The sequence below is a fragment of the Netta rufina genome (assembly GCF_964035555.1).
Source record: "Netta rufina genome assembly, chromosome: 1".
Classification (NCBI taxonomy): Eukaryota; Metazoa; Chordata; class Aves; order Anseriformes; family Anatidae; genus Netta; species Netta rufina.
The window spans coordinates 98,396,760-98,468,848 of record NC_140123.1 but is presented as its reverse complement, the minus strand read 5'-3'; the positions used below and the strand labels follow the sequence as shown (position 1 = coordinate 98,468,848).

Sequence of the window (72,089 nt, the reverse complement as noted above, 5' to 3'; positions counted from 1 at the left end):
GTAAAGATCTGCGGATTTTTATTATGTGTGTATGGAATGAAGGCTTCTATCTAACAACAGCAACAGGAAAAATACATCTCAGAAGACCACAAATGGTTCATAATGGCATGGAAATCTGCAGTCATTCATGAACCTGTTCTGCTGTAACACATTACCTTGATTATTTCAAATCTTAATGTATCACATTGCATACATACAGGTGCAACTCCAAAAATATGTGTCAAAGTTGTGGGTCAAAACCATAAACATCAGTCCTAGTTCTCCAGAATTTAGACCTCAGGTTGTTTCTGTAAAGCCCAATGTAGAAGGAAAGTGACAACTGATAAAGCTGAGTGCCTTGGCACTTTCCTGAAAGTGAAGTGGACAAAATCCCAGCCCCAAAGAATGGAGAGGTGAGTGTCCTGGGGATTTGGACAGAACACTAGCTAGATATATGGATCCAAGCCAGGCATTTTATGAACATGCCTGTAACTCCTAACAACAGAGCTCTTACTACCTACCTTAAGGCTGGCCTTCAGCCCCGGAAAATTGGTGAAGCACCATTCATGTTTTTATGCAACCCAGGCAGATGGTAACAGCTCTGTATGAGACAATGAATAGTGTTAAAGAGATTTGGAACACAAGACCTATAGATTTGTATTTAGGACTGGGTTCTAAACTCCATAAAGCACTTTAAAAAAATTACTATATCATTTTGAGCAAAAATTTTACATGAAGAACTTTGCTGTGTTTCACAAGTATTATTTAGAATTATTATGTAAAAAATTCTGACAGATCATGCCAATGTGAAGAACCTGTCTTTTTGTGTAACACCAACTGTGTTGCAAGTGATGTTGCTTCTCTCTCTCTCGCTTTTTTTTTTTTTTTTCCCCTACTGGAAAGAACAAATGCAGAACTGAAGATGTCTTTAGAGGAGGCATAAGTGGTTAACAGATGAAGTGAGAAAGCAGGTGTTATTTTTCACAACCAGGTTAGTTGCCTGCCTACTGCTTTGGTTTTACTTCTCTCTTTTTTTCTCTCTTTTTTCTCTCTTTTGTTAATTTCAGGTATAACATCTTGTGTTTTCATCTTCTTGTAACAAAGCAATTTGACATGAACTCTAAATCCAGGAATTATTTGGATATAAGATTTAAAACAGCTTTTTAATCTACCTATCTATCTTCTGCTATGGTGATAGGAAAGGAGAATTTAAAATTATTCAGTAACCTGTATGGTAGCCCAACCTTATATCGTACCAGTTTTAGGTGTTCATTAAATTATCTTCCATGTTCTTTGTCATCCTGGAACTTGTTTGTTGGTCACCAGCTTGATCAATACACTAAAAAAAAAAAGGGGGGGAAGGGGGGGGGCGGGGGGGTGGCAGGCGTTTCTGTCTGGCTTTCTGCTAGGGATTTAATACACTATCTTCACAGCCACTCAGTTGCTTCACTGTTGCCTACATTATACAGAGAAATTTGACAAATTAAATCTGATTTGCGTGATTTCAACAGCTTTCTTGAGAAGTAGAATCAGCATTCATGTCCAAAGATGATCAAGCACTAATTTATCTGGAATTTACAGGGTAGGTCCTGTTTAACAAATTTGATTTCCTTTCATGATAAGATCACCTATCTAGTCGATCAAGGGAAGCCAGCTGATGTAATCTTTTTGGATTTCAGTAAAGTTTTCAATACAGTTTCCCATAGGATCCTACTGAAGAAAATGTACAGCATACAGCTAGATAAAAACATCATAAAATGGGTGAACAATTGGCTGAAAGGTGGGGCTTAAAGGGTTATGGTAAATGGGTTTACATCAAGCCAGTCATATGTGGGATCCCCCAAGTCTCCATTTTAGGGCCAATTTTTTTCGATGTTTTTTATAAGCAATTTGCATGTAGGACTAGAGGGTGTTTTGAGTAAATTTGCTGATGATACTAAACTGGGAGGAGTCATTGACTCTTTTGAGGGTGGAAAGGCCTTGTGGAGAGATCTGGACAGATTGGAGAGCTGGGCAGTCACCAAGCACATGAATTTTAACAAGAGCAGGTCCTGCACCTGGGACAGGGCAACCCTGGCTATACGTACAGACTGGGTGACAAGAGGCTGGACAGCAGCCCCACAGAGAGGGATCTAGGGGTTGTGGTTGATAGCAAGCTGAGTATGAGCCAGCAGTGTGCCCTGGCAGTCAGGAGGGCCAGCCGTACCCTGGGGTGCATCAAGCACTGCATCACTAGTCGGTCAAGGGAAGTGATTGTCCTGTTCTGCTCTGCACTGGTGCAGCCTCACCTTGAGTACTGTGTGCAGTTCTGGGCACTACAGTACAAAAAGGATGTAAAACTGTTGGAGAGTGTCCAGAGAAGGGCTACAAAGATAGTGAAGGGCCTAGAGAGGTGTGCCCAAGGTCACTAGGCCTGTTCAGACTGGAAAAGAGAAGGCTGAGGGGAGACCTCATCGTGGTCTACAGCTTCCTCACGATGGGAGTGGAAGGGAAGGCGCTGATCTATTCTCTTTAGTGACCAGTTATAAGACCGAAGGGAATGCTTGTGTCCTATGTCAAGCTGCAACAGGAGAGGTTCAGGCTGGATATCAGGAAGAGGTTCTTCACCAAGAGGATTGTTGCACACTGGAACAGGCTCTCCAGGGACATGGTCATGGCACCAAGCCTGTTGGAGTTTAAGAAGTGTTTGGACTGTGCTCTTAGTCATATGGTCTGAACTTTTGGATAGACCAGTGTGGATCCAGGAGTTGGACTCAATGATCCTTCTGGGTCCCTTCCAACTCGGGATATTCTATGATTCTATGATTCTACTTTCTACTAAGCAGTACGTTCTTTTCCGTTTTTTTCCCGGCCTTTGTCACCAAAGTAATTGCTAATTTTATCCACAGGAGGGCAGCAAGAAGCTGAAAATCCCGTGTAACGCATGGTTGTCGTGTTGCAGTGAGCTATTCAAATTTCTAATTTACATTGCAAAGAAAAGTTCATTTAAAATCTTATCTTCATCCCAAGTCATCAAAAGGAGTTCAGTTATCAGTCACCTTTTTTTCTTTTTCCTTTTTTCCTTTTTTTCTTTTTTTTTTTCTTTTTTTCTTTTTTTCTTTTTTTTCTTTTTTTTTTCTTTTTCTTTTTTTTTTTCTTTTTCTTTTTTCCTCAGAAGGAAAGATTTCTGAGAAAATGAATTTTAAAATGTTGAATTGTTTTACTCTATTCATATGTGACAGGTTCTACTCTTGGGTGTGCTGCAGTTTAAGTTCTTGGAGTCATAGTATTCCATACGGAACAGATATTCCGTGTTTCTCTTCTGAGTTGCTTTAACAACAAAAGAGAAGCAACCAGCACAATTAAGACCATACCACACTCAGGCCATAAAGACCAACAGAAGCATGGGAAACCAGGCCTGCCTTCCACAAGGCACTTCAGCAAGTCACACAAAAATGGATCCTTGGAAACTGCCTAGGAATCCTAAATATTTTAGCCTAATCTATTCTAGTCTAATATTAGATATTTTCTGAAGAGACAGTTTAAAAATAGGAGAAAAATTAAAATATTATCAATTAAAAACCTCAATAACTGAAAAGTATCTTGTCTATTGGGAAAAAAAAAAAAAAAAAAAAAAAAAAAAAGCAGTGATATGAAATTCCTAAAGATGTCCATTATAGAAGATGATTTTCACCATTATTCAGTTAGCTGTACTTTTCAAAATGCTGTGTGATCCTGTGACCACCAATATTTAGGTTTATTTTAATAAATGCACCTTCATAATTACAATTCATACTCTTTTACTAATTTAAAGGAAGAAATCAAGACATTATGGCATGCTGCGGTAAAAGGTTTAATCCATTCAGGATTGTTCAAATGGTCTCCACTACAATTTTTATATGCATCTAGTTACATTGGGTTTGTGCAGTACTTTTAATGAAAGAATATTGGTTTTACTGATTCTAGTAAATCAAAAATGATGCATCCTGCTAGAGCTCAGTCAAGCCATAGCTCAGTCTAACTCAGCTTCTTATCATTCACATCTCTCATTTCTCTTGAGAAGTTCAAGCAAAGTAACCTACTTAAAGGAGTGCTGATACTTTCTCAGAACCAAATTCCACATTGTAAATGCTTCAAAGTGCTAGCAAATTGCTTACTCAATCAATAAGTGCACAAGGTAGAGAGGGCTTCAGCTTGAATATTGTTCCATGTTATCCATTGTGTGAATTGCAATCAAAGTAAGACCACTGCTCAAAGAAAAGTGATGTAAATTGAGCTGCTTTTGTTATACTGCTGTTACAGCCTCAGCTTCTGTTTGGTTGCTGAGTTTCAGAAAAGTCACAAGGTTCAACAGCTTTAGCAGGAAGCGCTTTTTTGATTCATACATGTCTTTCTTTCACATATCGTGTCTCAGAGCCCATGCCAGCTCTATCCTGTATAGAATGAATCCCAGCACAGCAGAGACTTCAACATGTCAATTCTCTCAACATGAGAATTGCTTAACATGCAGTGTCCAGAGATATCCTACAAGACAATATAGTGACTCTATGCTTTGTTTTCATTTAACTAATGTGCCAATCCCTCACTCTGGATCATTGAACACCTTTGCAAAATGTTTTCTTGTCCTGGTATTCAGGATCAATTTTGTTAAATAATCTAACTACGGAATTTGGCTTTGGAAATCCGTCAGAAACAAAGAAACAAACAAACACAACTTTGGTATGCAACATTATTATCTCATTTTCCTCTGTTTTTTAAACAAAATTGGCACAGAGGCACTGAAGGGACAGAATCTACTTCTTAGGAACATGACATTGCTCATAATTCATTTTGTACAGGCTGACAGAGAAACTCCAAATTGGCAATTATTGCTGCACATTTTACATTTAAATATCTGACTTATTTGCTCATCAGTGGATTCAGTCATCTTGTATTAATTAGATATTTTTTTTCTGTTATTCTATACACAAGCACATATGTAGTATGATATTTAAGTTTGCCTGTGCACTAGAAGAAGTGTAGCAATAAACATCTTACAATGTTTTTTTTCTGACTGGTAATGATTGAGCCTGGATCCCAATCACTGCCAAGCCATGAGGGAGTACATATTTGCTATACTTGGGCTGATATTTCTCAGTTTAGACAGCAGCATTTGAAGTTGCATTGTCAGTGAAAATATGATAAGCTTAACTCAAAAATTGCTGAGCCCTTTTAATGAGTCCATGAGAATGTCAAACATAGTTTATCCAGTTCTCAAGTGCACATCCTGACAAATCTAAAAGCTGGTATTTTCATCAAAGCAGTCAACTACCGTCCCCATGGGGCTTTAGTATCACAGTGTCAGTGCTTAGCTCCAAGTACGTAGGATCTGCTGTAACAGATAAAACAAGTGGTCCATCTGGCCCAAGAGTCTGTCCCTGGCAAGGCCTGGCACCAGAGACCTCCAAGGAGTCTCTTTTGTGGACAGCTATGAATAACTTCTTCAGCAAGTGTTTCTTCTGATTCTTCTCAAATTCAGACATTTGGTGATTTGTACGCTGACATATGAATTTGTGTGTCCCCCATAATGAAGGAGTTTGAGGCTTGCTTGTTCTTTTCTTTAGTGTAACTTGTGGCTCTCTGTATTATTCTTATGATATTTTGTTCCCTTGCTTTTAAATAAGTTGTATAAGTGCCTATATTTTAATTTTTGGAAACAAGTTCCAAGGAATAATGTGTGTGTCTGTGTGTATGTATTCTGCTTCCCATTTTCTAAACTACCATGTTTTATTTTAGGGGAGGTCTATGTCCATATACTTTAAATATCCTATATATTATCCTATATATAAAGTATGTGTTTGTTAAGCCTTCTCATACCTCTTCGCTTTGTAGTCTAAAGCACTCTGACCTACTCATTCTCTCACTGTAAAAATAGTGTGTTGATCATATGCTGTATTTCTCAGTATTGTTTTAATTTGAATATTTTATTTGTGGGTTTGGGGTTTGTTTTGTATTTATTTTGACAATATGACTGGAAGTCAGCAGAATACTTGGGATGACATAAGCAGATGATGAAGCTCTACAAGGAGCTAACTTACTCAGGGAGAAGAATTTCATGATTTAGCTGATCTGAAAGAAGGAAAGGCTGCAGTAGCCTGTCTTCACTGATGTATTTATTTCTCAAGTTAATGGTCATTTTTTCTTATTCTTCATTCCTCAGCCCTCTTAAAAGCAATGGAATTTTACAGTTCAGGAGGGCCAGGACTTCACATTTCAGGTGCAGTTCATTCCATTTCAGGAAGGAAGGAAGGAAGGAAGGAAGGAAGGAAGGAAGGAAGGAAGGAAGACTGTCACAGATCCATTCTCTTTTAGCACCTAGGATTATCACAGCTCTTGGCCATTCCTGGATGCTGTAACATGTCCCTTCTTATGAGATTCGATATTGGAACGTATTCGATATTGTTTGTAAAGAGAACACTCTGCTTTTGCTCTTAGGTAAACAATAGTTAATCTTTTACAGAGGTCTTACATTTATCTCCAGACTAATTACCTTTAGCTGCAGTGTATTACAGGATGGTAACTCACAGTGCAGAAATAATGTACCTGGATGGCTGAAATGTAATTTAGTTATGTCAACAGCAAGTGAACAATGTTCAGCCCCAAGAGCAGCAATGTTATGCGTGTACTACACAGTATAAAATAATTCTACAGATAGTTGGATCTTGTTTGTATTTGCAGCATTTTTCATGACGGAGACGAGACACCCTTGCACCGGAAAAGTGAAAGCAGATAAACTTACCTTCTGCTAGAAGTTTAGGAATAAGCAAATTAACAAATCCATGTATGTATCATTGTGCTGTGATGCATTGAATGATTATGTAAGAACATTTGCGTTCAAGCCAAGATCTTTGCTTGAATGAAAAAATTATCCTCAGTGGAATCAAATGAGGCTATTTGATATAAGTATAGAAATCAATTTAATATCTCTCTCTGCCAAGGGCCTCTGGGTTTAGGCCTGCTGCTGTTGAGCTCTCATTGGGCAGATAAGGCTCATTGTCCTGTCCTTGTGGGAGATTATGGGCTACTTCTGTGGTCCTGCAGAAGGCTTCTCGTGAGCACAAAGACCTAAATGCTCTGATAAGTCACTTTCATTTATGCACAGACATAACATTACAAACACTTCTAATGTTATTTCCAATGCTGGAGCAAAATGCTGCACTCAGACTTGTGTGCTATGGGATCATGCTGCGGTTGTGTGAAGAGAGTTTATCCTTGACACAATTTTTTTCTCTTCCCACTGTTTCAGTGGGAGGAAATTGCAATTAATCTTCTTCAATTTCAAAGGAGAAAAAAGTAATTATAAAAATTATAGTAATTGAGTCATTCAGCTGCACTTCAAAGGATTTTATTTCTTTAATATCCTTGCGGAAGTGTAGTTTCACATTTCCTAACAAAATGTCATTCCACCTACATCACTGGTCTTCTTAAAAAAAGAATCTTTTAGAAGTGATTATGGGCTGACTATGAATTCACTGAAATCAAAGGATACAAGCCAATGACTATGTTGTACTCAGTAGTTCTTGATGTTAAAATAACAGCAGGAGGTTACATAAAATTGAATCCATATAGCTGGTGTAAATGAAAGCATCTTTGAACTTCCTGCATACCCAGGGCCTGGACTGAAATTTCAGTGAAATCGTGGGAAATTCTTCCTTAACTTAATATGGTAATATAATGTCCACAGGTTTCATGACAACAATGCTTCTTTGATCAATAGACCTATTAAGCCAAGTTTACTACAGAACTATGTTCTTTTCCTTGGAATAATTTCTTACCACTGTCATAACCCCAGTGCCTCCCACATTTATCTCGAGTTCCCTGACACTTCCAAGGGGTTGCAGCAGAACACTGATTGCTGCCAAGCAGAACAGAAAACAATGTTGTCCTCTTGTGTTTTCCACAGTGGAGGAATTAAAATCTTCTGTTTGATCGCTGATTTTCACCAAACTACTAGTAATGACATGGTGTATTGGAGACTTTGAGACTTTTCTTCAATTTTGTTTGAGCTAATATGTTCAGAAATTACTTCATAATGGTGATGATGATTATAATAATAATAATATAATACAGTTTAAAATGTTATATATAATAATAGTATAGTACAGTTTAAAATGTTATATGCATACTTTTATTATGCATACTTTTATTATCTACGCCTTTCTGTGGTGTTATACTACTCTGTCACTGCCCCTCTGAATCTACCCCTTCGGATCAGCTTAGGGACATTTTTGTATGTTTGCTAACGTGCAGTATCCTGTGCTCTGCTTCTCAAGGCCTGTTCTGTTGTACCAGGGTTACGTTATGTTTCCCTAAGTTGAGTCCTTGTGTTAGTCATAAATATTTCATTCTGTACAGAATAGCTGCTTGTTACGACTATCTACATAAAATTATGCAAAGATAAAAACAATAACAACAACAACAACAAAATGATAATAGCCAGCAGGTCATTAGGAAGACATTGTAACATTGCTCTTACATCTAAACCTAGCAGAAACAAAGTTCCAAGCAGAACAGGACAGGTTTAAAAAAACATGGCTTCAGCTTTGAGGTCTTGCAAAGTCAGTACAAATGCTGTGGCAAGATACTAGCAACAGTTTTTACCAAGCTACAAGGCTGCAGTGCAGTATAATCACTGAAAACAGTTTTCATTTGAAAAGCAGGGTAATGTAAAGAAAGAGATACAGCAAATTGCTTGTTTTCTTTCCTATAGTTCTATATATCTTTTGTCTATAAGTGATTTGAGGGAGGGAGGGGCGGGGGGGAGGAAAAAAAAAAAAGAAAACAAACAAAACAAACAAGGTTGGTATGAGTAGGAGGATAGCCTGAGTACACAACAGAAATAAATGTCTAATGGAAGTCTCAGAGATGCAGCAATAAGAATATAGAACAGCATGAAAAATTGCTGCAACCTTTCTCCTCACTTTTCCTTGCTTTCAGTGCCCATAGGTTAGGAGATGCCCAGTCAGCTGTGCTCCTGGGGTTTCACCTGCAGGTGCTGCTTCCTGGTTCCTCTGAGATCAACATCAGAGATTTCTGGGAACCACAGATCTTGCTGGACCAACTTCTTTGGTTCGATCCTCTCATGATAACTCTCTAGATCTGATTCTCTCATCCTGGAAGTCAAGGCACGAGGTGTTTCTCTAGCACTTGCCTTGCCAGCACTGCAGCACACCCAGCCAAAACAGCAGGCAGCCCCACCAGTCACTCCTTCACCCCACACCACATGCTTAAGCTTTTATTCCACCCCCAGACAGCCCAGGCTCTGGGAAAGCACATCACCAGGCCTGCTATTGGCCTTCCTGCTGGTAACCCACAGCACCAGCTGCTTGATCAGGATTTCCCATTTGACATGGATCACAGTATGGCCCCTACAGGGATGCTGGGCTGATATTAAAAGAGCAGGCCCGACCAAGAGCCTGTCCCCTGGAGCAGGCCTGTCAGAATGCCCCCGCAAAGCTCAGCCCTTGAAGAGACCTTTAAATCGGGAGGGTGCTGCAATTGCATGCAGTTCATTTCCTACTGATTCTATTCCATAAGTGGACAACGGATCTGTTGGCCGTTAATACGGATTTTTGTGCTAATCCTTCACAGAGACTAAGGCAGCTGTAGGTAGGTGAAGGCGAAGGAACTGGGTTAGGAGAGATCCCTGGCAGAAAGCTGCTGTGAATTTTCTTCTAATTTATTCCATTTTCTACATGGATTATTCTTCAGACCTAACAAATAGGAAGTAAATATAGTTATGGGAAGGAGCTGCAGACTGCAAAGCTATTTAAAGTTAACAGAGACTGCTTTTCATAGTCTTTGTGAGATGCAAGTAACAATTTTGACACTTTCAGTATATTCAGAAAGTCCATTTCCAAATGAGAGCAAACTTCCTGTGGTTTTATGGTCCCTGAAAGCCTGATCTCTAAAACTGATGAATTACCAATTAAAAGCAGTAATGGCAACTGCAGCAAAGATGGGTAGCAATAAGATCTTCTTTGTTTAAAGAAGAAAATGAAAAGTACATTTGCTTTCAAGAAATGGTGATCCTCATAAGGAATTAAGAATAGCTTACCTCAAGCTCCATGGGGAGCAAATGGAAGGCATAATAACACTTAAGCTTTGGGAACGAGTCCCCTGTGGGGCTGATCTGCTGGAAAGATCTAGTTCATTATCCGTTGAAATGTAAATGTTATGTCATCACTACAGGGGAAAAATGGAGTGAGCCCTTGTTTTAAAAAAACGGGCTTCATGTTTTCTCTAATCTAGCTGCAGTAAAATTAGCTTCAGTCTTTATTCTGTCGTAAATTTGTGCTCCAACATCTAAGCTTTTAACTAATAAATTATGTTTCTACACCTCTGCAGTGAAGCAAGTCTTCAAAATGTTACCTTAGTCTAAACTGATATAATATTGTTCTCCTTAAACAGCAAACATGATTTAAAAAAATAGACCTGTCTTAAGTTTTATTTTTATTTTTTTTTCACATTACTGATGTCACAAAAATTCCTCAGAGGGGGAGGAAGTGGCCTGTGCACAGAAAATTTCCTGTTTTGAGCTTAGCTATCTGTTCTTCACTGGCTTTGCCTCAGCCATCATTGTAAGGGACAAACCAGGTTTGTGTCTGATGTATAACTTGAGCACGGTGCGTTATGATCATGCCTGCTTCCACAGGTCCAGTCCTTTGTTTACAAATGGACATCACAATACACATGTTTGTTAAGGCACCTTGTGCACAGCCTATGAATTAAAATAAGATCTGAGGTTTCTTCTCTCTTGCTCCCAGTACTTTACATCCAAACTATTTACCACAGTGTGCTTCATCATCTTCAGGAAAATAATAATAATAATAATAAAAAAAAAATAAAAAGATTACATTGGCCTATCTTCTCTTGTAACTTATCCTAGCAACAATGGCTGATAGCTAATTGTAAGTTAATGACCAATATTGAAATGCAATTATCACTTCTCCACTGCTCTTATTTTTATTCACTATATTAAGTAGAAAATCTGTCTTGCTGAATTTGTATATTTCACAGGCAATTTGATGTAAATTTATCATTTTAAAGTTAAAAAATATTAAATAAAATGTATCATTACATTAAATTCCAGCTCAGAATTTCCTGGTGTTATAAATATTAAGTTTAAAGTTCCTTCATAACAAGTTTTTGTTCTGTTTGATTACTTCTTTTGTCAATGTTGCTTAATTACATGTGATATTGTTTAAGCAATTCCTTTTTAATTCTCTCAGAAGATCATGTTCATAAAAAAAAAAATAAAAAATATGAAGAAGTTGAATAAGACATTGTGAATGGCAGTTGTAGTGTTATACATGCAGGAAGATGCTATAAATAGAGCAGCTAAACTCAGAGACACACCTCTTGCTATGCTTTAATCCCCCTGTGAGATGCTGAGTACTTCTAAGTACAAAGCTCATAGAAATCACTTGACTTTAAGATGATCCATGCTTATATTGCAGAGTGAGGGTAATGACAATGTTGCTACAAGACTGCTGAAGAGTTATTTTGAGGCATACAGAAACAGTTTGCACTGGGCTCTGTGATATGGTTCACAATGCTTCCTCCTCTATTCTGAAAAAGCCTTGTAGAGAAGAACAGAGGATGCCCAGTGAACCATGGCACCATCTCCAGTGCAGTGCGATTGGTGCCTAAGCATGAATTTCTCCCATAGGGCTTCCAAAAGCATCAGCTCTTTCCAAGAGTAAGCTACTTTGGTGACAGCCAGAGTTGAAATGCCCTCAGAACCAGTATTGAAAGCTTCTGTCTGGATCTTCATAGAAAAATTCCCATCCTGGTACCTTCAGAAGTTCAACATTTCTTTTCTTGGTTGTCAGGTTTTCAGCGAGTATAGTGCAATCTTGCTCTTCATCGGGATATATAAGCCTGCACTTTAGCTTACAGAAAATACAATATCACACACATCCCAGGGACAAGGGATTAAACAGAAATGTCAGGTGTTGTGAGAAAGGGGACACTGAAATGTGAAAAAGAAAAAATGGTGAAAGGGAAAAAAATACTGCCTATATCATAGCTTCTTCTCCTTTGTGTGTATGTGTGTGCATGTGACAGTATGATGGTAAGGACAAAGTAACAAAAAAATAAGAGAAGAATGGAAAAAATCAGTCAGAGAATCCAATACCCTACTCTCACAGATAATTACATAATTTCTTCCATAAACTTCTGAAACTCCCATCAGAGAACTATCTAGTTGTGGTGGTGTTTTGTTTTGTTTATGTCTGGTTGTGGTTTGTTTTTTGTTTGTTTGTTTGTTTTGTTTTGTTTTGTTTGTTTGTTTGTTTTGTTTTTTGTTTGTTTGTTTGTTTGTTTGTTTGGTCACACTTCTTTAAGTAACTTGTTTTTTCTAAGGATTAGAAACATTCTGCCAGATTTCAAGCCAAAATGTACTGTGCCAGTTTATATGATTTTTTAAAATACATCCACTGTTGTTCAGTTTGAGCCTTTCCTACAGAATTCATCTGTTCAGTTTAACAAAAAGGAACAATTGTATTCTTTCAGGCCTTCCTACTGCAAAATAAACAGAACGAAAGCTTATTTTCCTACCTGCTAATAAACCTGTTATAATTAATAGGAAGAGAGACACATAGGGCAAAACCCTATTTCTGCCTAGAATAATGGCAAAACTATAATTTATTTTGCTAGGTTTAGAGTGTTATCTATCACATCCATAAAGCACTCATAGGTCAAATAATCAAAAAAGGACAATGCAGAATCAAAGATGAGTATTTCTGTCAAATGCAGAAAAACATATCTTATTATGAGTTTGTGTTTAGTAATTTCTAGCTGTATGAATAGGCAAGTATAATCAGGACTTTTCTGCTAACTCAGAGGCTAAAACCTTGACAAGCCAAATGAAATAAGCAAACTGTGAATGCTTTCTGTTAGTCTTTTTGCAGTATGGAAGCAGAGATGGAGCTTTTTGTTCTCAAAAGGAGATGAGCGGTGAATGCAGGTGGCTCTGTATAAAGATTGTGGACTGCCATGCCTATGTGGAGCACGCATCAATCAGAGTCAGACTTATGTTCTGCTCATATATGAGCTGCATGCGAGGCAAATATGCCAAGGTCACCATTGTGCATTTCACTCATTCCCAAAGACTTCTTATGTTTTCTTCTCTTAGTCCCCTTGGATTATTTTTAGAAAAGAGAAGAATTTACAATGCCTTAAAATTTTCAATATGGAAAAAAAAAAAAAAAAAGTATCTGGAAAACATAAGTTTTGCATCTTCCATAAAGAGAAGGTGGCATTTTCCAAACTATAAAGAGACAAGAAACTAGATAGCATGCAAATATTCAATAAATAATTGTAGAAGATCTCCGAATCTGTTTTTCTTATAGTTATTTTGTCCTTTATTGTAGTGATGGAGAATGTCACCAGGAACTGTAAATTCACTCAGAACTGGAGAGTGAAGAGTGTCTGGGAGTTTTATAACACTGATTGGAAGAGTATTTTGTAGCAATCACTCATATACGAAGCCCGACGGCTATTATACCTTCCGTTGCTTGACAGAGTCCCACAGAGCCTACCTGGAAGATTGTGGAGTTCTCATTTCCTAAGATGGAAGAAATTACATTTGGAAGAAACCCATAAGGGACTTCCAAACTCAAGGAAGTAGCACAGGTCAGGCAGCTAAGAAATCAAACAAGAAAAGTTAGACATAAATAAAAAATTGTGGCAGAGCTTTTGCTACAGTGCTTTGTTATAAGTTTCCAAGAGAGAAGTAGTTTTGTGCAGCAGGTCAGAGTTGAAGGAGGAAGAAAAGGTAGGTTGCTTTGACTTTCCTCCCATGAGTATGAGCGTGTCATCTCGATTTAAAACATCATTTTAAGACATCATTTGGGGAGATTAACTTGTAAGTTACACAGTGCTTTATACTAATCAAAATATGTGAAGAAAATTAACACAAAGTCTTTCGCTCTTCTCAAGGGAGACAGTTTTTAGTGTTGTTTCCAGTTGATTTAGCTTTTAAATGAGTAAGGTTATAATTGGTAATTAAGCTGGCTGCATTTTTGGCATACAAATGAAGATGAAAAGTGGAGTTGCAGCTTCTGAAGGGAAAATGAGAATAAGCATATGGGAAGTAAATGAGGCTAATATGACACAATTCACAGCTTCATTAACATCAGTATGCAAGTCAGGCAGGCTCCTCTTGATGTTAACGCTACACATGCTGAACTTCATAATCAGATGACAAGCTCTGTTGCAACAGAAAATAAAAAGGTAGCTACTAGATGAGAAATAGCCTAAAAATAATATAGTGACAAGGCTCATTCATACTCTGAAATGTAAAGCTGAGCCAGAGTCACACTACTGACAAGCAGAAGATCTGGAATTCTCCAAATCTTAGATGGCATATAAATCATGGCTGTATCTGCTGCAGTTACAAAATAGCCTTGGATATCATTATTCCTTCTGTTTTATACAATAAAACATTTGAATATTTAAGTTTTGGTCAAACTTCCTTTACTAACACACTGATTGAGAAGCCAAACTATTTGCAGCAAGAAACAGAAAGTGGCAATACATCCATATGACAGCAAATAGAAAACAGAAAGATAAAAAATGAACGGATTGCTAACTTTGGGCCAAAACCTACTGAAATTAATAGGAGTCTTTCCATTAACTTCTTGGGGTTTTATGTGAGTGGCTGTATGAGTACCTGGCAAAACAAAAACTTGGGCCACTCCTGATAGAAGTTGCTTCCTGATAGTGTATTGTACCTCCTGCTGTACTTTCCTAGTCCTTTCAGCTATGTTCTTCCTATTTTTAGTTCCTCCTTACTTTATTCAGCCAGGCAGTCTTCTCTAGGTTTTGGTATTAACAGTTCTTTCACACTTTTCCCAAGATGAACAGCTGTATTCTGGATCCTGTTGTGTGCAAAAAGAAAGAACACAATGCCTTGTCCTCTCTACATTCAGTAATATTTTGATTCTAGTCACAAAACAGATTTCTAAACACTAAAGATCTAATAAATCTCCAGCTTGACAAACTTTTTCTGTTAGCTTTTTTATAGATTGTTCAAAAATGTGTGCTAGGTAATTATATCAGGAATGATAGTAAATGAGTGAAATAGATTTAAAAATAAATAAATAAATAAATAAAAATAAAAATAAATAAAAAAAAATAAATAAAAATAAAAAATAAAAAAGTTCTAACCAGAAATATTAAAGCTTGTAGGAGTATCTTGCAGACTTGTGAAATGTTAGGTCTGAATCCTGCATGTCTTGTGAATATAAACGTCATTTAAGTAAACCTGCACTGAAAACTAAGAGAATTTTCATTCAAATTTTGTTCATGATCCTCAAGATTTCATTAAGCCAGTTACTAGCTTTCCCTTCAAAAAAGAGTGGCAGTGTTATTTGACATACCTGCTTGTTAGTTTACTTTGCCAATAAAAATCCTAAGGAAAAAAATGAATAAATTTCAAATTATTTCTCACAGTAAGACCATTCCATATGGTCAGTACATATTCTTCCTTTATATATATATATATATATATATATATATAATTATAATTATTTTTAATTTTTTGTCAATAAAGTTATGCTTTAATTTTTTTTGTTTGTTCATTTGCTTATATATGAGCAGGTGAAAGAAAGAAAGAGAGAGAGTAATAAAGAGGTATAGCAGGTACAGTAAGGAAGTCAGAAGAAATAATGTAAACATCTCATCCCTGTACGTTTGTTTGTTTTGTTTGTTTGTTTGTTTGTCTGTTTCTTTTCTTTTGTTTGTTTGTTTTTTTTCAGCCAGTGACCTTGGTTGGCATAAAATTGACTTCAATTAGTAGACGTTGCATCACTCTGATGTAAGAGGTGGCCTTGTGGGTTGTAGATACAGCTAACAATTTAACAACTAAGTTGCGAAAAGACGTGTCTGGTCTTTTTATGTTTCAGACTTCATGCTGATTTGGAGGCCACATACTTTTTCAGTGAAAAAGAGCCTAACTAACTGCATGTAGTTAGTATACAGCTTGCTCAAGTAGGTCAGCACCATTGTGCTCTTACTGTAATATGTCTATCCTTTCAGTACTCTAGTCCATAGGGTAGGACTTCTGTTTACTGAAATATAACTTTATAGATGATACATATCTACAGGTAGCAATCTCCTGTAGTCCATTTACATTTATGGATTCTGACAAGCATGACATCACAGTTAAAAACTTTTATTCTTTTCTGAATCTTATGTTTAATATAACAAAGAATTGTTATGCTTTTGATTCATCCATCTTAAATGTTTTACCTTTGAAGTTGTTGAATAGAAGAAGGAAGAATCATTCAAACAACATGGAAAACTAACAATGATTTGGAATGATGATAAATATCTTCATTGGATCAACCACACATATGAGTCACTGCAATGAGTAATAATGTTTGAACACTGAAATGCATGAAAAATATCAAAACTGAAATGCTTTTTATTATTTGAATCCTATCAGTTATGTGGTGAAGAGTCTGAATGATTTTTTTTTAAATTGTCTCTGCCAATTTTAACATGCTCTATATTATTTCAACATGCTTCTAGACTATACCTAAGATAAAGACATTTTTGAGAATGAGGATAAATTTTCCAGAAATTCTGAAACAGGAAATTAATGACAGTATAGAAGATACTGAGAGAATAAGGAGAATAAAGAGAATTAGGATGACAGTTGGTATGAAAAAAATAAATAAATAAATTAAAATTAAAATTAAATAAACAAATCAAACTACAATGTTAAAATGGAAAGACAGGGAGCTTTGTGCTGTGATAGGTTCAGGAAGGAACTGAGTGCTCATCCTGCTCCTTAACTAACAATTGGTAAGATTGCACTTGTAAAACTCTTCTGTCAAATGGTTCCTCACAGGCAAGGAAGAGTAAAATACAAAATTCTCTCCTAGCATAGATGTGGTCACACTTGCTTTTGGAGATTTCTGCCAGTGGGCGAAAAACATTAAAGAGCTGGCCTGTGTCACAATAGGAGTTTGATCAGTTTAAGAAGAGGACTCGGTTCAAGTTTTCTTCAACATGAAAACGTTTACTACTTTGTTTAACAGCAAATACTACTATTTTCTGAAATATCTTTTTCCATGTGATACATATATAATGATGTATCTCAGCTATAAAAAATGATCTTTGATGACTGCCAGTATAAAACATTGTCTTTTATGTATATATTTATATTACATATTATATAATATGCTACATTAAAAAGGGCATTGTATAAATGCTTCTATTTCCTCTAATATCATTATATAGCTATCAGGCTAATATTTGCAATCAATAGAATCAGATAGTGAAAACCTAATTCTTTGTTATTCTGGGCTGTGTACAAACATTGATGTCAATGGAGGTAAACATTGACAAATTAAAACGGTACACTGAGCACTCACTAATTTTGCTAACATGGCCTTTGGCACAGGGCAATGAAAAATGGCTCCACCATATTGTTAATACTCATTTTTGTGGGTCGCCTGTTGTTTATTGTTTTCCATTATTTGTTAAAGTTATAAGACAGGAATTATGTTATGATGACAAGACAAGCATCATTCAAACACTGTTAAAGTCATGTGGATGTTATAGTTTAGGTCCTTGGCTGAGGTTCCATGTAGGAGTGAGGAAAATTATCGTGGTTTTTGATACACTGGATCAAATCAATATCAATAATATTCAGGAGCTAGAACTAGGTATTTTAGGATAGAAACAAATTGATGACCTTTCTAAAGTCTCTAGCAAGTAAAAAATCCATGTGCTTGAGAAAAGAATTTCTGTATTTCATTCCCCAGCCTGGGTTATGCATGGTGTCAGACTAGACTACTGCAATCATCTTGCTGTCTCTAAATGTGAATGACCTACAGCTAATATCTGTTCAATTACCTGAGTATTGTTCTCCATAATCTGGATAGTCTGTGCTTTAATGGATTACCACTTGGGTGGCATCATTATCCATAGCAGGGGGTTTGGAACTAGGTGAGCTTTAAGACTCCTTCCAACCCAAGTTGTTCTATGAATCTATGATCTTCCAAAATTGTTTGGTATGCAATATTGAGCTTGTTAAGTGGTTAAGGAGACAACGGGTATTCACTTTGTTTTGTTTTGCTTTGTTGTTTTTTGGTTGTTTGGTTGGTTTCTTTTTTGAGAATTTTCTTTAAAAGAAAAAAAAAGTGAATTATGTGATCTGGAATGCTATCAATCCTAACGGCTTTCATAGCTTTAAGTATAGTATTTAATATAATATAGGAAATAAGATACATAGTAATCACCATTGATAGTATGTAAGTAGTGCTATAGAATATAAGAGTAACTAAGACAATTTAGCAGTAGTTAATAAGAAAATATTACAGTATCCAGAAATATCAGGGATACAAGAAAGATATGAGTTTAGGCTTTCCACAGGCATAAGATTATTTGCAATAGCCTGTAGACGAAGTAGCAAATAAACTTGTAAACTAATCCAGCATAAGTCATTTTGTACTATCTTCTTTAGGTTAAGATAGTACAATCATGTCTGATTATATTTTTATATAAATAATATTTTTGTATTATTGATATATATATATGATCATATATATATATGATATATATTGATATATATATATAAGGACAAGTTTTCCCGTCTTTAAATCAGTTCTAGACCAGATTTTTCTCCCTGTGGGAAATTTTCTCACTAGTATTTTACTAAAAATATTTTTTTCACTTTATTGAATAATACATCCTTTACTTTACTCTTGATCTACTTTTCATCTTTCACATTTCATTTTCATTCTAATTTTACATAGTCATTGTTTGTTTACATTTCATACTACTAAAGAACATGAATTTGTTGTGTGATATCTGCATCACAGATATGCTTAGTGAAACTGGTAAATTTCAATATATTGCATGACTATTAAGTAAAAAACTTCTAATCTATTACCATGAGAGCCAGATCTCTTCAGTGAATGTTTCCAGAACACATGTGATTTCCTGGTTAATTTCTGGAGACCAACATCTCAGAATACTTCACTGTATATTTCTGAATAGCTATGTCTGTCTGCTGAAAGAATTCATCTGTCTATTCATCTTTCAGAACCACCATTAATTATTTTCAGATCTTTCTCCAATTTCAACCACATTTGGCAGAGAGACAGAAGTCTCAGTTTTTGTTTTTGCAAGTTTAATGAAAACAGGAACATATGATGGAAAGAACTTAACAGTACCCCTTTGCAGGAAGAGTGGAGTGTGAGGTTATTAAACATTTATTAAGTACTAGAGATGTGTGAAGAGGAGAGGAGAGGAGAGGAGAGGAGAGGAGAGGAGAGGAGAGGAGAGGAGAGGAGAGGAGAGGAGAGGAGAGGAGAGGAGAGGAGAGGAGAGGAGAGGAGAGGAGAGGAGAGGAGAGGAGAGGAGAGGAGAGGAGAGGAGAGGAGAGGAGAGGAGAGGAGAGGAGAGGAGAGGAGAGGAGAGGAGAGGAGAGGAGAGGAGAGGAGAGGAGAGGAGAGGAGAGGAGAGGAGAGGAGAGGAGAGGAGAGGAGAGGAGAGGAGAGGAGAGGAGAGGAGAGGAGAGGAGAGGAGAGGAGAGGAAAGGAAAGGAAAGGAAAGGAAAGGAAAGGAAAGGAAAGGAAAGGAAAGGAAAGGAAAGGAAAGGAAAGGAAAGGAAAGGAAAGGAAAGGAAAGGAAAGGAAAGGAAAGGAAAGGAAAGGAAAGGAAAGGAAAGGAAAGGAAAGGAAAGGAAAGGAAAGGAAAAGGAAAGGAAAGGAAAGGAAAGGAAAGGAAAGGAAAGGAAAGGAAAGGAAAGGATGACTTTTCTATGTCTTAAGATATTTTAGGGTTAAAAAAGAAACAGACATAATGCTCATTAAATGGAACCAGCAGGCATCTGATTTGAAATGGGATTAGTTCCCCCATCCTGCTGTGCTGTTTTCATGTACAAGGATGGATTAACAGAACAGGTTGGGTTTGGGCTTTTTTTTACCCCTCATTTCAGTTCAGGACTATCAGTCACTGCTTTTTCATGACTTCGCTGACTAAAACTTTTAATTAATCTATCAGTGGAAACTAGGCCACTGTCAACAGTGAGCCTAATACTAGCTGACAATTTTTGGAGATTAAGGCTTAGCCTGTACATACAGTGATGCAACATTTTTATTTTAATTAACAAAAAAGAAGCAACTAAACACAGTCTTTACTTCTCATTAAGTTTAATAGAAGCAACATGAATTTGGCAGAATCATGGAACACTACATTCATTTTTCGGTCTGATAAGTTGAATCAGTAAAATACTCAGAAATTTAGCATGTTCAGGGAGGGGGGTATGAAAGTCAGTGACCACCTGGAGATGAATCAGGTAAGGAATGTGAAAAGCAACAAGAAGGGCTTCTACTGGTATATTATCAGCAGAAGGAAGACCAGGGAAAATGTGGGCCCACCACTTAACAGTGCAGAGGGTCTGATGACAAAGAACATGGAAAAGGACACTGTACACGATACCTCTGAGTACTAATAAAGACCAGGCTGCCATTCAGATGGACCTCAACAGGCTGGAGAAAGGGGCTGACAGGAACTTCATGCTGTTCACAAAAGAGAAATGCAAAGTCCTGCACCTAGGGAGGAACAATCCCATGCTGGAAGAATAACCAGTACAAATGGGTACTGACTGGCTGGAAAGCCTCTTTGTAGAAAATGAATTGATTTTTCTGGTGGGCAACAAGCAGAAAAAATTCCAAAAATGTGCCCCTGTGGCAGAGAAGAGTACAGCACAGGAGAGATATAGAGCTACTGGAGATAGTCCAGCAAGGGGTCAAAATGACAGAGGGTTCTGAGCATCTGCCATATAAAGAGAGCTTGACAGAGCTGGGACTGATCAGCCTCAAGCGTTGAAGGCTCAGGGAGATCTGATCCATGTGTATAAATATCTGATGAGGGGAGTAACGAAGATGGAGGCAGACTTTTCTCAGTGCTGCCCAGTGACAGAGGCAAGAGAAAAGACACAAAAAGATCACCAATTCTGACTCCTGGCTTCACACAGGACCACCCAAAAATCAAACCCTATGTCTGAGCATGTTGTCCAAATGCTTCTTGAACTCTAGTAGGCTTGGTGCCATGGCAACTTCCCTAGGAAGCCTGTTCCGGTGCCTGAAAACCCTCTTGGTAAACCTTTTCCTAATATCCAGCTTGAACCTCCCCTGATGCAGCTTGATGCCATTCCCTTGGGTCACCAGAGAGATGAGATCAGTGCCTGCACCTTTGCTCCCCCTTGTGAGAAAACCATAGACCATGATGATATCTCCACTCAGTCTTCTCTATTCAGGGCTGAACAACCCAAGTGACTTCAGCAACTCCTCCTTCATCTCATACATCAGCCACTCCTCATACATTTTCGACTCTAGACCCTCCACCATATTTGTAGCCCTTAAACACCATCTTTGTTTCACTTAAGCATACAGAAAAACTTTTTCATTTTGTGGGTGGTTGAACACTGGCACAGGTTGCTCAGAGAGGCTGTAGAACTTCCATCCTTGGAGATACTCAAAACTCAACTGGTCATAGCCCAGGGCTGACTCTGCTCTGAGCAGAAGCTTGGAACAGGCAATCTCTAGAGGTGCCTTTCTGTCTCAGCTGGTCTCTGATGATGTATGTGATTAGAAATGTTCCAAAGCATGTAGCACCCAGACAATTCTCAAATCAGCAGGCCACGTTTATTGAACAAATTCTCTTGATTGAGTTTTCCTGTCTCACTTTCCATCTTCTCATATGTTTAGGCATCAGAAGTGAATTTATAGTGTTTTTTCCTAACACTGTTAGGGCACTAACTGATGTAAATAGTTTCTGAGCGTATAATTAGTGCAAATGCACCACCAGAACTGAAATGAGGCAGTGCTAAGTCAATACAGGGATGCTAGCAGTGATGCTACAGTGTAGTTGTGTATGTGTAGATAAAATGTCTTTATAGCAGCTAGCTTCAGTGAAGTTTTCTGACAGGTTGATCATCTATACTAATGCAAATTCATATGGCTGCGAAGTGCTGTTTCCTTCAGCATTTCCTCTGATGACCTATTGATTTTTTATTTAATTGAAGCAGTAACTTCCAAGTATGTGTATATACATGTATATATAAAACACCTAAATGCTGACAGCAATAAGAGGCAGGAATAAGAGCAAACATAGTCACTGGATAAATGAATTTCAAGAGGTTGATTGTGCTGTACCAGTAATTGGAATGAGTGTTGCAGTGAACAACTCAGGCACTTCAGCTCAGGTATATACTTGCTGACGAAAACACTATCACCACAGAAGCATCCTACAACACAGAGGATTATTCTCCTTAGAACATTGACTGTAGAGAAGAAATACTTCAAACAATGGCATTCAAAATTTTCTCCTTTTTGACAAGCTTCCATAAATGTTTTTAGTATATTGTATGAATTCACACATTGAACAGGCAGATGATTTTTCCCATGTTTATTGTTATTTTTGTTTTTATTTTGTTTGGCCTGAACTTTAACTCTCTGAAACAGAGGAGGGAAGGAAGCAGTTAACAAATCATCACCTATGAATACCCTGTCAATGAGCAGATTCAACATTAAAAAATAATAATAATACAGAAGGAGATCAGTATGAAGATGTAATTCTTCTTGTGTTTGCTGCTACAGAAGATTGCAATATGAACACAGAATAGCCTGGTTTTGTATTCAGAATACAACTAATGCTATCAGTATATGTATAGAGCATTTGCTATGATATTGAAACACCTATATACTTCAAAAACAGTACCTGAGTCTTGTCTAGTAGACAGTGATATACATCTTACTGCTCTCTAAAGAACACAACTATCTTATTGTATGCTTTTCAGGCTGATATTTCAACATGTGGAAAGCTATTAAAGACCACTAAAGTTCTTTAATGCTGTGGGTAGGTGTGCTACTTAGTGGTCCTCACATTTGGTAAGGTAGTGGACATTTGGCTGGCATGTCCCCGGATAGTTCACATGTTATACATGTATACCTGTTAGCCTAAACTTGAATAAAACCTTTACTCAAGCAGCATAAGACTGCAGTCTACTTAAGATGGTTTTCAAGACAACAGTTTGGCAACCAGAAGGCTTTGGTAACAACCTTGTAAATATTTATAATAAAAAGAAGATGAGTTTATAGGATTTCAGAAATACAAAGTGAACAACTGGATAGTACCAGTGAAGATAATGAAAGGTACAGAGCATGAAGACTGTATTTTGCACGTTCAATTCTGGGCAACAACTCTGTCCAGCAATGCAGAAATAAGTCTTGGGTGAATAACAGCACAAACTAATTTCTTCAGAGTTTGTGAGGAACTTCCAGCAAAGGAGGAGGCACGTTGTAAAAAGGCCAAAGGTGATTGTATGAGAAATGCACTAACGAGACGGTGAAGACTAGTATTACTGACAGGGAATACATGAGGGCTGATGCTCAATGAGACAATAAAGCTGATTCAGTATAGAGTCAATTGATCAGACACTTTGAAGAGGACAATAAGTTTGCCTTTGATGCTGATGAAATGAAAAGCCAGAAGAGAGACAGAGACATTATGTCAGCAAAGAAGATAATCCTCACAATGCAATTTTCAATGAACTTTAGAAGAACACAGTGAAAGGCACAGGAATTAGAGAAAGAAGCTGAGAACAGATGAGGTGTGAAGTGACAGGGGCAGCTGAGACAGTCAACAAGGCTGAATCTTCTCACTGATATGTAGGAAGAAACAAATAATATAGACACAAACTTTATGTTTAGATCCAGAGAGAGCTATGCTGCCAGAAGTATTCAAATTAATGGCCTAAATGACTGAAAAGATAGTTTGTCATTCACAATAAAAATGGGGAGAAAGAGAGGTCTGTAAGAGAAAAACAAAACAAAACAAAACAAAACAAAAACATGACCTGAATGTATTGTGCCAAGTTAGCTGTGGTAATTTCCTCAAAGAGGTGGCAAAAAGGTACTGATTTAGATCGGGTGAAGAAAGACAGATCAGCAATGTAGATGTAGAACCATGAGTCACCAGAATAAGACGTGAGTTAATGTCAAGTTCATGGATAAGACAACTAGAGACAGAGCTCACGGCTGTGAGAACTTCGGGGGATGCATGACAGATCATGATTAAAAGCTGCTTGACAAGAATCCGCTTCTTTAAGAGAAATAGCCAAGAATTAAAAGGAAAATCAACCACACACACCAAAAAAAAAAAAAAAAAAAAAGCAAGCTATATGAAAACCTTACTTTAGAAATGATGGAATGACTTACACTGTTAGAAGATACTGACTGAGAGGTCAAGGAAGATTAAGTGTCCTGGAATTTGGGTAGGAGGAAGGTGTCCTTCACTTGTAAGAGCACTTTCAGTGATTGGTAGAAATGCACAAATTTGTAAATTGTTGGGTTATCAAGGAGGAAAACAAGGCTGTGCCAGAAATAAGGCTGTGGCAGCAGAAAATACATTCAGTTAAACTGAAAAGAAAAAAGTTTAAAAAGCTTTGGTTGATCACTAAGGGGGCAAGAGGCACTGCAAAGGATAGCTAACTCTATGGATGAAACATCACTTAGAAATTAGACAAAGTGCTATGTCATCATTACAATTAATCACTGAGATCTTATTAGCATTAGGAAATTAGGAAACCTTGTGTGTTCTTCTAAACAGAAAATCAGGATAAACAAGTTACTAGGAAATCTTTTACCATAACGTGAGGGCAGAGAATTAATTTCTCTCCTCTGTCTGCTGTTTATGACTTGTTTGAACAGACACAGACTGATTTATCACATCTCTGACCCACTGTAGCCTGCAACCTGCCATAAGCCTTTGCTTATAAGGCATAAACATTTGTTGCTCCACCTTCACATTCTGTGACTGAGGAATATTTTTACATTGGCTCAGCTTCCTCCTTTTTGTGGCCTAGCAAACATACACAACTGGAGATTTCTTCCTCTAACCTCAGAAAATACAGAACATGTTTTTCTAGGGACTGATTTTTCACGCTATCTGGATTTTTATTTTTTTTTTTCTGGGGCAATTGTGAAGCCAAAAACCTTAACAATGAGCAATCTACTTTTCTAGATTGGTCAGGGCTGTGATTAGACCATTGGTACTGTGGTTAGCTTTAAAAGCTTTCCTCGGCAATGTCTTTTCAAGTTTGGTGTTGAGTTTGCCTACTGTCCAGAACAGGCCTACATCTCCTCCTATCACTGAACAAAACTAAATTTTCACAGGTGAAGATCTCACTTTAATGAAGTCATGTAAGTGAATGAGTGGAAGAAGATGTAAGTGATACATACTGGTGGTGTGGCATGACCATGAAACTCTTGAGCCATAGAATGACACAAATGCTCCATAGAGCGAGCAGTGGAGGAATTTCCTGGTTTTGTATAGAAGAACAAGAAGGAAATTGAGAAAAGGAACTGGAGGAAAATGGCAATAAGGGGAAGATGTCGTGGTTCCGCTCGAGTGGGCAGCCGAGCTCCACCACAGCCACTCTCTCACTCCCCCTCCTCAAAGAGGAATGGGGAGAAAATATGTGAAAAGGGCTCAAGGATTGAGATAAGGACGAGAAAATCACGCAATAATTATTGTAACGGGCAAAACAGACTCGGCATAAGGAGATAGTAAGATTTATTGCCTACAACTAACAAGCGAGACAAGTGAGAAAACAAAGGAAAAAAAAAACAAAAGCACCTTCCCTCCATCCACCCTCTTCCACCTCCTCCCCCCGAGCGGCGCAGGGGAACGGGGGAATGGGGGTTATGGTCAGTCTACAGCACTTCTTCTCTGCCGCTCCTTCTCGGTCACTCTCGTCCCCTGTGCTGTGGGGTCCCACCCACGGGATGCAGTCCTTGATGAACTGATCTGGCGTGGGCTTCCCACAGGCAGCAGCTCTTTCAGAACTGCTCCAGATATGGGTCCGTACCACGGGGTCCATCCCTCAGGAGAAAACTGCTCCAACCTGGCTCCCCTACGGGCAGCAGCTCCTGCCAGGTCACCTGCTCCTGCGTGGGCTCCTCTCCACGGGCTACAGGTCCGGCCCAGAATCTGCTCCGGCAGGGGTCTTCCACAGGCGGCAGCCTCCGTCGGTGCAGGGCCACCTGCTCCACCGTGGTCTCCTCCACGGGCTGCAGCATGGAACCCTGCTCCACCGTGGTACTCCATGGGCTGCAGGGGGACATCCTGCTTCACCATGGTCCTCACCACAGGCCGCAGGGGACTTCTGCTCCGGCGCCTGGAGCACCTCTCCCCCTCCTTCTACACTGACCTTGGTGCAAGGCTGTTCTCTCACTCCCTTGACTCTCCCGGCTGCTGTGTGGCGCAGCGTTTTTTCCCTGTCTTAAATATGCTCTCACAGAGGCGCAAAACAACATCGCTTATTGGCTCGGATCTGGAAAACAATGGGGCCCTTCCCAAACATGGGGCAGCTTCTAGATCTTTCTCACAGAAACCACCCCTATGGCTCCCTGCTACCAAAACCTTGCCACGTAAACCCACTACAGAAGAAAAGAAAAGCAGAAAGAGGCTGGAGAAGAAAGGCTTAGGCTGTCATTACCCATCTACTGATATAGTCCATTTAAATAGTTTCTGCTGCTGCTTTCCACTCCTCCTACCATCTTAACACAACATCTGCTGTGCCAAAATGAATGTTTGGGCAATCATGCAGTGAATTGTACAGGAATCTGGTTGTTATTGGTTACTTCAGCGCATAACTCAAATTAAAATAGCAGGAATAAAGAGGGTAGAAACAGGGAACACTTAAGCTGACACTGCTGCCAAGAGGACTATGGGATCATAGCCTGAAGGAAAGGCATAGAAAAGGGACTGGATAAATGAACAGAAGGACTGGGAGCAAGGGCTAGGACTGGTGATGCTGCATCTAACTTAATGTAATTTCAGACTACGGAAAGGTCAGTCACATCCCCACCCCAAAACCCCTTACTCCAAATCTAGCAATAATATACCTGAAGTTATAGTCATTTCATGAACTCACAGAGAAGTCTTGCTTTGTTTATTTTCCTCTGCTGGGTCACCTCAGTGACTCAGTTCACCTTGGAGCAGCCTTAAGATCATCAGATCCAATGAAAATTAAATGGCCGGATGAGGGAGAGAACTGCCTCTTTGCAATTAGATTTTACATCACACACCAAGAGGGGCTAAAACTAGTCAGTAAAGGTTTAAAATAATACATTAAAGAAAAGGTTAAACACTGAGTGAAGTTAGAAAGAATGTGAGTGAAAGTATAAGAAACAAGAGATCACAAAAGAAAAGAGTCAAGACGGGATATAGCAAGGTATTTCTATCTCTATATATTCAGTCTTCCAGAAGTGAAAGCTAAAATAAGCAAGGAAAGTCTAGAGAACACAGAAACATCTGATTCATTAAAACAGGAACAAGTAAAAGAAACTATGGAAAACAAAATGAATGAAAAAACAAAACAAAACAAAACAAAACAAAACACAAACAAAACAAAACAAAGAGTTGGAGACAATGTACTTGTGTTTATTAGCTGCAGACAGAGAACTATCTGAAAAACTATGATCCATAGAAATGCCTAGAAAAGCCTCAGCTGTCTGACCTATAGAGGAAAAAAAAATCCCCCAACCCAGGGGACAGCAGAATGAAGAGAACAGAGAATAAAGAGAATGAAATCAAGCTGATTTGGGAATGTTACTTTTTAGAGGTTTTCAAAGTGGGAGTGCTCACCTAGAGTATGAATTCCAAATTCAAATTCTTTATAAACTTTTCTCCTTTCCTGCATCTCTTTTAATATACACACTCATATCTACACAGGTACTTTCATTTGAGCAACGCTAATGCTATTCATTATCTCCTCTGGGAGTTTGCTGCAGTATCTTTAATAATACCTAAGCATTATTGTTCTTCTCCCTGGACTCCTGTTTGACACTGTATTTTTCAGTAAAAATATTTTTTAACTTTGGAACTTCTACATCTTCACTTAGAAAACTGTATGCCCTCAAAAGACTGACAAAAGCCTTCATTACTAATTTTCATCTCTTTAGAGTGAAGTTACCAATGAAGTCAAAGCCATGATTTCATGATACAGGGGACAGAGTACTACTTTCAGCTGCCTTTCCACCACTGCTTGTAGGGCCATACTGTGAAACAAAACAGTGAATCGATCTGAGTTAGAATTAATTTTCTTTCTTTTAAATCAGTTATCCAGTCCCTTGTGTCATCTCATCAAGACTGAATCATGGTGAGGAAATAGCGTGGGAACACAACCAAGCAGCTAGGGGAAGGTGAAGCCGTGGGAATTATTAAAACATGCCTACTGCCAAAGCCTCCCTAAAATGTAAACACAATCTTAATAGGGAGGAGGAAAAGAAAGAGAGAGATGATACAGATTTGTTTGTTACTAAAGTAATTTTCCAGTGTAAGTAAACTCCTAGCTAGAACAATATGCACTGATGAAGCAAGGGACTCGGGAGGAAATATGTATAGGTATGCATGCATACGAACAACATCATAGGCACTAATTAAGGTTGCTCGGGGTTTTTGTTTTGTTTTGTTTTCATAGTTTTGCACCTGAAACTTTTCCTTTCACTATTTTCAATGCAATGACCTCTATATTTTAAAGTAATTGTTTTTACAAGGAAAGCAGTTCAATTGCCAAGAGCCATACTATCTCCCACATGTCATTTGTTAACAAGATTCATGGCTTTTTCGCCATTGGATTTCACAGCTGCTGGTACACAGTAGCAGTGGGGTGTTAAAACTCAATAGTCTTTGGATTTACATCAGATTCTGGAGGGGAAAATACACCCATATTTATAGATACTATAATCTTGTCATCTGCCCAGTTTCTCCTTTCTGTTTTTTGTTTGTTTGTTTGTTTGAATTATATTTTAAGCCAGGCTGCTGCTTCTTTGCCACCCTTCAGGTGTATGAAAAAAGCAGCCAAGGGAAATGCAATCCCTCTCACAAGTCCAGCGTCATGCAGTGGGAAAAACAATTGGAGGAAGATTTCAGGAAGCTCAGGGATGAAGTATGTTCTGCTGCCCTCCCACAGAAGCAAATCTAAAGTCTACGCACTACTTAAAAGCTGTGGAGGAATGTATTAACACAGAGTGACTTTTTGTTTGATTGTTTCTTTTCGATACAGTTGCAAAAATGCCCTGAGTAAATACAGTGAAAGAACTAACAGACTGTAAACGATAAGGTGTCGGAAAACGTGTTTCGAAGGAGGAGATTCTGGCAGATTACACATCTCTTTGCTACACAACCCTACTGACGTCACGGGAGCGTGCTGTGGGTGCTTTCCTCACACCGGGGAACTTCCCGGGAAGGCCGGCGCCACCAGCCGCGGTTTCGCGAGCAGAGCTGCCGTGGTTTTACTTTCCACAGCAGTACCTGGGGCTTGCCAGCACGCCCAGCACGCACACTGGCGGCCCCAGCGCTGGCCGTGCCCCCGGCACGCTCCGGTCACAACTCCCAGCCGTGTTGTCAGGGAACTTTCTCCTTCCCTCCCTCCCTCCATAGGCACAAGGAGTGTGAGGCAACAGCAATCCCCAGGGACCAATTCTTTATTATTTTCCTCAGAATTATGGTAAAACACCATCGCCACCACACGCTCACCAACCCCCCCCCCCCCCCCCCCCCACACACACACACAGGCCCTGGGCGAGCCCAAGCGGCGGCGGCGGGCAGGGGCGCTCTCTGCCGGTGCAGCCGCTTGCAGGCCGGGCGGCCGCCTCGTCCCGCCCCTCCCTCCCCGTCCCGCCCGAGCCCTTGGTGTCGTCCGGAAGCGGCGGGCGGCGCCGTGGGGGCGGACAATAGCGGGGCGCCGGCAGCGGCAGCGGGCGGGCGGCGGTGTTGGAGCGCGGCGGTGAGCGGGGCTGGGCTGGGCTGGGCTGGGCTGAGGGGGGACGCGGGGCTGGGGGCTGCGGGCTCGGGGCTCGCCCCGTGGGGGTCCCGGCCCCGTCGCGGCCGCGTCCGCGTCCCGCGGAAGAAACTTGTCCGGGACGCTGCCTGCCGGGGGGGCGGGGGTTATGCCGTTGTTTCGCGCGGCGGCCGTTGTTAACGGCTCGCGTGTCGCCCCCCCCCCCGCCTCAGGGTCAGGATGAACGAGGAGCAGTTCGTCAGCATCGACCTGGACGACGACAACGTGTGCAGCGTCTGCAAGCTGGGCACCGAGAGGGAGACGCTGTCCTTCTGCCACGTCTGCTTCGAGCTCAACATCGAAGGTAGCGGGGGGTGCTCCCGGGGCTCTCTGGGGCTGCGCGACCCGGGTGAAGCTCGGGGTGGGGAGCACGCCGCGTGCAGAAGTTTTGCTGCGGAGCCCGGCGGCTCGTTAGGTTTCCAGCCGGCGTGGTTCTCCTAGGCTTTCTAAGAGAGCACCCGCTGCCGTCGGGTGTGAGGGTGTGCTCGTGTTTCACCAGCCTCTGCAGCCCCGCGGTGCTTTACCTTCTGGTGCTGAGCCCCGGGGTCTGTCCTGATAGAAAGGAGCGCCTATGCTGCCTTTATTCAAAATCTTTTGCTCAGTGATCAGAGTGGGTTATATACGAAACTTACACTGTGAATTTCAAAGCAAAGTTGTTCTTGGAAGCAGATTAGTGTCTCCTTTGAAGTAAAAATAATCAGAGGTCTGTTTAGTGCTTTCATAAGACGGTAATACATGCAGCATGATAAAGACTGGATTCATAGTCGAACTTCCTTAAAATTTGCAAAGCGTAAAGTAGGAGTTTGGTTTCTTAAAGACTGATCTTGTGTTGTCACTGGCCTCCAGAACAGTATGGATTGAGTAAAAACTTGTATGCTTCTGGAGCACAAAGCCTCGTTTTCCCAACTGTCGTGGTTTAACCCGGTCAGCAGCTAAACACCACGCAGCCGTTCGCTCACCCTCCCCCCTCCCTCTCTGGGACAGGGGAGAGAAATGGAAAGTGAAGCCCGTGAGTTGAGATAAAAACAGTTTAATAAGACAAAATAATAATAATAATAATGATAATAATACAATGATGATAATACTACTACTACTAATAATATGTACAAACAAGTGATGCACAATGCAATTGCTCACCACCTGCTGACCAATGCCCAGCCTAACCCCGAGCAGTCCGGCCCCCTCCCCCCGGCTAGCCACCACTATATATTGTTTAGCATGACATCAGATGGGATGGAATACCCCTTTGGCTAGTTCGGGTCACCTGTCCTGGGTCTGTCCCCTCCCAGCTCTTGCTGCACCCCCAGCCTGCCTGTTGGCAGGACAGAGCAAGAAGCTGAGATATCCTTGGCTTGGTATAAGCATTGTTCTGCAACAATTAAAACATCGGGGTGTTATCAGCACTCTTCTCATCCTAAGCCAAAACATAGCATTCTACCAGCTACTAGGAAGAAAATTAATTCTGTTCTAGCTGAAACCAGGACACCAACAAATTTGCCTATCTTGCTCCTTGTCTTCATGTCTGAAGTAAGTGGCAGGCATGAATGAACAGAATAGAACAGAGATTTCCTTTTTTAAGTCAGATAAGGTATGTTTTGTTTTGTATTTTCTTTTAATGCATAAACATTGTCTCTTGATTTTTTTTGGACAACAAAGTAAGTTGTTCCTCCTTAAACAACCAGTTCTTTTGGCGTTTGCCAGTTCTGTATGCGGGTGACCACCTAGAGTAATCTAAACTGGTACGAGGCAGTTGAATGTGAAGATCTTAAAGCTGTAATGTGAATATTCTCATTTCTTGGTGACAGATAACAGGATATGGTTTGTTTGATATATGTGAGAGTACACTGAAAGTCTGATTGAGTCTTTCTGAGGGGGAGTACTGTGAGATATAAGCATGGTGCCCAGTGAGTGGTCTAGTTTCTTATTCTGAAACACAAGTATAAGACTGTCTGGAATACAGGGGACTATAAGTGTTACGTTCAATATGCTGCTTCTATTGAGCATCTTACTTTTAATGCACGTGTAAGTAATAGAATTGTGTTATCACCTCACAGAAACTTGAAAAATATATTAGCAAATTGGAATTCCTTTCAAATATTGACCCTGTACTTTGTCTTTTAATTAAAAGTTGGGGGTTTAATTAAAAAAAAAAGTATCTTTAAGGCATTTACTAATAGAGGTGATATATATTTTAATATGAACAATGCATTCATGCTTGAGTAGTAGTCTTGCTTTTGTTTAGAAGAGACATGCTTGTATACCTCCACTTTATCATAGAAAACTCTGAGCAGCTGTCTAACCTAAACCAAGATGTCAGTGTGCTTTAATTTGCTTCCTGTTTTCAAATGATAGGTTTGCACCAGAGTTAAGACGCTTCTTTCTGTAGACTCTTTAATTAGAAAAAAAAATGCGTTGCTATTGTTAGAATTAAGTAAGCCAGTTAGATTCAGAATCTATTTTTGTAGTGGAAGTTGTGAAAAAAATAAAATAAATTGCATTAAACATTGCTGGAGCTATTTAAACAGAGCTATTTGTGCTCTGTTTGAAAAGCTATGGACTTGTCAAAGTTTCTTGTAATGGATATTACTTTACAAAATGATCATGTTTTTTAGCTGGAACCATGTTATATTTATTTTTCAGAATTCTAAATAGACTTGATAATAGCAAAGGCGTAGTGTGTGCAGCAGTATAGTCTGCATAATCTCCCAGATTTTCACTTAATTTAAAAAAAGACAACTTGAACAGAATACTGATGAAAGCTCACCTGAAACTGAGGCCATTACGTTCTTAATTTATTTTGCATAGTTAAAGAAAAGTATTAATATCTTGGTCATTGCAGCATCAAAATACCACAATTTCTGATATTCTGTCTTATGTGCTCTTCTTTGAAAAGATGTACTGTTACTTTTATAGGGAGAGGAGGCTTAAGATCAGCAGAGGCTGTGTAAGTGACTTTAGAAAGAATCTTTAAAAGAATTTTTAGCTGAACACTGTATGAGCCAGTTCTTTACCGTATCCAGGGTCACATTCCTTCTACTTCTGGCACATCTGTTACATTCATCTCCTGTATTTTCCTATAACAAAAAGAATGATTTATATGTATCTAGAAGAGCAGTATTTTGAGAGCCCTGGGTAGGGAATGAAACAGAAAATTCATAGTAACTCTGAGTATTATACTGCATATTTTCATACCAACTTGCTGCTTATATTGTAACAAACTTCACATAATGACTTGTTGCACAGAATCAACTGACTGTAAGTTGTGTTAACTCTGTAAATGTGCTATCTATCCCACACATAAGAATAAGTGTCATTCTTGCTAATAGTTTTTTTGAAATCATATTTAAAAATGCAGGAAATTAAAACATATATATATATATATTTTTGTTGTTCAGGTATGTTTTTAAGTGATTCAGGAAGTGAAACAGGTTATTTCATGTTCATGCAACAGCTAGGATACTGCTTAAGGATTGCTTCTTTTTGTATTGGTGTGCATCAAGGGATATTGCAGGAGCTGAAGTATTCCTGCTGTTTGCAGCAGCCAGTGTTAATTTCTGTATAATGTATAAAATTCTGGAAGTCATTTCCTCAGTTTCCTTGTTCAAAAGGATTTAGTATTCTAGTGCTTTAGTGAAACCAATGAGAAAATTCTGTTTCCATTCCTGCCAGCATCTGGTTCTTTAAACCTGTCTGTGGTAAATCCAGACACATGAAACGAACCTAAGCCAAAACTTAGCTGCTTAAACCCCATCTAAAGCAGACTTTCTCAAAGGTATATAAACAAAATGTACTGTACAACAATTTGCACAGTCTCCAAAATAAAATATAGTACATAGCTGCACATTATACATGTAGATAACTACTGGTGTAAGTCTGTATTTTGGACATCTGTGAGTAAAAGTTGTAAAAGTTTGTGTGTAGATGGTGATGTCCTTGATTGTCCTGGTTAAGTAAGATGAGTATTTAGAAACAAATCTAAGAACATCCCAGTGTGTAATGACTGAACAGGCTTCCTCCTGGATCAGTACTGTGATGTGTCTCAGCCTTTACTTTCCTGATGCTTTGTGGTTTTTTGTAACCTTTATTATGGTTGGACAATAGCTTAGTAATGATGCATAATTGAAATAAACATTCAAGTTCTTTTTCCAATCCTTTTATACAGGCTCCTGCACAGAAAGCTTAGTCTGTGGTCTGCATTAGCTAAGTAATCATTGAGTTACTGAACAAGGAAAGCTAGCTCTGTTACTATGAAAATTCTGGTTTTCAATCAGAAATATTGTCTCTGTAATAAATTGTTTTTGAATACTAGATTTATAATGTTTAAAGAGATAAAATTATAGTTTAGGCTAAGATTTGGTGGTATAGTTAATTCACATAAACTGTTGGTTTGATTGCAGCTTGGAGTTCAGCTGTGATGTCTGTCACTGAATTTATTCAGGAGTGATGTGTATGGATTGTAGGGCCCATTTCTCTAAAGTTAACTGGAAGATTGTTAGCAAAATAAGGAGAAAAGGGAGAACGGGTATACAGAATAAACAGAAAGCCAAGATGCAGGTTTAAACAGTCTCCTATTACTTGTCATCAACTATTGTTGAGGAACAGGGAGAGATGGCTGTAGAGGAGAGTTTAGCAATGCTTCTGCTGTTTTTCAGTCTAAAGAATGGGGGGGACAAAAGGGCAGTGTTTCTGTCTATTGTGGTTGCCCTTTCAGCTCATTTAGTTTGAGGATTCATGCTCAGGGAAATCGAATGGATTAAAATACGCGTAAATACCTCATTTATTCCCAAACTAGCCAGAAGGATGGTGATCAGGTGACTTAGGATGTTAGGATACTAACATAATTGCTTAGACTTTAAGATACATAAATCCAATGCTCTGGGAAACAAAGCTGGTTCTGTACAGCAGTTTTAAAGTTGTAGATAGAGTTTAGAATATACAGGTGGTGTGGGTCTGCTGGAATTGGATGTTGGCTTCTGTATGCCCTGTACAGGCAAAGTGAATGTCAGGGATTGTTATGTACTGTTTTGTTTTTCTGAGTAGGTGCAACAGTAGTAATCAACCATTGGAACAGGAAATGGTTTAAATTCATGTTTAAGTAGATTGCATAAGCCAGGAAATGATGTGTTGTATCTCTGTTTGAGACCAGTTTCTTCTCAAGAACCATTTCATTGTAGCATGCAAAAGTGATTAAGTGGACCATGATAGTAAATACATAATACTAACAACAGATCTGAAGTTAGAAGTGCAGACTGGATTATGGTGGTGGAATACAGACACACTTATTTCTTGTGTTTGTATATAGATATAAACAAAAACACCTATTAATGGTGTCCCTACAATCTGCTTTGAGATGCCAATTGCAGGAGTTTCTGTTTCCAGGTTTCCACGTGACTATACCTGTTTGTGCTGTGCTCCTCCTGCTAGAAGGATGTAGGCATCTAGTCCACATTTTGCACAGCATGGAGAGGTGCCTGGAGTGCTGGGCAGTCGTGCTGCCTGTGGGGCTGCTCGGGGTTCTTCAGATACCTCTACATGGTAACATGTTGTGCAACATGGATGTGTCCCTCATTGATGCACGCTCTGTGATCCTCCAAACCATGTGTGGGGAAATCCCAGCTTTGGAAGCTTAATACCCAAATGTATTTGTGCAGACATCACACTCGGCTCTGAAAATTTCAAACTTTGTAATAATCACAGTTTAATTTTCATTATTTGTCATAAATGGTGTATTTATCTTATCCTGTTTTATGCTAGCATGTCATAAGGCAGGATTGTTTAAAAAGTGTCAGTTTGGGGTTTGTAAGAGAAATGAAACTATAATGGATGGGAAAAATCTGTTTGTTTGAGCTGATTTTTATGTACTGTTTTGCTTATCTGTCACTGCTGACTATGATAACATCTTGGAGAATACTAACTGACAAGTAAACCGGCTTGCTTCCTTTTGTGTTTAGAGGTGAAAAACAGCTGAATTGTAAATGACAGGAGTTGAAACCAAAATCTATATTGCAGGCCTTCTAATATGAAAGAGGATGTAGGGAGTAGATAACACAGTAGTTACACTGGTTAATGTTAAGTGTAGTTACGTTTCCATGATCCTTTAAAGTGTGGAGAGACTCACAGCATCTTAAGCAATTTCAGCATAAGATCTAGTGCATTCTGGTCTCAAGATTGAGGCAAAGGTGCTATAAACAATTCTGTCTTAGCTTTTTTGTATTTTAAGGTCTATAAAATCTTGTGTAATATTCTTATTCTTCATTCTCAGTGTTCATCTTTGAAAAATGTGGTTTTGTTCTTAAAAGTTGCAAGTACTCACATTTTTTTCCCCTCTTATGCTGTATAGAAGAATATCTTACTGAAATATGGAAGAATATCTTACTGAAATAAATTAGGTGCAAACTGCTGTCTTACTTTCATTCTGTTCTAAAATACGTCTTTTTTTAATGCTAATAAAATAACAAATAACTTGTTATTCTGGCAAAAAAAGCTAAAAACTTTCATCATTGTCCTTTAGGGTAGACAGATGAAAACTTGTTTTAAGGTAGCATTTACGGTCCAGGGGCATGACTCATTTCTGCAACTTGAATGGACTTGTGGAACTAGCTGCAGCTTCCAGTAAACCTCTTAGCTATGAGTTCAAGTTCAAACATGGTTGGAGATGCTGTTCTTAATCCTTTGAGTGCCATACAAGTATTGCCGAGTAAATAGAGCTGTGTGGCTAGTCCTAAAACTGTTTTTGAACTCTCTTAACTTAGGGAAGTTTGTACATGCAAGTATGTAATAAGAGCAGGTAATGTTACTTTGGCATCATCCCGAATACAGAAATACTGTCTCATGGCTTCCATTCTCTTCTAGGTCAGCTTAGTAGCTTTCTCTTATAAAGTGAAACATCTCTGGCATAGTTTCTGTAGTAAAGTTTTCTGCAGAATGCATCAACTCATCTCATGTAATAGAAAAATCTCTTCCTAGATAGTAGCTTATAGGGAATGTGAGTTTTGAAAATATGCTTAAAGGCTCAGTTGGATTTATGTTGTCCTATATAGGATGTTTGCTATGTGGCAAAGTACATGTAAGTTGATAGAAATGTAATGGGAGGTCTTGATTACACACTTGATAAATGGGGAGCACTGGCTTTATCAAACAAAAATGAAGAGAGAATTTTAATTTATGAAAAAAAGATAATATCTAGTCATTACTGGTTGTCTGCTTTTGGAATTTAATGAATGGCACTGGCATTTTTCCTTCCAGCTAATCTAACAAATCAGAAGACTTAAATGAAACTGCATGCATACACTTGAAAATAGCATTTGGCTTTAAGTCCTGTGAGGCAGATGTATTGGAGATAAGTCTATAATGGCCCCATTTTTCAGTGTTGGCAGAATTGTACAACTGAAGAATAACAGGTCTCCCCACCCCTTGTCATTTAGATGTGAGGGTGACTTGCTGTCACAGTTTGCCATGGGCTGGTTTTATTTAATGCATTTTGAAGAGGTCTTGGGGCAAGAGCCCTCCTCTTACAGCAGTCTGAGTGATCTGACTTGTAGATGGACATGAATGTTTATGTCCATGAAACAACATCTTGGGAAGCATTTCCTTTCGTTTCGCATGTCCTAGTCCTGCATGCAAGAAAAAATCAAAATTGAGCTTGTCTGATCTTAATGTTTTCAATGGAGGTGAGCAGTTGTTCAGGGGCCGTTTCAGAGGCCAGTTAAAGCATTGGTGTTTCAAGAGCAGTACTGTGTAGTCACAGAAGACAGCTGGGGAGAACAGTAACTGGAATGTTTCAGGAAGTTAAAGCCAGTGCATCCTGTGAAAATCCCAAGAACTGACTGATAGACAGTAGTCATACATCCACACTGTGATACTACTCGTTGTGAAGTACAGAAGTCTTACTTTGTTTTATTTGTCTCTGTGTTCGTAGTGTTAAATAAAGTAGCCTGTCCTCTAAAACTGAATTATCTTTGTGTCATTTAATCCATGTCAGTTTACCAGGTGGTAGATTTTCTGAAGTGGTGATGAAGAAAAATATGGAGTATTACTTCTTAGTAAAAAGAAATAAGCATCTTTTCTGCCTCATAAAGCTGATGGTATTGCCCAGAACAGAAGGACTTATGTCAAAGGAAAGTACTCTTAGTTGCTGTAATTCTGGTAGGTTATTGCTAGTTTGTGCTGGCACAGCAGCTACTGTGAATCCTCAGATCTTGGGATAAAATTCTAAAATGGTAGTGGCAGATGTTATGCATATCCTCTGTATGGGAAGGGACTGTCACCTTAGTACAGCAGAGAGGATTGTTTTTGTGTGTGTTTGTTAACATAGAAACTCATACCAGGTGAAAGATGAAGCAATTCTGCTAGCCTAAAGACAACTTCCAAACCACTTCTGTAAGTTTGCTGTTCCTTATTTTATTGAAGAACATCTAGATGGAACTCCAGGGTTCTAACTTCTAAGAGGAGAGGGTGGTTGTAAATTCTGATTTGGGATGGGATTTTTATTCTTGTAGATCGGAAGTTTTTGTAATAACTGGCCCCATGTTTGGAAATAATGCTGTTATGGCTAGTATCCTGTGGCTTATAAATAGCAAAACTTAAAACTTCTGAAGGAATGTTTTTTTTCTTCTATAATAGGTGTGCCTGAAATTAGCAACTGTTATTACTGAATTCTGAAAAGTTCATTTCTTTGAGCAGCGTGTCTCTGGAGTGGGAAAGTTAACGACGCTCAAAACTCTAATGGAAGATAAACTTAACAGTAGGAGAGACTGCTAAATTGCTTTAAGTTCATGTCAGAGACATAAAAATCAGATGGGGCTTCATAAAGCCATGCTATGTTTTCTCTTGTTCTGTATGACTGATAATTGTGTGTTTTCTATTTTGAGTACTCTTACACCCTCTGGAAAAGAAGAGGTCATGCCTAGAAAATGGTTCAATTAAAGAATGCTGAGACTTTCAGTGGTGTGGGGGTTTTTTCTTCCTGTTGTTGTTTTATTCATACAATAGTCCTCTATTTTGCTGAAAGCAAGATTCACAGCAATAGGGAATTGTTTAACATCTGCAGTGAAGATGAAGTGTGTGAGCCTTGGAACCTGATCTGTGTCCCTTAGCCAGCTGCATTTCTACTCTAGGATTTCCTATACACTTTCTAGTAGAATTTGCTGGGGTTTGTCAGCACCTAATCTAGGCTGGGATTCTCTGCTTTTGTCTTCTGAAGGGTCAACCTCTGAATAAATGTGTTTGGAGTGTTCTATTAAAAAATTATCAGGATAGGGCTTCTTAGACCAATATATGAAAACTATGTAGTGCAACATACTTTGTTCAAATGCGTGTTTCATATCTGTAAGTGTTCTGAAAATAACTTCAGAGAAGCTTTTGATACTTCTATATCATTAGCAGCCCCGTAAACTATTTTAAGACCACAGAGCTCGTGTATTTGGCTTCAAAAATTCTATATTGGAGCTCAAGGTTTTTACCTGTGCTTGACTATGAGTGCACATTCAGTTTTGTGTATTCAGTATCCAATTTTAAAAAATATTTAATATTCTTTTAGAATGTTTTTTTCATTGTACTCCTGTTTCTTATTTGCCTTTCTGCTGTTTTGTGAAAAGAAGATATCATAGTCTGTCAATTGATTATTAGTACTTACTAGTTTATTTTCACACATTCACCATTTAATGTGTAAATCCTAATGTCCAAAAATCAAAAAGAGCATTTTAAAAGAACAACATTTATAAATTTGTTTGCTCTAATGCTGATTAGAACTTGTTTCTGGACAAGTAATGTGTTACTGTAATGGAAATAAAAAGGCAGAAAGCCTCAGATCTATGTTTGGTTTTTTTTTTGTTTGTTTTGTTTTTTTAACGTATTTTAAGTGAAGCTGTAGTATTCTGTCATTTGTTGTGCAAGTGTTTCTTTTGTGATTGCCTCAGAAGTGATAGTGTGCATACACGAGGAAGCGTAGCCTGACCTGCTTCTACAGCCATGCCAGACAGAGGAGCTAAACGCAAGAGGCTATGCCTCAGAACTAGTGCTGGGAGTATTTCACTGAACTAGCAAGACTCTGTTCTTGTATTTTTAATAAAAACAGTGTTGTAGTTCTTCCCCCAGTTTTGGGAGGATGGTGGGCTGGGAGAAGGGTAGAAGTAAAACAGGTGGTAGAACCTGTTAAGAGCCAGGAGCTAGAATCAGTCTGTGCAAAACTGTGTTTGCCCCAGCCATCCTTAACTGTGCTTCCGGTGGTTCCTTTTCGTCTCTTTAACCAAATCTTCAAGTATTTGCTTTAGGTGGGATTTCTCTGTCCTGTCACTAGAAGACATTGGCTTCATTCATTCATCTTGCGATGAAATTAAGTTGGTTCCTGAGAGCTACTTTATGGAAAATTGTACAAGACTTTTTCCTTCCAATCTGTTGAAGTTTTCTGTAAGTTTAAACCAAACAACAACAAAAAGTACAAAGAATCACTTGGGTAAAGCAAAGAGCATTGAACAAATTAGTTTTTGTCAAGTTTGAAATGTGACTGTCTCACAACTTCAGTTGACAGTGTTTTCTGTTTCTTCATGGCTTAATGATTTAGTTTATATCATACTACCCAAGTTAAACAGACTTGCTATAATCATACTGATAAGCTCTGAAGATAAATGATTTGCCTTTCCTTGTTTTCACTGGGAATGTTTTTTGTTTTTGTTATTATTTTAAATTTTTTGGAGGGAGAGAGGGGAAAATAGTCATTGCAAGCAGACAGATCACTTAGAGCTAAGAAAAGGTAGTGGATTAGTGGATGGTTATTTGCTGAAAGAGGTTGAAAGATTTTTGAGGTGCTGGGTAAGGATCTTGATTTTATAGCTATAGAGATGACACATGTACTTTGTATTTTGTTTCCTTCTTGAAAACTGCCTCTGGCTAGGATTTGTTTTTTTGTTTGCTTCAATACTTAGTTCCTGGACAGAAGGAGTACCTGTTTTCATGACTTTACCTTTATCCTCTGCTGCTGAGCACAAAATAAATTTCACTGTCGTCATCTTTCATTGCCCATTCTTGTCATTTTGACCTATAAATTGTATGTACGCTCTTACAAACAAGGCCTCAGTAACTCAGTAGCACTCCTGAGTTTCACTGATGTCTAGAGAGTAGAAAATAAAGAAAAATTGTAATGGCTCATCTCCCTGTTTTACCTCCCAAATACGGAACATCAGTTACTGCTACGTGAGAGATTCAAAATAAAGTGCTTGGATTTGTTTTCAGGACTTAATATTAAGAATCTTACCTTTGAAGACATCAGTAAGCATTGGGCACCTTCAAATAGTGGTTCTCAGAAATGCTTCTTGTTGTAATCAGGGACATAATTGTGTTACATAATTTTTTGTTCACATTGGGACCTTCCCAGGTAGCGTACTGACTGAGGTAAGCCAGACTGCTCAGTATTCTGAACTCGGATACTGAATCTACTGCATAGGTAAATCTGAACAAAAATAAGTATCCACTGAAGCTGAAAAGTTATTTTGTAGTGGAGTACTATTCACTTTATGAAATAGTAATTTCTCATGCCATCTGTCTGAACAACTGTTGATCTTCACAGATTGTGTTCCTTTTTACAATGTCAATCACTATCAATTACTTTGAGGTTTCAGTAAATTACCTGCTGTAGTTATTTAAATAGTCTTTGAAGGAGGACAAGCAAAGAGGAGAACAAGCATCCATATTACATGGAATTAATTTCCAGACAATTTAATGTTGGCAAACGTAGACAGTGCTAGAACTCAATTCTCAACCTGGGCTACAGGCTTGTACTCCTGCAAAATAATAAACTGTGACCGAAGTCTGAATTATGTTTAAGTACTTGACAAAACCTGGGCGCTGCAGTATTGGTGGACCAAATGGCTCATAACATTATACATAGAAGGCGAGAGCATGAATGGCTGTTATCAGAATGCTCTTCGCTATTGTTCAGTGGAAATGTCTGATATGTAGTTAGAGTTACTTAGGGCAAATTATAAATGTCTGTTTCATCCAATATACGTGCGGCTGGCAGCATGCTTAATCTGTGTTATCACATAGGAGGCACATGGAGGTAACCTGTAAGTCTGAGTCCTGCACTAGAGATTACTAGTGTGAAGGATTTGAGATTGGGTGGTATTTCAGATCATTTAGGTTATCATCCCATACCAGGCTTACTTCAGTGATGGGACTATTAATATGAAAGCATCAGTAAATGTTTTATTTTATTGGTTGCTTGTGAGTAAAGGTTTTGAAAAATTAGTTTGAATAAACAGTAAGTGAGCTCTGCTTTTTTTTTTATTGTCTTTACAGGAGTACCAAAGTCGGATCTTCTACATACAAGATCTTTAAGGGGCCACAGAGACTGCTTTGAAAAATTCCACTTAATAGCAAATCAGGACTGTCCACGGTCAAAGCTCTCTAAAAGTACATACGCAGAAGTAAAAAATATCTTGAGCAAAAAAATTAACTGGATCATACAGTATGCACAAAACAAGGATTTAGACTCTGATTCTGAAAGCTCAAAAACATCCCAACATCCATTTTTTAACTTCAGACATCAGACTGATAGGAAATTACTGCCGCAGTTTGACTCCCCAGTACCTAGATACTCTGCAAAATGGATAGATGGAAATTCCGGAAACATCTCAAGCTGCTCACAAAGTCTTTTAGAACAAAGAGAATCCTCTGATTTCAGACTTGGTATGTTACAAGAAACAGGTGCTACGTTCTGCTGCAACAGTGTTTTGTGGTCTAATCACAGCCAAGCCCAGAAACCCGAAAAAGCTGAAAGTGATTCATGCACTAGTGTTCCTCATCACAGGCATCCTCATTACAGCAGGGAAGAATGTAAGTATGTATCTATCTATTTACATGCAGCCTCACAAGTGGGGGGCATCTCCTGAAATATCCCTTGACCACTATATGTTACCACAAGGCATTAATTCACAGACAGAAATGCATCTTTTAACAGTTTAGAATTACTGTAAAATCTGTGGGAAAATGTGGTTACGTAGTTAAGTAGATAGTTTTCGTGGGTGGAGAAGTGGGTTTTTGTTCATTTTCTTTTTTTTTTTTTTTAACTTCCCTGATAGTTATACAACAAAGCAATACACGGCCTGTCTAATTTATGTTTTAAAGAAAAGATACATTTGACTGCAGTGTCTTTAATACGTCAGTCATGACAGTCACACTGTGCTTGTGCAGACTATTAGACTCCTGAAAGCAACCATCTTGTTGAACATCAATAGTGTCTTGAGTTACCTTTTGGACGGAGCTGCCTTAAACAATAGAGGAAACTAGAGGTAAAGTAACAGAGCAAACTTGTGAAGCAATGTACAGAATTAAACATTCTTAAAAGCAGCAGACTCTCCACGTGCACTTCTAGTTTCGTTTGTTTTCTGCTTGTTGAGCATAAGAAAAAATAAGTTTTCCTGTTATTTCAGGAAAAGTGACTGGAAGAGTCTTCAGACATACATCTAGGTTATTGGAATCTTTGGAATCAAGTTACATAAGATGTGTCAAGTGCAAGATCCTAGAGATCCGTACAGTTACCTTGATGCTTCTAAACAGTTCTTAGTCCTAATCTAGCATACATTAACTCTTACTTTTGTAAATGAGGAAAGTAATTGGAGAGTGTTTTTGAATTTCAAAAGACCTGAGAAAGAAGATGAAAAAGCTAGTAAAATGTTCAGTGGAAAACTTAGATAATGGAAAAAAGGCAACAACAGAATTTGGAATGAGAGAGTGAGAGAAAGGGGTGCTGTAAGATTTGGAATTGGTTTCCTTAGACTCCCATTTTTAATAAACTAACAGAACTTGTCCTTGTAAAGTTTGCTTATTTCTCATTCTTTACAAGACAATTTTAACTGATGTATGATGTTTTTTATTGTATTTGTTGTAAATTAGCAGTTGCAGTGCCATAAATCAAACCAGATATGCTGTGCTGTTTGACCACCTGTCCTCTGGAGTCATAAATTGGAATTAAATAAATCAGGACAGCATTTAACAGAGGAATTATGAAAGCTTGACCTGGTTTATGGGGTTATCTAACTGAAGTTAGTCACTTTGAATTTATCTCTCTGATCTCAGGACAAAGGAACATAAAACTCTTTTTGAGCACAATAACATTTTTTTCCTTTCTGCTATGACTGCATCATATGCTTTTAAGGCATTTTTGCTTTGTGTTTTAAATAATGTTAAAATAAATTACTTATCTTTTCTGCCTTGTAAGATATTCATTTGGAAACTTCGTGCTTATGTAAAGTTCATTTAAGAGAAAAATCTAGTAGGACCATGTATGCTGAAGTTAGGTCCATTCTTATTGCAGCACCAGCACTGTAACAACGTAATATTCTATTAAAAAAAAATGTTGCTAATGTAACTGTAAATATCTTGGTCAGTATTTTTTAAATTTCCTCAGCTGTGCATAGAAAAACTTATTTAAATTTGGTATTCTATTCCTGTATCAGAATTATGGGACATAACACAGACCTGTCCTGATACACACAAAGAGGAGGGAAATGTGTGAACCTGCCTACCTGCTGCAGCTAATGAAATGTTGATGAAAATAATGAAATAGAAAGTGACTTCCTACCCCTGGGTATAGAAAGAAGGGAAGACTTATTGATTTTGTTTCCTTTGTTCTTTTAAAATTATTAATTACCATATTAAATCTGATCAGACCTTTCATGGAGATTAAAAAACATCAACTTAAAGTATGGTAATTTGTGGGAAAATCTGTTCTATTGAGTTGAAGGTTAGGAGAAGCACTGCTGTAATCGGCTGTTGGAGGAGACAGGTGGAACTGTTCCTCTGTTAAGTGGCCTTATGTTGTGAGCAGCTACAAGCAGGCTATCTTAGCTCTTGCCAACTTCTTTAGTTTGGCAATAATAAGAGAAAGTTAATAACCCACAATTGCAAGATGTGAGAAAGATTGGAAGAGAAGGCTTAGCATAACAGAATAGTCTTTTGGGCAAATAAAAATCAGCCTCATCAGAATTTGTGTTTTAAAATTAACAATACAGAAACTTCTGGCATTCAAAAATCCCTGAACAAAAGCTGTGTGATTGCAGTATGGTCTCTGCCCTGTGGTGTGCAGTGTGTTTTGCTAAGCTGCAGCACTAAGAGGCAGGATTTACAAGGTCTTAAAGTTTGTTTCAGCATCCTGTAACTTCCTGTGGTGGCCAGGCTTGTCAGTTTTTACCATCCAGCCCTGGGGCATTTCAGCAGTAGATGTGGCACCAAGCTCTGCCCACCGCACCTGGGTTGAGGGACTTCTAGGAAGGAGGCCTCTGCTTCCTTGCTTGCTACTGTTGATTGAGAGCTGTGTAGAATACTTTCAAAATTCCCTACTTGAAGGTTTAATATGCATTTTCTCCAAGGATGAGCAATGTGCATGTCTTAGAATAGCCTTATATATAGGAGGAATTATGAATGATGAAGAGGGTCTTTTAGTTCTCTCTAGGAATGTAACAGAAGAAAGTGAGAAATAAACTTTTTATATGTTAGTCTTTGCTTGTATCAAACAAAGATTTTTTTCATTGTTTTTCATTGTTTATCACTAAGTTACTGTATGGAAATTGTATACAGTATTTCTATATGCATAAGGCACAAAACTTTATAGGTAACAGATGTAGCTGCATGATAAGTCTGTTCAGAAGCAATTTTCTAAGGGCTTGCAAATGTAGCAGAACTCACTTCAGTATTGTCCACTTGCTTGCAATTAAACGGTTGTACTTGCAGGGAAGTGTGGAAAACATGTTTTGCTGTCAGAACTGAAGTCCAAGGAATGTTAAAAGGGGACATGCAATTCTGATTCTAGATACTTGTATTTTGAGTGCTTGAGCTTGCATCTTCTTGATGCGAAGGAAGGGGCTTTCTTTGGACTAGATACTTGTCTATGTCAGCATAAGAGAATTTTCAAACTTTCCAAAATTACTAATAAACAATGTGGCCTCTAGTTTACTGTCACACCTGTTGATCATTTGAAAGCAAATAAAAACAATTTGATAAAATGACAATCTGTTTAGAGGTGTTTGTTACTTTAGAAGTGATAATGGATTTTATTCTTACAGTGAACACGATGACTCCCGGAGAGTTAAAGCAACTTAATGAAAAACTTCTCAAGCAAATCCAGGGTGAGAATTTTTCAGTACTCTTTGTTTTGCCTTTGTGCTGCTTTGTGGTAAATAAAATCTTGTTTAAAAAGAAGTTGTAATGGCTTTGCTATCAGTTAAGTTTGGAATTAAGATCACTTTACATCCAATCACTACATATAGGAAGAAGCTTCTATGTGCTTTATTATGTAACCTTACTGGGTGAAACAGATTTGCACTTAATATGTATTTTTGTTATACATGTATTTTTTGCACTGGATTCAACTTTATTTCAAGTTACTAATTGTTCCACCTTGACTTGGGTCACCTAAAACAAAACTAGAGATCCCGTTCAGTTTACAATGCATATACCAAGCTGTGCTGGAACTAAACAGTGTTCTTATGAGTGAGCCACTTAAATACCTGTGCCTTTTAAATAGTAATGTTCACCATTACTTGTTATCCCTATGAAAGTAGAGTGGTGAAGTGCATTAACCTAATGATGTTCTTGCAGATGTGTTCGAGGAGCTGACACAGCAAGTCCAAGAAAAGGACTCTTTGGCCTCAGAACTGAATGTCCGTCACATTGCTATTGAGCAGTTGCTGAAGAACTACTCCAAATTGCCGTGTCTACAAATGGGACGTGCAGGAATGAAAACAAATGTCCCCATATAATGGGGATACAACTCATATCCCCTGTATAGCTAACTTTCCCTGGTGGCTTTGATAACTGCTACACAAATATTTAGAAGCTTTTGAGGAAACTTGGGCAGCTTGCTCTTTGCATTCCTAATCCTAATAAGAAGTCTTATTCCACTTTGGTTTTAACAAAATAGGCAAATATCATAGATACTAAAATAACTGTAGTAAGGCCTATTCCCACTCTGGCTTTTTTTGCCCATAATGACGCATGAGCCTTGAACTGAATTTTGTTTTGTTGATAATTGTTTCTAACAAGGAATGACCTGAAGCCTGTAAATCTGCCTACTTTATACGGAGGAAAAAAAAGCTTTGATCAGATCTGATCATGTTACATCCAAGAGAGCTTTAAGGGAAAAACAGTATTAGTGAAACACATTTTCTTATTTATTACAAGCAATATTTTATTATTGAAATTTTATACTAAATATTACTATTTTAGGTACTTTTTCAGATCTCTTTATAAAATGTCTGAATTACTCTGTGTAATGTTTATGCCTTGTGTATGATTGTTTATCCTTTTTCAGGTCAGTATCTTTCATGATACAATTTAAAAAAAACTTTTTTCCCAAAGAGATAAATTTCACATGTTAATTCACATGAATTTCACATGTGCATCATTTATTTTTATCAAATTTATAAGTGAAGAATTTAGTTCATAAGATGTTTAAAAAAAAAAAAAGAGAAAAAGCACAGCACTTCTGTTTAAAAAAAACATACTTTGGATTTAATACATAAAAGTTGTTTTTGTATGTGTGAAATTTTCAATGCTGAAAAAATGATTTCAAAGAAACTAAATAAATTTGTAATACTACAAAACCGTTTTGTGTTTTCTATGATATTAGATTCCAATGTGATAGTATTTCTATTTTTTACATTCTAAAAAAAATAGAGACTTTTATCAGTTAATCATACTGAAAAATTCAAGTTAATCTTTGCTGAAAAGACCGTAGAGTTATATTTGTATAAATGAAAGTTAGAGAGTTGCCCTGAAAAAGTCAGGGATGGAGGGGAGAGATTCCTCCTTCCCCTAAATGTAGTATTTGTGCTTTCTGACTTTAATGACTTCAAGTGAAAGCAGGGAATGTTTAGTGGGAAGAAAGGTTTAGATTTGGTTTTAACTTAAACTTCAGCTTAATTTGCACTTTTGTTTTTTTGGTTCCTCAACTTGACATCTGAACTACATAGGACAGGTTTATTAATGCTTTTCTTATGATGCAGTTCTGGATGGGCACTCTGAGGGTTTTGGAGCAGCATGAGAGAGGATGCACGAGCAGGGTCTTGAACTTGTTTCTCCAAGTATTTAGTGGTGTAGGAGGGTAAAATACAGGCGGTGGTGTATTGTTTGCATGCAAAAGTGGTCCTATAAGTAAATGTGTACTAGCTAATCCATGATTATGGTTGTCAGAGGATGGATTAATCTCCATATGCAAGTCTATTAATACAATACTAAGATAGCTGCAAGTATAATGTGAGAGCAGAAATACCATCATTGCTTACATCTGTGAAAACAATCATCACACAAGCTGAAACAGATAAATCTAAATATCCCCAGCTGTCTGATTAGAATGTTGTGAGGATTTAAATTTCAGTTCACATGGTAATGAGAGGCTCTGAAGGAGTAAGTTGTACTTCCACTCCTGATGTTTGCTTCTGTAGGAATTAGAAGCATAGCATCTATATGCTATCTTTCTATGTGTTTTATTTTTGTTACATTAGATTAGGTTTTTGATGAAAGCAAGGTGAGGGAAATTATTTTGTTTTTAAGGTAGAGTATCACAAGGAAGGACAACTTCTAGGGCCCAGAAGCCATGGAGAAACATTAATTGTTTTTATGCTTTGCCCTTGATCTGACTGTGAGTCAGGGGAAGAGGAAAGCAGAATCCCAGCATATGTGCTTAAAAGAAAACCTGACTATATAGCTGCTGCTGCTGCTTCTTAAGCCCAAAGGAAAATGCTGCAGGTTCAGAGGGGTTAGTGTGTGCCCCAGCTGCCTGTCAGCTCTGACCTGGAATTGCTTCCGTGTATCACTTCTCTGTAGCCCTGAAGGAGTTCAAGAAGATAGATGTGGTTGTGCTCTTGGGTGTTCAGGTTCAAAATGAAGTACTGTAAGGAAGTGCTCACACCATCATATGCATGGGATTTCTTTCCTCATGACTTCCCTGACTTTCACTGAGAAATCTGTCTCATGTAAATCTTGCATCAAATTTTGAGCTGCTTCTCTATAAGAAATGTAAATCCTTAGGGTATTCAGACACAAGATGCGTTTTGAGTGAGTGGTAAATAAGCTTTACCTAAGGGGAAAAAAAAAAGAATTGGGTTTGCAAAAGTGGTGTTTGTGGCTATGAACACCTATCAAATAATAGCTACTGTGAGAGTCTTAGCAGCTTAAAATTTACTAGTTTTTATTTGCATTGCAAACTATTTCTTACCGAAGAAATAACTTCTTTCCAGGCAAGAACTGCCTGGAAAATTGTGTACTTTATAAATAAATAAATAAATAAAAAGACCTTCATGAAGTGCTCTCTAAAAACAAGCAGAATTACTACTGATTCCTCCTTCCCAGCCAAGTCCTAGTGGTATATGGCAAAAACAATATGTGTTTTTTTGTCTGTTTTTGAAGGGGAGGGAGGGAATGTCTTTGTTTTTGTTTCCTTCATTTTTCCTTTTACAAAGGGATGCATTGCCAGGAAAAATGTTCACCGAAACTGAATCTGAAAACCTTTTGTTACTTTTATTTGTATTGCAGTGCCTGGAGACCCCAACAATGAGAACAGAGCTGGATCTAAGGCTCAGTAAGACAGTAATTAAATTCATGAGGAGGAGTCTCTTGTTTGATCAAAATGAGATCCGTATGAGTATAAAAGAGCAGACCACAAACTTAGATCCATTTAAGAGCTTAATCTGTTATTTCCATGCCGATTTATTATTTATTTTTTTAGACCAACTCAGTAACTGCATTATGAAAACGTTGCTCTCTCCCTTTTTCCTTGGTTGAATTCTCATGTTGGGCATGATATTCTGTTAGCACCCCGAATGGTAATGCATGCTCTGGTTTCCATGCCAACAAGCCATTTCCAGAAAGTGGGCAGGGGGTTGGGGGCTTGTTGCTGCTTTTTAATTAATCAACTCCTAGGAGCAGAATTGATTTTTTGTTTTTGCTAGAAATATTTCTTGCATTATCAAGAAAACGTTACATGGAACTGTTCATGTCAAAATTGGAAATGCAAATTACATATAGCAAATATGTGTTAGATTGCAAGGGCAATAAAATTGGTTTTGCAGTTGTAAGATTTAGGTTCACTTTATACATATTTAAATACTGAGATTTAATTTTGAGGAAAAAATAATAAAGCAATCAATTTATTTTTCATAGTAACATACTGCTTGCTTTATCGTTGTGTTTTTTTCCCCACAATTGCTGTTTTTTAAAATGAATAAAACGTTAATTTTCTAGGTTTTACTGAATATAAAGTCAGTGATGTAAAGCTGAAACATACATTAAGGAAATGCTATTAACTGCATTAAAGCTTTCAAAGTAAGTTGGGTCATAAGAAAACTTCCACAGGATAGCTCTAGTTTTAAAATGTCTCAATCATCATTTACTAGCTAAAGAAAGAAAGGGTTTAAACTTATAAAGACTAAAAAATGTTTTGTTTTGTTTTATAAAAAGTTCTTTTTATTGTGTTGTGAAAAGCAGCCATCTATTCACTTCTGTTTTGCAATAATTAAATGTTAGCATCTCTTGGTTCAAGGCTTTTAAATGTTGATTTCATAAGAATATGTTACATTAAGAAGGGGTATTTGGATAAAGGGAAGTAGGAATGCAGGAAGCAGTAGTTCTCTAGGCAGATTAAATTCTGCAGTAGGGGGGAAGAAACAAAGATGCTGCTAAATTGCTGTTGTTTGGTAGTGTAATCATAACACGAGTCAATTGTGGAACCCACTGTGAAATGAAAGACAGAACTTTATTGTTTTTTCCTCCATCATTTATTTCCTATACAGTGCCCATCACCATGGAATCCTGAAACCTGCAAGAAAAGTCTTGCAGTCACTTGTTTATCTACCATCTGCTTAAAAGTTTATTAAAAGGATTGTTTTCCTCTATTAGTGAGAGCAAGTTAATTTGCCAGTTGAAAGCACAGGTGTGTGGTCACTGGATGGTCTTTAAGGTCCCTTCCAACCCAGACCATTCTATGGTTCTATAAACATTTGCTAATTTTATTTTTTTAGAAAATTGACAGCTAAAAATATAAAAGAAAGCTAAAAATCTCACCATCTTTTCAAGGTTATGTGACTCAGGGAGATTTTATGAAGCCATCTACAGTGTTCCACTTAGAAGGAAAAAAAAAAAAAAAAGGCTGCAGGATAAGGTCACACCAAAGCACTCACATGGAGAGTGTGCGTGCATGTGTGTGCATGTGCCCCAAGTACAAGGAAAGCTTTGCTTGGTGCTTCTGATATTCCCAACAAGGATTCATAAGTGTGTGGGCAAAAAACTCCGCTCCTTGACCACTGCAACTGTGGTGACATCATGAGATGTTCCAGTGCTCACATGCCCAAGTGCAGTCCAGTCAAGCCAAGACCAATGTGGTGCATTTCAGATCAATTTCCTGCCCTGGGTTGAAGCAACAGCAGAGCAGCTCCTGCCAGGTTACCAAGATAACCTTGTGATGTCGCCTTTTCAGAATGCATCGGATCTATAGGTCATCATGCTGTCAGAGAGGGGCATTAAGTGATGATTCACTTGATCTGTCCTTCAGCAGCAGTTTGCACAGCTGCCCTTGGCCATCTGTAACAATGGCAGAGGAACAGCAACTTACCAGGAGGTACGTCCCACTAAGCGCTTTTCTTTTCAGGATGTCGCACACAAGAAACGAGATTAACGAGAAGAGTACTTAATAAATCTGATGCAAAAGCACTAGGATAATTTGGACTGCTTTGTAGAATCATCATTTCTCAGCAGGTTTAAAATCTGACAGGACCCAATGATGCCTTTTCCAATTCTTTAAAATGTACTCTGTATTAGCCTAGCATTTGAAACACACCCTCACTATAGCATTTAGTTTTACTCACAACAATGTAATTAATGCAAGTTCAGTCCAAGCCTCGAATATTCCTAGGGTGCTGTGTTGACTCCAGATAAAGATGCCACTGAGTAAAACCCTCAGCAGTAACAAAAAGCCTACCAAGACTGATCCTGGAGCAACTTGTCTATAAACCTCTGTTAGAACAATTTCAGGATCTTCATCATCATCTTCATCCATATTTCAGAGGTAGATTGCAATGCTGAGGGACCAAGCAGAAACAGATTATTGGCTAGAGGTAACTTTTGCAATATCAGCTTCATGGTACAGTCTAAAACTATTTGTTACTTTTTTTTTTTTTTTTTTTTTTTTTTAACTTCTCACTTGGCTGCTTTAGTTTATTGATACTAGTATGGAGAGGAGTGAGTGCAGGCATCTGCATAGCTATATTCATAAATTAATTATATAAATTAAATAATTATATAAATATATAAAAAATAATTATATAAATCACATGTAGCTAAAATTAGGAAATAAGATTTTTTTTTCCTACCTCTTATTTGCAAGTGTTTAAATATTTATTGTACTTTTCTGTGTGTTTGGCATGCATGGGAATCAATGTGCCTGTTGTTCTGTGATCAGTTTAGAACACGGGAGAATTTAGTGGCTTCTGGTAAGGATACACAATACCCATGCATACAGCACATGATTACATTTAGAAGAGTAATGTTGCAAAGCATTAACCATTGTATTCCGTAAGTGAGGAAACAGGGTTAAAGATTGGGTTAGGCAGCCAAGGGCAGCCTAACTTCTTTTCGTTAGCAACACTGGTTTGGTACAGATTCCTCAGCAGAATAGTTCTGATAATTCCTCTTTTTAAGATTTTTTTTTTTTTCCTTCCTGATATAGTAGGAAAAAAATAAAGGTATTCTGTGAAGCCAAATGCTGGCTTTAAGTGATAGGACTTCCTTAATCCGTCTAAAGAAAGATGAAATATTGAGAAATACTGTCCCACTTTCTGACTTTTCAATGATTTTTGCTAATCTACTGAAGCTAAATAATACTGTGGGAAGACGGTTTTCCCTGTAACGGTTTTAAAGATTTTTTTTAAATTTTTTTAATTATTTTTTTTTTTTTGGTAGGAGTCTGTGGCTTCCAGTGGGTATTTTAATTAGAATTCAATTAGAATTCAAATCCAATGCAGCTAGACTTTCAAATGAAAAGATCATAGAGTGCAAATTATTCTGTTTAGAGTTGTGCATTGAAATAAACAACAGGGGATTTCTTTCCCGAGATGTTTTTTAAAAAGTGATTTTTAAAAAGTGAATAGATGTTAATGGGGGTTGCACTTTTGAAAAATAGTAATACTTCTGTTTAACTGTAGGTTTGTTTGAAGTGCCATTGCTTGAAGTTTTTTTGTGTGATTAGTCTGCAGTGAGGCTTTTGTACAAGTGACAATATTTAAGGATAGATGGGTCTTTCAGTATGGAGATAGGTTAAGGAATAATATTAGTACTAAAGTGCAATCAACGTGGGAACGTGCAATATTCTTCTTCATCATGATTTAAATGACTTTGATAAGCAGCAGCATCCTCCATAACGCTGATACAGCTGCTGCTCAGAATGAGCTGGACTGTATTCTTTGTCCAAAAGCTCCGTCATGCAAACGTAAGATGATTTGCTACAATCTTTTGATAATTACTGCTGCCACCAATGTGCAGCACAAGGCAGTGTGCAGGGCAGTGCTGGTTGGTGTCTGTGAGTATCATGGCTGTGGATGCTGGGTTAGAGGAAGGATGCGAATCGCCATGGGGAGCTCACCAAGTATTCTCTCCTCTTGCTGCTGATGGGGTCACGCTACTGGGCTGGAAGTACCACGCTTTTGTACAGTAGGACATTTCTGACATTATTCTCGCTTTCCAGGCAGATTAGTTGGAGCACAGCAATGGCCAAGTAACATACCTGTTTGCTGTGGATGCAGCTACTTGTTTTTCCTTCTCACCCTACTACCCCTACGATCCCCTCCTCCCCTCCCACCTCCTGCAAAAAAAAGTATGACTTCCCTCTTTCTTCAAAGACATACTTGAAAAAACATCTCTTTGTGGATTCATAGCTATTGGGAGAAAAACAACAACAAAACAATACCCTAAAGCTTTAAAAAGTGCTGAACCCAGTCATGGAAAAGATACACTCACCTACAATACTAACCAGTAGGAAGGTCAAGCTGGTCTCCATTAGCATGGAATCATCCAGTATGTTTTTTTCCCAGCAGCAAACACTTTTTTTTATTATTATTAGTAGTAGTATATGTACTTATAAAACATTCTTTTAAAATAGTTCTGACCAAATTGCTTGGTTCTCAAAAAGCATATTTTCTCTGCATAATCAACTCTTGAGAGGGAAAGGAGTAATGAAGGAGTAATGCTACGTATTTGCAAAACAAAGGAAAGAGAAGCAAAAGGTAAGGCAAAGGTTTGCTTGTTTGTTTTTTAAAAGACTTTAATAAGATTCCTCACTGCAGTATCTAGAAGGTGATCTTAGATTAAACCTCAGCAGCGGCTGTCAGCACAGATCCCCAGGGAGCATGGGCTGGCCTTCAGCAAGCCCATGTCAATGTTAACTGCCTTTGTGGCTAGCTCCACGAGGTCTTTCCCCTGAGAGGAGTGAAATGAGCAGGACTGGGAGGAAGTCTGGTCTTTTCCAGCCCCCATCGCTCTCACATTAAGCTCTAACTCTGCTGCACTTGAAATAGCTCTGTCTAGACCTGGAGACTTCATCTTGAGAGCAGCAGGCATGCCGGCTCGCTCAGAGGGGCTGCTGTCACCACATGGTGTCTGGCAGCACACCCCACGTGGCCATGGCCTTGCCTGAGGAGGAGGCTGGACACAGAGAAGAGGCTGTACACAGGGCATGTTTTTCTGCTGGGTGAGGGTTGCACCATGGCATTCAGACTCTGGACTCAAATACACCACAGAAGAGCTTTGCAGAGAAGTAGCTGAGGCGCTTTGGCTCTTGCACAGAGACGTTACGCAGATCTGTCCTGTTGTTCATGAACAATCCCACTTGTTTTCCTTATTGTGGCAAACAGCCATGGTTCGCTTATGCTCGTTTATTTTTGTACTTGTTAAAATAACAGCATTTACAAAAGAATTTGATTTTTGGCATGCAAGTCAAAGACATTGATCCAACAGCAAAAGCAGACCAGTTATTACTGCCAGTAATATGATAGTGTCTTTTAGTGCCAAAAAAATAAAACTGGTAGCCAGATGCTTTTGTCTTTTTTCTTATTTCTGCTCTGTTGTATTTGATCACAACAAATCTGTTAATTAACTGCATTTATCAAAATTAAGTGCCTAATGTTTAAATTCAACATTTTAGTAATGTAATCTCCTTGTTAGTTCCAGTTTTGCATTTATTACCTTAAACTGCACATCATTTAGCAGATGAGGTTTTTCACACAGGAAATAGCAGATCACAAAAGTATTCTCGTAATAATTTGTACCCAGTAATAGTTAGCATTTGTGTAAATAAATCACATCTACACTCTGCTAACATCAAATTTCAATCACAAGTATATTTGATGTTTTATCTGGCCAAGGTATTTAAAACAGTTCCAGCAGTGATAGCCAGACTGCTGGTTCAGCGTGCTCTCCAGCAAGATACCATCAAGCCCTGTTCAGAAGTTAATGTGGGTATGTTTTCCTTCATACTGAAGGTCAGATCAAGGTTTTGTCTATTTAACTTTAGTACTCTTCATGTTGTTATCAGAGAGGCAAATCCTAGGGAATGCATTTATATGTGAAATGCAGCTTTTCATCCTGCTAAAAGCTCACAGCTTAATCGTCGTTTATGTTATTTACATGTATGTCAGCCTTCAGCTTTGTTGCATCAATTCTTCAGCATTCAGTGCCATTTTCTGTAGGACTATATGACAATTTCAGCTTCATTTGCTGATCACAGGCCTATTTTAAAGTGTGGCTAGGGCAAAGGTATTCTCATTAAAAACAAACAAACAAAAAAAACCTCTTTGCAGCTGTATAATATCTCTTGAAAACAAACGAACAAAACTACATTTTACACACTTAATATAAGCAAGGAAAATAGTATTGCCTAACATTATGACATACAGTCATAACATGCTGCCTCACTTGCTAGCATAGCTGCTAAACATTATCCTGTTGGCACTAACTCCTCGATGCTGGGTCTCTGCTTTAGAGAATGTCCTTTCTTGCTTCCAAATCCTGGTGACAGTAACTCTGAAGAGCTCCAGAACATTTTTACATTGTCGTGAGAACAAAAAACAGACCTGGGACCTTGCTTTTTTTTTTTTTTTTTTTTTTTGGAAATTTGCTTTCCAGTACCCTGCTGAGGCTGTACCCAAAGCTGGCTAACTTAACAGGCCTCCGAGAAAGCTCATGTTCTCCATGCTGGTGTCTGAGACAAACACCGAGCCTTGCTGCCAGGGCTGGCCATGCTGTGCTGAGTCCTGCTGAAATCCAAGTGAGGTTTGCTGTGTGGTTAGGCTGGGGAGCACTAAGGCACAAAGTCATGTAGGTCAGCTGCATCTCTTGTGCACTCAGGGCTTGGCTTGGAAAGGTGACAGTATCTTCTGCCCCAGCAGACCTTGGCACAGATGGGGAGTATCTGTTCCCAACCCATTCACAGCCATCCCGTAACAAAAGCAACAATTCCTAGCATTAAATAACATCAACATTGGACTGGCTCATCTAGAAAGCAAACACATCAGAGGCTAGCTGATGTGAGATGTTAGCCTGGCAAAGCCAAGGAGGCTGCAACTGCCTGACTGCACTAGGCAGCTGGAGATGGCTGGGAGCAGCAGATGCTCAGTAAAGCACACCAAAACTGTCATCAGCTCATTGCATTTTTGTCCTCAAAGAGCTGGCAGGGCACCAGCTGACACTGCTTTGTACCAACAACAGTGTTAGGGGGTGGCAGCCTCAAACCTGGCTGATGGCTCCTGCTCTAGCTCCAACTTGTCCAGGCCCTCCTGGCCACCAGCGTCCCCAGGCTGCAGCCCTGTGCTGCAGCCCTGAGTGCCACAAGGCACACAATTAACAAAGAAGAGGGTGCAGTGCCTCTGTCCCTGACCAGCCCCGTCCCACAGTCACAGCAAGGCGAGCTGGGCCATGCCAGGGATGGTGACTGGGGCTGGCCACAGCCTGGCCATCCCCAGACCCTGCTGCAGGCCCTGGGCCCATCTGGGGATGTCAGGTGTGCATGGATGGGCATGGGCATGGGCACGGGCACGGCTTGGGCTGAGCCCAAACAGTGTTCCCCAGACACCGGCTGGTGGGTGCCCAGCTGAGGCCTGGCACAGCTCACATTAACAGCTTGGCTGTTTCCACAGAAATCTGATCCGAGGTTTTACAGCTGTGCTGTGTCAGACTTGGTTTTGAATATGGGCAGTTGAGGTAGGGCTAAGGAGGACTGCAGGTGGGGAGTCACCCAAAAAAGAGGTCAGAAGGTGGCCAGGGCAAACAGAGCCATGTTTATACATGTGGATCAGATGTTGCTGCACCTTCTCTGCTCCAGGCCAAACAACCCCAGCTCTCCCAGCCTCTCCCCATCAACAAGAGATGCTCCGATCCCACAATCACCTTTGTGGGACGTTGCTGGCCTCACTCCAGTGGGCTCTCAGGCTAAAATTGCTAACAATAATGAGGCTCCAATACCACCTATGTTGTTTCTTTGCCCTGATGGTGCACAGACTGGATCAAACATGAATAATGTTATAAGACAGTGTCTGATTGCCCATGAGCTCTATCTGTCACGGAAATGAGAGGGAGGAGGAGGAAGGCTTACAAAGAAAACATGTGTGATCATCTCAGCAATGACCGTCTTGCACTGGCTAACCACAAAGAGACAAACTGCACTGCTTTGCTAGCTTTATCTCTGCCAAACCAGAATACCTGATTTCGCAAGCATAGCTGCATGTACTGTGTTTTCTACGTTGCTTTGTTTCTGTTTTTAAGAAACTTTTAATTTTTAAACTAAAATAGGAAAGAAAAAAAAAAAAAACACCACCACCACCAACAACAAAGAAGAAACATACTTCGTTCTTGCATCATATTTTCTTCTTGCTGATCAGATCTTTCCAGGGACATTTATCACACAAACATCTTTACTTACACTCATGGGAAAAGCAGATTCAGAGTAGTCTGACAGAGCCCTAATTCCCAAGTCAGGCTTCAGGCTTGTCCAGCAATCATCTTTGTGGCCTTTCCCTGGACTTGGTCCTGTACTGTGCTTTCATTGGCCTTTGGCTCATTAGAGCCAAAGGTGGTCAGAGAAGGTCTGAGAAGCTGTCTTCAACTGTAAGCTCTTTCTAGCTGTGTCACTGAATTTTGGATGACGACACAATGCAAATCCATAAAACCATTTGTTCTTGTTTCTTCAACTACAAAATGTGGCAATACTGAATTTGATGGCAAAGTTTAATCTGTTTACATCTGAGATCCTCTACAGCTGTATGCTATGCAATCATGCCATTACTCACTACTTATCACCTTTGTGGAGGATTAATCCTTCCAGAAAATCTCTGAAATTTGACTGCAGGGTTCTGCAGACTTATTTAGAAAATGTGGAGCCAGAACACTAACAGAAGTTGCTTTGTGCAGTACAGTCTTTGCTATGATAAATTCAAAATTGCCTGAGACCCAGTGGAAACTACTTACTGTGTGCAAGTTTTAAAGCAGGCTTGCTGGACAAAATATCATCAACCAAGTGCAATGCCTGGTCGCACATAACAGGATGGCTTTTTCACCACCTTAAAGAGGTAAATCTGCTTCTGTTCCATATAGTTAGAAACTCATAACCTTATTCTCCCCCTCACGCCCCCCAACTGATGAAATTAGCTCTAAATATTCCTATTATTTTTCTCTCTGATGTGAGTCAGCCATTTGATATCACAAGGCTGTATGTCACTTCTTTTCTGAACCAGTGGTCTCTGGATCCAGTTTTTACCTTGTAGCATATCTTGAGCTAAAAAACATGCAGAAATTGGAAGCCTTGGGTTAAAGCACTGACAAGAGAGAAAGAAAAGTTTTGTGGTTTTTATTTGTTTGTTTGTTTGTTTTTAGTCCTCTTCTTCAAAAATCCAAAGTAAACTCTCAAGCTGGCACTGGCATTTGTGAAACCAGAGCAGAGCAGCTAGACTAGTGTGACATTTTCCCTTTATAAACTCTGCAAAGGTACACTTAGAGATGATGGTGGAGTCACTAGCAGGGAAAAGTGTTGAAATCTATCAAGACAGATCAGACACTCGGAGTGACAGTGTAATTGAAAAGACGTCTTGAGAACTGAAGTCTCTGTTGTTTCCAGGGGTTTTCTTCTCCACTGTCAAATGGAGGATACTTTCTCAGCCAGGTCCCAAAGCCCTCAGCAAGCAAGGCTGCTGATCCACTGATACCTCACTCTCTTGGCAAACTGAGAGCTTGCAACTGAGGCAGATGTTGAAGCCTGCTACCCCACTCCTGCATGGTGCTTTCCTTGGCAGCTGAGCCAAGTGAACACATCCTTGCCACCAAGAGAACATTGCCACTAACACCAGAGTACCCTGTTTACCTGCAGCAGGAGAGTTTGCCCTGGCTTTTTCCAGCCTCTTCTGGGAGCCGCTCATTAAAGAGGCAGAAAACCAGCTTCAGCCTTGGTGGTGGTCCCACTGGCCAAAGGGGCAGAGAGAGGAATGCTCAAGCCAGCACATGGTGGGGGAGGTAGAGCAGGCAATAGCAGTGAGTTGCTGCACTGGTGCCACTCATCAGCTTGAGGCTCTGTGCCTGCCTGGAGCACAGGGCAGGTGAGCAGGTATGTGCTGCCAGCTCACACCTTGCTTACTGTGCTGGCATCTCTTCAACAAGCAATGCGAAGAGGCATAATGCTGCTTGCATAGAGGCCCATTTTAACATGCGGGTCTATGTGCATTTCCTGGCTTCTCTTCTTCCCATTTTTCTCAACATCCCCTTCCCTGTGTAGCCTCTCTGGTTTTTGCAGGTATGCAGGCATGACTGTCCACAGCACTGTGTTTTGCTGGGCTATTTCTCAAGCAAATCAGTTCCCTGAGCTGATTCATAGCGTGGTCTGACAAACAGTTGAGTCGACACTACTTCAAAGGACAGCATGGTGTGGCTGTCCTGAGAGAATGTGACACTGGGCAGAGGGAGAGGACATGCCTTGGGTAATATTCCTCTCCAGTATCACATCTTGCCGTACTGTACTGTACGGAATTGAGATTGCAGAGCAATTGCAATAGCTCTGAACTGCAGCCACAGAAAGAGCTAGACAGTCAGCCTGCTGAGGTTTTGACAGGCTCTGTTTGGCGCCCTGACATCATCACTAAAGAACCTGGTGGCCTCAGGAGACTTCAGCACCTGCAAGCCCAGGTGCCCTGAACACAGCCTCTTGCTGACACATCCAAGGGCATCCTGACTGTTTTCCTAGTGAGGGATCCCCTGGGGCATGTGCTTTCCCAGCTGCATACTTAATGGCATGAGTGAAGGAGGATTCTGTTTTGCTCATACACTGAACCCTTCATGGAATTATTAGAAAGATTGCAGAAGACTTTGGAGGCAGACTGTTGACAGGAGTAAAGTCTTCTCTAATTATCATTAATTCTGAATGACAAAAGTGGCTAAGAGGAGAATTTCACGTTATCAAAGGTGTTCAGTGTCTTGCAGGGTCAAATCCGCTATTATCTAAAACAACTTTTCACCTTTTCAGTAAAGCAATCTTGAATTCTAACAACTCTAAAACCTCACTAGGCACTGCTAAGTTTTTGATATGATCAGCCCTGATTACGTATCTGGTCAATCAAATGGTGCAGCTATGTGCCTGACCTAATTGATATCAGGGTGTAAAATACCACAGCTTTCACAGCAAGCAGCTAACACAACACTCATGGATAAAAAGAGCTCATGTTGGGGTCAAGATTAGGGTAGAATACATTTAGGACACCCAAAGTTACATTTCTTTTATTTTTATTTATTTGTTTATTTACGAAAATACGTTAGAATACATCTACTCTCATGATGCTTTTTTTGAGTAAGCAAAACAAATCAGAACCTAATTCGTTAACAGGATATTTTAGCACAGTCAACCACTACTAGGAGGAACCTCTGAAGGGTTTTTATATGAATCCCAAGCCAAAATTAATGCTTAGTTTTTCAGGACTTCACAGAAATTGTTGGCTCTCAGCGTTGTTACTTATTTATTTATTTAGTGACACACACCACACAAACACACACACAAAATAAAAAGTCCCAGAACACAGCATTAAAGACAGCCTATAATTAAGTTGGCTTCATGCAGCCTGCCAGAATAATTCACCACCTGTAGTATGCTCTTTTCCTTTAGGGCTTCTTGGATATCCACACGTATGTGTGGTCAGATCACGTGGACTTTTGTTATGTGTTTTGCCCACTTGGAGGATGTGTTTTGCTTTGGTGACTACTTGACATGCTCTTTGATCTGATTCAAAACAAAACAAAACAAAACAAAAACAAAACAAAACAAAACAAAGCAAAAAACACATTGAATACACTTGATTTTACAATGAATAATAATCAAAAGACACTAAGAAATCCCTAGATCAGACATTCCTGGAACCAAACAGTTCCTGGAAGAGAGCAGAAGCAGCTGTAATTATTCTACCTGCAGGTAGAAGTGTTTCTTGCAGGCCTGAACATGCATAGTCCTCTGCACTCCCTGAAGTTTTAATGTGGGAAGGACCAGCGAGGGACAGTTAAGCAAAAGGATTGAACTAGAAAAGTATTCCTATTAGAATGAAAGACATCACTTCGCTGAAAGTTTCCATACACTGCTGCGTGGATCTCAGGAGGGTCACTCAAAGATGGAGCCATTCACCTTCAAAATTGCAGATCTCTTTTACAGTAAGAGTGGATAACAGGGTATTGGATGTGGGAAGGGTGAATGGGGAGATACTTCATCTGAAACCACAAAGTTGGTGGAGCTGCTGGGCAACTGCAAAGGTGGGTTTTGACCAGTATCCTATTTGCGATGCCGTAGACCCAAGAGAGAAGCTGTGAACCCTGCAAATCTGCTGGGATGTGTCCCAGATACAACTTCAGAGTTTTGCCCCACCTGCTGTTCTTCCTGAGCCATTGCTGGTGTCTTTGCCACGAACAATACGAGACCTAAAGTAAAATAGACCTTTTACCGAGCAGATAAGTAAAAAGAAAAACAAATTTTTATCTGAAGTTGTGTCCATTTTATAGAGACTGGCTTTCTATTTTAAAAATTCAGAGTCACTGAATATTTTTAAAAAACAAAGAAGTTATCATGTACATGGAAGAAGTATCTTGTTATTATGTCACATGTTAGTGGTGGAAACTAAAAGACATATTTCCAGAACAAGATTATGCTCATAATTTTGTAGCAAAGGAGAAATATTTGGCTTAGCTCACTACTCTGTTCAACTCTGGGTGCGTTTTCCTTCACAAAGCACCCTTTGCTCTCAGCCATGCCAATAGACCAAGTTAAAATCCAAGGAATTGGTATCAAATCAGGACCTTTATAGATACAAATTATCCAGTTAGTACCATTTTGCCCCCAGTTTACAATAGTTTTATTATTTTTTATGCTGTCCTGACAGATATCACAGTACCAAGAATGTAATTAAAATGAATACAAAATTCATGTGTATGCATTTACGTTTCCTACTGGTGCTGTCGATTTTGATTCATTATTCTCTTGATACTTAAAGATGAACTTGATACTTAAAGATGAATAATACAATACTTATGAAAACTCCCATTATGACACTAGATGAAGGCTTGTTGCCGTCTTTCTATTAATGTTAGCAAGACAAAAGCTCTCTCTGGTGGTAGATTTCAGTAATTACAGTTTTTTCCTCTTTTCTGTGCCATGTCAAGCAGGCTGGCATTGTAATTCTGTTATGTTACTAAACCCAAAGTGTGCTAGTGACAGCACCAGGGGAAAAACACTGCACTGGGCTGTTTGAACAGCAAAACTTGAGATATGATGGTGTATAGGTGGTGAACTGGAAGCTAGATGTAAAACTGTGAAATCAGAAAACTCGTGTATTAATGTTTATGACTGCTTGATACATATCACATTAAACCTAAAGACATTCAGGAGCTCAGAAAACAGAAACTACCCTGGATTCAGTTGATTTACTTGTTCTTACAGGTAGGCTTTCTTACCATAGCAAAATATAAACTGGTCATGTTTTCAGCTGCAGGAGGAGGCTTGGAGCGAAAAACATGCTTACTTTCAAATCCAATTTTTACACATATCGCCAACTGCTGAGCAGCTATCACTCTAAATTAAATTTCCACTTCCCACATGGAAACATAGCTATGAGTAAGCAAACAACCTAGGAAAGAAGAGGGAAAGAGATATCCCTAGCCTGTAAAATTTGCTGCAATTTTTGAGTTTAGTTCACATCAGAGGAAGATTTATGTTTAATAAGAATAGTGTTAGCGAAGCTAGCAATAAAGGTACTATGTCTTCCCATCCTTTCACGTAATAACACTATGCATCTTCTCTTTGGGAATGCACTCTACAAAATAACCCTCATCTACGAGATCACAAATACACAATACTAAAAACATCCTTCTGTCCCTAAATGACAGTGTTATTTCTTTGCATGCACACAATATTTACTTGTCTGTCAACTACAGCCCAGTTATGCCTGAAAATGGGAAGAAAAAAAAAAAAGAAAAAGAAAAAGAAAAAGAAAAAGAAAAAGAAAAAGAAAAAGAAAAAGAAAAAGAAAAAGAAAAAGAAAAAGAAAAAGAAAAAGAACAAGAAAAAGAACAAGAAAAAGAAAAAGAAAAAGAAAAAAAAAGTCACACAAAAAGGCATTTTATTTCTGTGTCCTTATCAGAGATTTGTCTATATACACTGCAGGTTAGTCACTTAGTCCCCGTGATATTATGTGAACAACAGATTTCACAGAATTGCCTTCTCATTTCACTGACCTGTTATACCTTTGGTGTACATGTCTGAGAAAGCTGGGAGAGAGAGGCTGGAGAGAAATACAATTTGCTGATGCTCAGAGATGCATCTAACTGCTAATGGGCTGCCACATACATCAGTGTCTTTTAAACATGGTTTTATATATACATTACATTTCATTTTTACTTTTCCATATAGGGAACTAAATGCTGCCTAGGAAAATCACATGTAGAACTTCAGGCATAAGACTTCAGTAAACTGTTCATAAATACAAAGTAAACATTTTTTAAAGTATTTGGCTATAGTGGTACCCAGACATCTTGCAATGATTTGCAGGGACAGAAGGAATTTTATAAATCAATCAATTTACTACTTTTTATAATAACGAATTAGTGCATGTGCAACTCTCAGATGTGTTTAGCACCTGGTCATGAGTTTGAGGAATTTTAAGATCAGAAAATATGTTTTATAAAAATTGGTGTCACCTCTTTTTCTGTCATGTACACATCTACAGGTTGGCAATCTCTCACAAGACTAAACTTGTGAAGTTGTATTTATTTTTCTTCTGAAGTTTGTCATTAATGTTTTACTAAACGAGGTATCCTAAATACATGTAGGTTTACAACACTCCTAAAGCAACCAAGGACCTCGAGTCCTGTATCATAGTTCTTATATCAGTTCTTGCGAGCTCATATTTTCTTTGAAGAAGTGTTTCTTGTATTAAAAAGACAGCTTCCGATGTTTCCAAAAGATCATTTACGTGCTCCAGTAGAAGCACTCTGTAGATGAATAAGACTCTACAGAGCTGTATTACGAATGTGCATAAAAGACTATATGTAATTATACTTCCTACAGTGAAAACATACCTGAACATCTTTGCCACAGCCTCAGTGGAGAGAGGCCTTCAGTGAAGGTTTTGAACAGGAAGGGTAGGATGCATACATAGCATGGCCAGTGATAGTCTTACTTTAAAGGATTTCTCCAGCTGACTTAATGCATTTTGCCAAAGTTGACCTCATTCCATCTCAGCAATTTAGAGCTGTAAGTCTCCCTGTCACTTCTCATATTACTTTGTTCATTGCTCAAACTGGTGTCTCACCTAGGACAGTATGCACCAGGGAAAAAACCTTTTTGCATACTTCAGAAGAAGCTTCAAGAGCAATTGTGATCTTGCCCTCTTGCTTATTCTAGGCTGCTGCAGAGTCCAAAGAAGAAAGCAAGCTGATGACATAGGGGAGGAAGCCTCCAACAGTATGCTAAGTTTGGGACTAAATCAGGAGCAAGCAACTGAACTTTATCTGGAACAAGGAGCAAGATCCACAGGGTTTGTTCAGGCTTGCCCTGGACATAGAAACAATGGTGCAAATTTTCTTTTCATTGGTGAATCCTGAAATTTTAGCTTGCAAACAGCTATCCCCGGGGTGTATGCCTGTTAGAGGTATTGCCAGGACTGTAGTCTGGATCTGTTATTGTCTAAACAGAGGAGACATCAGTGCTGCTGGATCTGGACTTGCCTTGATGAGAAGCTGCCTGGATCTGGAGCATCAGCACTTATTTCCCATGTCAGAATAACAGCTGGGTAACTTCTGCTCTTGTTCCCCAGGAATTTTATACTGTCCACAAAGTTTGATCTTTCATTCAAAGACTGCCTTATTTGCATACCAAACTAGATACCATTTCATACATAGAACAAGCACAGATTTTCCTTCTTTCAGCACATGATGTCCAAGTGCGTTCTTGTTCTTCATTACTCTTCACTTCCTTTTTACATGCCCCCCAGACCCTGGTTCTTCTTAACCCAGTAAGCCAGCTTTGTGAGATGGGGAATGCAGTGAATAATGGTTTTATATCTGTCAGTCAACAGTCAGAACTTGGGCCAACGGGGAGGAGGCACATCAATTTATTGCTGGCAGAGACAAGCGATATATTACTGGCACAGAAGAGGGAGGCCCCGAGTGGAAAAATTATAGCAAGAGATGGCTGTCCATGTGACACACTTCCTTATGCTGCACCATTAGTTTAAGGAACTCAAGTATTATTATGTGTGTAAAATAATGACCTCACAGCTATAGGCATGATGGAGTAAAACACCGAACTACAGAAACAGGAAATTACTGTTTATACACAAATAAATGCTGTTTCCAAGCACCTTGATACTTATATCACAACATCCCTACTAAGCTGAAAGATTAGCCACATACAGTACCAGTGAAATGATAACAAAGCTCTTCTTCAAACATCACTAAAATATGAGTGACTTAAACAAGTAGAGAGAGACCCAGCAGGACTGAACCCTGGTCAGATACCAGTTTTCTTCTCACCGTCTCACAAATCAAACTGCAATGCATGATCAAGGCAGAATGCTGTAGGAATAACATTAATTAGTGTATTAAAATCCATTTGGTAAAATGATGTTAAAATTTTAAAAAACAAACAAACAAAAATCCCCAGTGAATTGGCTCACATTGGAGCTGTCTGGTGCATTACACAAAGTGCCTACTTCCCTGGACAACTAATCCAAAGTAATCCTCTTTTGAGATCACTGATTCACTATCTGATTTGTAGTCTAGTTTGCGCTGGGAATGTCTGCTACTGCAAATTATTCCAAAGTAGCTGATTACTTTATTTTTCACAGCATACACTTTGATCTCCAGAAACTGACAGACAGCACAGTCTTTCCAACAGCTGATGAAATGCAACTTTAAAAAAAAACAGAAAGAAAGATAAAATCCACACATTATTATAAAGTCTCTTACTGGAAATAAACCTGTAAGAAACATCCTATTTTGGCAGTCATACCTCAAATAGATATGAGAAAGCTCACAGGTTAAAAGCTTCACTTTTAGTTTTCCCATAATCCTACCCTTCGGTTTCCAGTTTCCTTTTTTTACCTACTGACTTACAATTCTGCCAGTCATTTCAGCGAATGCCTAGGTTTACCTTCCCTTCTTTCACTCGTACAGCAGCAGGAAGAATGCTGGTCTGGTGAGTGCACTGGGCTTTGATGCAAGTAAGCCGGACTGGGGCTATCTGTCTCTTGCAAGGCTCCTTTTTGGTCTGTGCTACTTAACGGACCTCAGGCTCAGTTCCTTATCTGTAGAATAAAGACAACAGTGCGCCTGTCCTTTTATATCCCAGCAGTTGGTAGTCTTCACTATTTAGACTATGAGGTCTGTGTGGCAGGAGTAGTTTCTTACTGCTGGCCTGTAGAGTCTAAGCCAGTGAGGCCAGTCTGGGTTGGAACACATGCACTCATCTCTACCTTAAGTACAGCAACTGCACAGTTATTTGGTAGTGGTAAGAGTAAGCATGTTGAACAGTTGAATCAAGCAGCATCTGAAAGAAGAGCACTAGTATGTTTCTCTTTTACTACATTCATATTCCTTAACTGTATCATAAAGTAAATGTGAATGTATGCGTGGTTTTTGTATGTTATTTTGTATAATAGTTTAAAATTTTGATCAAATATCCCTTCCATAAATTGCTCTTTCATTAAATAATTCTAGTAGCTGGAGACTTCTATCAAATACCATAAGATATAAGACTGCAGAATCCAGCGCTTTCATCATATTTGTATGTGCCATTCCACAACCAAGCATAAACAAGAAGGTATAACATAAAAATTAATCAGTAAGGAGGAAACTGAGCATATATTCTGTCCCTCTCCCCCCTTCAGTTATGTAGATTAAGTCAACAATAACTAAGTCCATAAGCTAAGTCAGGGTCAAAGACAGATCAAGGGAGAACATGGAAGGTAAAAAGAGAGAAATATTTTCGGATTTCAGAAAGTTCTTAATCCATGGCCATGATACTGCAATATCTAGCTGATATACAGATTGCTGGTCTCCACATGATTTTCTGAGTGATATACAGTAATAACAACAATCATTCTAAAAACATTGACGTTACTAATTAGCTTGAGGCTAATTTTATGAAGCTTGACAGATTTCTTAAAGACCATATGATATGTCCAATAGGACTGAATATTGGCAAGATGCTATTAACCACACTTTTTTCTTCTGTGTCTGCCAAAATACATAGTAGAGTCAATGGATATTCCCCGCCGTCAATTACAAAGTACAGCAGTGCTCAAATGCATATAAACTAATACAAAACTTTCCATTGCAAGCTTTGCTGCTTCTGCTGTGAAATAAAAATAAATTGATATTTTCATAATGCAGTCAGGTTAGATCTCAGAGTCTGATCAACACACATTTCCACAGGCAACTGTACTACATCTTTTGTGTTGCTTTTAATGAAGCTGCAGTGTTCATTCTTAGCTATATCTTGTTGCCTGAGCAACAATGCTCTGAATTTGGATTTCTGTGTTACTCAATTTTGCTCAATCAAATTAAATGAAGAAAATAAATCAGACAGCATAGAGTTCAGGAAAAAAATGCAACGTTTTTCTAGCCCCACCTCCCTTTGATTTAACACCTCATCAGTCCACAGATTGTGCTCCAAGAAACATAAAAAAAAAAAAAAAAAAAGAAATGAATACATGCTACAGAAAGTATGCTGAGATGGGGTTATAGGCACAGAGCTTCATTAGCAGCATCCATAACTTATGGTATACATTGTGTACATATGGTATATGTTATATGCATATACACTCAAATGATGAAAGATGGAAAACAATAAATAAATAAATAAATAAAATGGGACAGAGACAGGAACTTAACAAGAAGGAAGGGGAAGAACAGCAACAGAGTCCAACAGGCTTCCATGGCTCCCTGCAGTGCAGTAGTTGGCAATAATGAAAGTGATGGGGATGACAATCATTTTTGGCCATGTTTTTCCTTTGGTGTTATATACTTTTTGTTTAGGACCTCCTCAAATTTCCTACTGATTGCTCCCATTTAAGATGTTCTTAGCACTGATTGGAGTATGGTAATTGGGTGCAAATATAGCACATTAGTTGTGAAGCTTCTCTGTGTATTATTTGGATATGAAAAATATCCTTATTGGAAAATATTTATTGAGAATTTAAATGACTTATCTATGTTATTGTGCACCATATTTGTTCTTCACTAATAAAAAACTAACAACCACAAGAGAAGAGGTAATGCAAAAAGGGGGGCAAGACAGGCGACTGCCACACCAGGGGTAGTTGTTTTCCATGAGAACCTGATGTAACAACAGGTTTGCAGGAACAAGGGCATGAAAACAACACAAGCACAATAACAGAAAAAAAAGGGTGACAGAGGCTCTGGAAACTGCTGGCTTAGATGAAAGGTTACAGAGATGCAAACAGCAGGTACCATGCAGCAGTTTCTACAAACTGGCATTAAGTAAACCTCTTTGACAGGCTGTTGACTTCTCAGTAGCAGCTTTATCCAAATGTGCAAGAGGCTAACAAGTGGTCCTAGTCAAGAGATCAGTTCATATCTCTGAGAAAAACAGCCATACGTGCTTTGTTTCACAGAATCACAGAGAATTTCTAGGTTGGAAGAGACGTCGAGATCATCGAGTCCAACTTCTGACCTAACACTAACAGTCCCCACTAAACCATATCCCTAGGCTCTACATCTAAACGTCTTTTAAAGACTTCCAGGGATGGTGACTCCACCACTTCCCTGGGCAGCCTGTTCCAATGCCTAACAACCCTTTTGGTGAAGAAGTTCTTCCTAAGATCCAACCTAAAACTCCCCTGGCGCAACTTAAGCCCATTCCCCCTCGTCCTGTCACCAGGCACGTGGGAGAACAGACCAACCCCCACCCCGCTACAGCCTCCCTTGAGGTACCTGTAGAAAGCGATAAGGTCGCCCCTGAGCCTCCTCTTCTCCAGGCTGAACAAGCCCAGCTCCCTCAGCCGCTCCTCGTAGAACTTGTTCTCCAGGCCCCTCACCAGCTTGGTCACCCTTCTCTGGACTCTTTCAAGCACCTCGATGTCCTTCTTGTAGCGAGGGGCTTTGTTTCGTAACAAAGAATCACACACCTGAAAGCTACATGACCCAAACAAGCATCTCCATTCTTTGTTGGTCTCCTTCTCCCTGTGAGAGGTGCTGGTGGCGTTTGCACTGCATGTCACTGTGTGTCACTGCCTGTGCATGACATTCAATATCCCAGCTAAAAAAAATCAAATCCGTTAAAAGATAAATTCTGCTGACAGTGTTGATAGGATAATTTGGGAGGAAGGAGAGAGCTCTTTTTTAGTCTTTTGGTATTTTATTTTTGGAGTAGTAGCCAACATTTACTCCTGCAGTGTTATAATTTAAGTCCTGATGAGTTACTTAAGAGTTAATTTCACTAAAATCTACTGCATCTCCCATCTCGTAACTTTCTCCTCTCTGATTGATGACCCAGAACAGCAACCAGCAGTCACATCAAGGGATCTGCAGTGGCTGGAGGAAGGTGCCTCTCTAATGAGGTTACCTGGCCAGCAGGAACCAAAATGAGAGGAAAACTGTACGAGGTTTGCTTCTGCCAAGCAGGCTTCCAGTGGCATTAGCACTTGCCTTTTATCTGCTTAGATAGGAGTCAAACTGACAAGCTGAAGACAACAACAGTCTTATTTATGGTTTTGCTTTGTAAAGCCTACTTTTCAGGGCTTGTGTACCAGAACCATATAGTCATGCCTGGGTGGCTCACAATGAAGATGAGAGCTGAAATCTGTGCAGAATAACTGTTTCTAGATTTCTGTTTATTTACTGCATTTTTTTTTCTTTTTTATTTTTCCCAAGGAGAGAGTGCAAATGCAGATTTTCTGAAAGTGTCTGTTTAAGATTAACATAGCATTGTATTGAAAATTAGGCACATCTATCTAAATGAGAATCTTTCAGAGAAGGCTTTCTACTGAGAAATATGTTAAGCTTGATGTTCCTTTTCACTTCAGAATAATTTAGTTGTACAGAAAGAAAATCAGCCAAACCGAAATGCAAAGCTTGTTATATCTTATGAATTTCCACTTTGCCTTAAAAAGATGTAACAAGGAACAAATAAAATGCATTTCCTACAGTGCTCATTGCTGGATAGAATTTATGCCAATTACAAGGTTATGTTAACATCTCTGGGAAAGCATGAATAATATCAACATCGGGAAACACTAATTTGGCTAAATGTTATTGAAATAAAAATGTTACATATTTTTACATAAAGGAAATAACAGTTTGACATCCAGTTGCTGTTTAAATATCTAGCCCCATTCTAATATTATGTAAGCTTTTAAATTGTACTAAAGCAAAATCATATAATAAAATTGGAAAATCACTTCAGGGGATGCTTATTTGTTTTATATATGTATGCATACATATAAAATAACATGTAATATAAATATACATTTACATATAATCAAAGAATAAATTGTACACCTACAAAATATATTTTTAAAAAGAATGAAGAAGTTTTAACAGAAATTATCAGAGAAGCAACCATAAAGGCTTGATTCAAATTTCTTAGGTTAAATTCTTTTTATTAAATCCACTTTTCACTGCTCAGCTATCAGTTTATTATTGATTTCTATCAACAGCTTCTCTCCAGTGATTCACTCTTGAAATCTCTCTCTTTCTGAATATGCACATTCTCTGTACATGAATCATCTCACAGCAGGACAAATCTAATCCTTATTCTTCTGCATGACAGCGCAATGTCAAGCAAACACATTCAGAGCACACAAAGGAAGAAAAACCACCACCAATATCAGCATACAATGTATTGTTTATGTTCTTCCATACATTTTCTTGCTTCAGGCAATCCACTGACAAGCCCAAATCTGTCTTTTTAGCATAATATAATAAGACAACAATTTATGTCTGTACACTGCATTTTATGAATAAAAATAGTATTATAAGTCAAATAACAGTTGGCCTTACTCTGCAGCTCTATGCAGAGATCAGTGGAGCTCCCAGGGTAAGCACACACGTCTAAGAAAAAAGGGCAGAGGCCTGCTCCCTGTATGAGAGCTTGTCCACCTTGTTTCCTTTATTTTATGGAAGAGTTGTCTTGGAGAGATCAACCAGAGCATCCAAAGCAGCACTAGGGAGTGAGGAGCCCCACCACACACACCCCAGGCAGTCAGAAGTCCAGTGCTCCTGACAATTTCTCTTTTGCTCAGAGGCATACGCGCACACTGGTTCCATGGCAAGGCCATCGTCCCACACCAATTCCTCATCCGTGGCCATGCTGTCTTAAGCTGTATCATTCTTTCCACAAATAATAATATTTCGCTACAGGAGACAAAAAGGTTCCTTTGGTCAGATATCCTTCGTGCTAGCATGAGTTTAAGAGTAGTCAGGGAAATAGCAGTCCATAAGGGGACATATTACACCAGAAAGACTGAAAAGGTGTTAGCCATAAACATACTACCTTAGTCCTTTGTGTGGGCGTGTATGATGACTGCATTATTGAGCAGGGTGCTCAGTTGACCTCTGAGTCCCTGAGCCTCAGTGTCCACTATTACAGATCACAAAGCATCTAAATACCTGCCTGTGGTACAATCAGACCACATAACTGTGGTCA

The 72,089-nt window shown here is 38.8% G+C and overlaps 1 protein-coding gene across 1 annotated transcript; it reads left to right on the top strand.

The window, feature by feature from the left end:
• The first annotated feature begins 29,775 nt into the window (after window positions 1-29,775).
• On the top strand, window positions 29,776-47,392 carry LOC311222230 (protein EURL). The gene is made up of 5 exons (XM_084306406.1): window positions 29,776-29,818; window positions 30,046-30,176; window positions 42,167-42,703; window positions 45,931-45,993; window positions 46,466-47,392. The coding sequence occupies exons 2-5, from the start codon at window positions 30,053-30,055 to the stop codon at window positions 46,624-46,626; spliced, it is 885 nt and encodes a 294-aa protein (XP_084162532.1). The 5' UTR covers window positions 29,776-29,818; window positions 30,046-30,052; the 3' UTR covers window positions 46,627-47,392.
• The last annotated feature ends 24,697 nt before the right edge of the window (window positions 47,393-72,089 follow it).

Coding starts and splice junctions, on each gene's coding strand:
- LOC311222230 (XM_084306406.1), top strand. CDS start 30,053: ATGAACGAGGAGCAGTTCGTCAGCATCGACCTGGACGACGACAACGTG. Junction 42,704..45,930: donor TCATTACAGCAGGGAAGAAT/GTAAGTATGTAT, acceptor TTATTCTTACAG/TGAACACGATGACTCCCGGA. Junction 45,994..46,465: donor ACTTCTCAAGCAAATCCAGG/GTGAGAATTTTT, acceptor ATGTTCTTGCAG/ATGTGTTCGAGGAGCTGACA.